This window comes from Oncorhynchus mykiss, chromosome 2, assembly GCF_057628025.1.
Source record: "Oncorhynchus mykiss isolate SJ-2025 chromosome 2, ASM5762802v1, whole genome shotgun sequence".
In the NCBI taxonomy this organism is placed as follows: Eukaryota; Metazoa; Chordata; class Actinopteri; order Salmoniformes; family Salmonidae; genus Oncorhynchus; species Oncorhynchus mykiss.
In genome coordinates, this window is record NC_143023.1 from 12,380,982 (window position 1) to 12,453,070 (window position 72,089).

The 72,089-nt window shown below is 46.3% G+C and overlaps 1 protein-coding gene across 1 annotated transcript; it reads right to left on the reverse strand.

The window, feature by feature from the left end:
* Positions 1-10,121: 10,121 nt before the first annotated feature.
* On the reverse strand, positions 10,122-51,108 carry LOC149984841 (pleckstrin homology domain-containing family O member 1-like). The gene is made up of 6 exons (XM_090188994.1): positions 50,477-51,108; positions 49,644-49,790; positions 19,819-19,959; positions 18,301-18,405; positions 14,890-14,991; positions 10,122-14,626 (listed from the first exon to the last, which is right to left on the reverse strand). Exons 1-6 carry the CDS (start codon positions 50,501-50,503, stop codon positions 13,838-13,840), a joined length of 1,311 nt encoding a protein of 436 aa, XP_090045120.1. The 5' UTR covers positions 50,504-51,108; the 3' UTR covers positions 10,122-13,837.
* Between the last annotated feature and the right edge of the window lie 20,981 nt (positions 51,109-72,089).

Below are 72,089 nucleotides of genomic sequence, written 5' to 3' on the forward strand. Positions count from 1 at the left end.
GCTTTTTGTCTGCCGGCCTACCTTCCATATGCACACATGGCCAAGCATGGTTAACTTATGCATCAATTATGTATGGTTGTCAATGGGGGATTTGTGATTTCTTCTCTTCTTAACAAATCGTTCTCCGTTTCCACACACAGAAGCAAGCCAGTGCACACTTACAGGAGGTCAGTGGCCTCACTGGAGCTTCGGCTGTCTTTAAGACTCTGACAGACTGCTGACACAGCAAAGAAGGGAATCTCCCAAAAGGAGTGTATCAGCAGAACGCATCCCTGGAATTAAACACACACACACACACACACACACACACACACACACACACACACACACACACACACACACACACACACACACACACACACACGGACACGGACACACACACACGGACACACACACACACACACGGACACGGACACACACACACACACACACACATACATACATACATACATACATACATATACATTCAAACACACACTGCCTGTGTCCTCCCACTCTATCCCTCACAGCCCACTGCTCCTAGCATCCTGAATCCCCTAGAGAGGAGCAGAGTCAGACGGGTACAAAGGCCAAGCAGCTGGAGGGCGTCTCCTCTCCCCTCCTTTCCCCTCTACTCCTCTCCCTTCCTCTCCTCTCCGCCTTTCATGTCCTCTCCCTTCCTCTCCTTCTCTCCTCCTCTTCTCTCCTCTCCTCTCCTCTCCCCCTGGACCAGGAGGCTCAGCGCAACACAATCTCACCCCATCACACCCAAATCTCCATGGTGATCAAAGCTAAAATAAATCCCCACTGAACACAACAGAGCACATTCACAAAATACATAATCTTCTGATGGGGTGAGGGAAGTTGCAAATAGTTCAAGGCAAAATCAGATGTAAGCAAAGTCAAATCAAATGAGCTTGGATATAGCTAGGCAAAACAAAATGTAAAGTGAATGTAAAAAAATAAAGGATATACTACTTAGCGCCCAATGATCTCATGACTTGGGGCTCTATTCAGTCTTTATGGCTGAAGTGTTTCAGATTCCTCAATAGAAATCTAAAGGTAATTTCAGATTGAGCCAACATATGAAACTTTTACCGTGAATGTAGTCTCCACTAAAGCGAGAACATTGCCTTTAAATTTGAATCACGCTGTAAAGCAAAAATTCTGCAATGCAGATTGAATAGAGCCCCTGGTTTCTTTACATGATGCAGACTTGTATGAATGACAATATATTGGCCAGTAGCATATTGTCCTGCAATAAGGTTAGAGCACAACATTCTTTGCAGGTGTCATGGCGTATGAACCCTCACAAACTTTGTCAGTTGTAGTATTCCAGAGATATAGTGTCACGCTGATATAAATGATTTGGGAGACAGGCGCAGGAATGCGTAATAGTTTTTTTTATTAAGCACCAAATTACGTTGTGCTGTGTAAAGGCACGGGACGAAGACCAAACAAACAAGTAACAAAAACACAGGGTTGAAACCCAAACAAAAGAACGAGGAGCACCTTGAATAGATAAAACTAGCGCACAATGAGTATCACACGGGACGAGACCTGTAATCATCTGCACAATCCACAATGGCACAAAAGCCCAAACACACAGAACAGGTACTCACACGCACCAAAGAACATTGTAACAATAATTGACAGCACCATGGTAAACAAAGGACATATATAAACTCAGCAAAGAAAGAAGCGTCCTCTCACTGTCAACTGTGTTTATTTTCAACAAACTTAACATGTGTAAACATTTGTATGAACATAACAAGATTCAACAACTGAGACATAAACTGAACAAGTTCCACAGACATGTGACTAACAGAAATTGAATAATGTGTCCCTGAACAAAGGTGGGGGGAGTCAAAATCAAAGGTAACAGTCGGTATCTGGTGTGGCCACCAGCTGCATTAAGTACTGCAGTGATTCTCCTCTTCATGGACTGCACCAGATTTGCCAGTTCTTGCTGTGAGATGTTACCCCACTCTTCCACCAAGGCACCAGCAAGATCTCTGACATTTCTGGGGGGAATGGCCCTAGCCCTCACCCTCCGATCCGCCAGATCCCAGACGTGCTCAATGGGATTGAGATCCGGGCTCTTCGCTGGCCATGGCAGAACACTGACATTCCTGTCTTGCAGGAAATCAAGCACAGAACGAGCAGTATAGCTGGTGGCATTGTCATGCTGGAGGGTCATGTCAGGATCAGCCTGCAGGGAGGGTATCACATGAGGGAGGAGGATTTCTTCCCTGTAACGTACAGCATTGAGATTGCCTGTAATGACAACAAGCTCAGTCCAACGAAGTTGTGACAAACCACCCCAGACCATGACGGACCCTCCACCTCCAAATTGATCCCGCTCCAGAGTACAGGCCTCGGTGTAACGCTCAGTCCTTCGACGATAAAACCAGAATCCGACTATCGCCCCTGGTGAGACAAAACCGTGACTTGTCAGTGAAGAGCACTTTTTGCCAGTCCTGTCTGGTCCAGTGACGGTGGGTTTGTGCCCATAGGCAACGTTGTTGCCGGTGATGTCTGATGAGGACCTGCCTTACAACAGGTCTACAAGCCCTCAGTACAGCCTCTCTCAACCTATTGCGGACAGTCTGAGCACTGATGGAGGGATTGTGCGATCCTGGTGTAACTCGGGCAGTTCTTGTTGCCATCCTGTGCCTGTCCCGCAGGTGTCATGCCTCCTTGCAGCATGTCTAAGGCACGTTCATGCAGATAAGCAGGGACCCTGGGCATCTTTCTTTTGGTGTTTTTCAGTTTTCATAACTGTGACCTTAATTGCCTACCGTCTCTAAGCTGTTAGTGTCTTAACGACTGTTCCATAGGTGCATGTTCATTAATTGTTTATGCTTCATTGAACAAGCATGGGAAACAGGGTTTAAACCCTTTACAATGAAGATCTGTGAAGTTATTTGGATTTATTTGGAAAACAAGGTCCTGAAAAAGGTATGTTTATTATTTTTTTTACAAATACAATCAGTGGGAATAAGGGCAAGGTGTGCTCAATGAAAGTTCCAGAGGGATCCGTGACATGTAGGCTCTCCCATGAAGCATCTCTTCACTCCTAAGGCAGAACACCTTGTTGTGGTCCTTCCAATTCTGGAAGGCAAATATATGCAAATCAAAGGCAGACCCAGAGAGCAGCAGCTTTGCATGGTTCCCACAACATGAGCTCTTTACCCAGAATGCCTGTTGGCAAGACATCTGTCTCACTCCCATCATGCAGTGTGGTAAAATGAAATATCTTGAGTTGGACTGGAACACCAGTGTGGAAACAGCATTAGAGTAGAATTTAAAAGGAGAAATGTGCAACATATGCTGCAGTATTCTTTGAGGTGGTATAAGTCAATATGGCTACATGGCAAGGAGAGGTCTCTCTGGCAGAACATAGATGGAGTCGTATATTGGGTTTGGACACACGTTGTTAGCACCAGAAAAATATGTGTTGCTATGTAATACTTTATTACATTATATAGCATGGATTGCTTAAATGTTTTGACAATTCTGACTCTTCATGTTTGAGAAAACACATGAAAGACAGAGTTCTTGGAACATCAGTCACAAGGAGATCACAGACACCAGTTGGATAAACCCCCACGTTTTTCAGATTGTTTTTCACCCCAAGAAAATGTAATGTCTGAGTGAAAATGATGGAACTGAGCCAAGAACGCAAAATTTAAGTTCTTAGGCTGCTCTGAACAGAGCCGTAACACCGTCTGAGACAGGCAGACCAGGCCACCGTGTGTGTGTTGCTGAGAGGAGCGTGATCGGCTCTGCCTCTGTTATTTCTAGACACAGTCCGTGACTAACTGTTCACAGCCAAGTGGAATCAGGAAGAGGCACTTGTGTTGTAGACATTCTTCATCTTCCTTTTTCTTGCTCATAATTTATACTCACTGAACCCTAATGTTAATTGGGGGTAACACCAGCCTGATCTCATAGACTAAACGTAAAATAGTAAATGTAAATTTGGCTTACTCAAGTTATGTTATGTTATGTTATGTTTGGTATTGTAACATAATACAGAAGGTTACTTAAGGCAAAAACAAAAGGAGATTGGTGGATAGTTGGGCGTATAACGCGAATGTCTAGCAACCCAAAGGTTGCATATCGAATCTCATCACAGACAACTTTAGCTAGTTAACAACTTTGCAACTACTTACTAATGTTTAGCTACTTTGCAACTACTTAGCTAACCCTTCCCCTAATGATAACCTTAACCCTTTAACGTAACTCCTACCCTAATCTTAATTCTAACCTTAAAGGGTAGTATGAATGACATCAATGTAACAACACAGTGTGCTCAAAGACTTAGTAACTTAGTTGTAGCCATGATCTGGTTACCTATACAAACATAGTTATGTTTTTGGGTTATTACATATTTATTCATTTGTTTCTGGATATCTTCTTAACTACCCTCAATTAACTATTTCTCAACGTCATATGGAGGATCTACTCAGTGCTACCGAGTTTGTATGCTAGCGCGGTAGCTAGCTCAAGCTCGCTAACGTTACCCACATCTCATGCTGTTCACAGACTTTGTGGCTGTTTTATCTAGTGGGAACCCGTTAGCACGGCAGGCTCTGGTGTCGTCTTGCTGTGGGCTCAAAACGAAAGAGAAAGTCATGCTCTAATTGTGTAGTACCGTGCCTGTTCTCCTTTTTGTTTTGTCAACTTTTCGGCATGTTCTCTGTGAAGTAGGCTACGGGCGTTTTGTAACTTTTTCCACCTTAGCAAAATCTATTTGCTTTTGATTTTTCTCTCTATATAGCTATTGGATGTCCCTGACTCTCCCTCGGCCTGGTGAAGCCCCAAGCTCCCCTCGCTTTGGTATCTAACTCAGCCTGCACTCTTTTAAAAGTTTTACCATCGAATGGGCCTGAGCCATCAATCTGTAAATCTCTGCTCTCTCTTCGCTTTTAATCTGCCATCATATTTTAGTTGTGTTGTGTTAGTTGTGTTCAAGCTGGTCTACTGTAGTTGGGCTCTAGCTTGCAGACCATAACCGTGGTGGTTGGCTAGGCTGGCTAGGCTAATAGCAAGTTGGCTAAATAGCTAACATTGGCTAGCTTTCTGGCTAAGATAACTGCATGTAACTGGTTAGTATCAGGTATCAAGGTAAGACCCAAGTGCAGACTTTGTGAAGTAACCATGTTTATTGTAACCACAGGGGCAGGCAAACGACAGGACGACAGGTAGGCTCAGGGTCAGGGACAGACAAGGGTGAAAAACCAGGAGGATGAGAAAATGAGAGACTGGGAAAAACAGGAGTAGACAGGAAAAACGCTGATAAGCTTGACAAACAAGACGAACTGGCAACGAACAGACAGAGAACACAGGTATAAATACACAGGGGATAATTGGGAAGATGGGCGACACGTGGAGGGGAGTGGAGACAAGCACAAGGACAGGTGAAACAGATCCGGGCATGACAGTTAGATGGCATTATATATTTCCAAAACGTTGGTTTACTTTAATGTAGCTGCAAGCTAGGTGTTGAAAGCAGCTGGGTGACTCATTCAGTGCTAATGTAGCATTTGCAGGCTAGTAGGACTAATGTTAGCAGGCTGGTAGGGCTAATGTTAGCAGGCTAGTAGGTCTAACGTTAGCAGGCTAGTTGGCTTGTAACCTTGCAAGTTGATTTGTCAAAATAAATTAATAAACTATTTGCTTGTAAATTGGCTGATTTTATTTTATTGAAACAAGTAGTCATGAGTGCAAACTAAGTTCTATATTTGAAGTTATTTCTGTTTATATTATAGGGAATAGGTCTGCTTGCCAGATCCTCCATATTACATCACACCCCAGAAAAACTATTTCCGACATGACTACGGTATTTTTCGGAATTCTGAACGGTTTTATGCAATAACTGTTTTTACAGTGATGTGTAACTTGGCATTGGAACTTTTGATGTGTATACTAATGCAAATCCACATGTTACATGTTGTTACGTTTATGCTACCTACCGTTTAACCGTAACCGCAAGACTAGCTAACGACAGCTAGCCACAATCAATTGGAATTTGTAACATATCATATAAAATCGATTATTGACATCCACAAATTAATACATACCATACGAAATGTAACATATCATACTTAATGGAGGGAGACAGATTTACCTTTACTATGTTACCCATGAAAAAAGAAACTTCCCTTTTCAGGACCCTGCCTTTCAAAGATAATTCATAAAAATCCAAATAACTTCACAGATCTTCATTGTAAAGGGTTTAAACCCTGTTTCCCATGCTTGTTCAATGAACCAGAAACAATTAATGAACATGCACCTGTGGAACGGTTGTTAAGAAACTAACAGCTTACAGACGGCAATTAAGGTAACAGTTATGAAAACTTAGGACACTAAAGAGGCCTTTCTACTGACTTTGAAAAACACCAAAAGAAAGATGCCCAGGGTTAAGCATGCTGCAAGGAGGCATGAGGACTGCAGATGTGGCCAAGGCAATAAATTGCAATGTCCGTACTGTGAGACGTCTAAGACAGCGCTACAGGGATACAGGATGGACAGCTGACCATCCTCGCAGTGGCAGACCACGCATAACAACACCTGCACAGGATCGGTACATCCGAACATCACACCTGCGGGACAGGTACAGGATGGCAACAACAACTGCCGAGTTACACCAGGAATGCACAATCCCTCCGTCAGTGCTCAGACTGTCCGCAATAGGCTGAGAGAGGCTGGACTGAGGGGTTGTAGGCCTGTTGGAAGGCAGGTCCTCACCAGACATCACCGGCAACAATGTCGCCTATGGGCACAAACCCACCATCGCTGGACCAGACAGCACTGACAAGTCGCGGTTTTGTCTCACCGGTTGTGATGGTCGGATTCGCGTTTATCGTCAAAGGAATGAGCATTACACTGAGGCCTGTACTCTGGAGCGGGATCGATTTGGAGGTGGAGGGTCGGTTATGGTTTGTGGCGATGTGTCACAGCTTCATTGGACTGAGCTTGTTATCATTGCAGGCAATCTCAATGCTGTGCGTTACAGGGAAGAAATCCTCCTCCCTCATGTGGTACCCTTCCTGAAGGCTCATCCTGACATGACCCTCCAGCATGACAATGCCACCAGCCATACTGCTCGTTCTGTGCCTTATTTCCTGCAAGACAGGAATGTCAGTGTTCTGCCATGGCCAGCGAAGAGCCCGGACCTCAATCCTATTGAGCACATCTGGGACCTGTTGGATTGGAGGGTGAGGGCTAGGGCCATTCTCCCCAGAAATGTCCGGGAACTTGCTGGTGCCTTGGTGGAAGAGTGGGGTAACATCTGACAGCAAGAACGGGCAAATCTGGTGCAGCCCTTGAGGAGGAGAATCACTGCAGTACTTAATGCAGCTGGTGGCCACACCCAATAACGACTGTTACTTTGGATTTTGACCCCCGCTTTGTTCAGGGACACATTATTCCACTTCTGTTAGTCACATGTCTGTGGAACTTGTTCAGTTTATGTCTCAGTTGTTAAGTTTGCTGAAAAGAAACACAGTTGACAGTGAGAGGACGTTTCTTTTTTTGCTGAGTTTATATATATTTTTTCAATATATATATATTTTTTTATTGAACCTTTATTTAACTAGGCAAGTCAGTTAATTAACTTCATGGTGACTGGGGGGCAGTATTGAGTAGCTTGTATGAATAAGGTGCCCAGAGTAAACTGCCTGCTACTCAGCCATAAAAGCAAGAATATGCATATAATATAATATATATGCATATATATTTGGATAGGAAACACTCTGAGTATCTAAAAGTGTTTGAATGATGTCTGTGAGTATAACAGAACTCATATGGCAGGGGAAAACCTGAGAAAAATCCAACCAGGAATTGGGAAATCTGAGGTTTGTAGGTTTTCAACTCATAGCCTATCAAAGAGTGGGATATTGGTCATATTGCACTTCCTAACGCTTCCACTAAATGCCAACTATCTTTAGAACTTTGTTTGATGCTTCTACTGTGAAGGGGGGCCGAATGAGAGGGGATTGAGCCAGGTGTCTGGCAGATTGCCACGAGCTCGTGACGCGCGTTCTACAGACAAAGGAATTCTCCGGTTGGAACATTATTGAAGATTTCTGATAAAAACATTGTAAAGATTGATTCTATACTTTGTTTGACGTGTTTCTACGACCTGTGATATAACTTTTGGGATTTTTCGTCCGACCTTTCGGCTGGATTTGCACACGCGTTTGGATTTGTTTACCAAACTTCCTAACAAAAGGAGGTAGTTGGACATATATGAACTTTATCGAACAAATCAAACATTTATTGTGGAACTGGGATTCCTGGGAGTGCATTCTGATGAAGATCATCAAAGGTAAGTGAATATTTATAATGCTATTTCTGACTAATGTTGACTCCACAACATGGCGGATATCTCTTTGGCTGTTTTGGTCTCTGAGCGCCGTACTCAGATTATTGCATGGTATGCTTTTTCCGTAAAGTTTATTTGAAATCTGACACAGCGGTTGCGTTAAGGAGTAGTGTATCTATAATTTCATGCATGATAGTTGTATCTTTTATCAATGTTTATTATGAGTATTTCTGTAAATTGATGTGGCTCTCTGCAAAATCACCGCATGTTTTGGAACTACTGAACATTACACGCCAATTGATATAAATATGCACTTTATCGAACAAAACATACATGTATTGTGTAACATGAAGTTTTATGAGTGTCATCTGATGAAGATCATCAAAGGTTAGTGATTCATTTTATCTACATTTCTGCTTTTTGTGACTCCTCTCTTTGGCTGGAAAAAATGGCTGTGTTTTTCTGTGACTTGGTGGTGACCTAACATAATAATTTGTGGTACTTTCACTGTAAAGCCTTTATGAAATCAGACACTGTGGCTGGATTAACGAGAATTGTATCTTTAAAATGGTGTAAAATACTTGTATGCTTGAGGAATTTTAATTATGAGATTTTTGTTGTTTTGAATTTGGCGCCCTGCACTTTCACAGGCTGTTGGCGGGGTGGGACGCTACCGTCCCGAATATCCCAGAGAGGTTAAGAACAAATTCTTATTTACAATGACGGCCTACAATGACGGTAACACGTGTGCTCAACAAATACCTCAATGATGCTTGAGGTGACCATGAGATGCTTTTCTTCCTCAATGTGTAAGTCAACGCAGAGTGTCGCTCATAAAATCATATGCACCCATTAGACTCGTGGTGACAGCAAGCTTCTTCCTGTCTGTTGCGCTGTTGGATGAAGTGTTGACATCTGGAGTGTGACTGTAGTTAGTCACGGAGCAGAGCAGCGTCAGTCCTAATTTGAGGAGGCAGAGGGACCTCTCTCATGTGTTTAATGAGCAGGGCTTGGCATGGAGGCCACAGGGGCCTGCTGCCCTCTGGGAGGGATTCTGCCCTATGGAGTGTCAGGATCTCCACAGACCGAGAGAGAGAGAGAGAGAGAGAGAGAGAGAGAGAGAGAGAGAGAGAGAGAGACAGCGAGAGAGAGACAGAGAGAGAAAGAAAGAGAGAGACAGTGAGAGAGAGAGACAGCGAGAGAGAGACAGAGAGTGAGCGAGAAAGAGTGCGCGAGTTGAGAAAGAGAGACAGAGAGAGAGCAAGAGAATGAGAGAGAGAACAAAAGACAGAAAGAGAGAGAGAGAGACAGAGCGAGAGAAAGACAGGGTAATATTTGTGCATATTTAAGTGTGCATTGGGTAGAGGATGTATTGGATGTATTCTATTCTCACAGTAGACTTCCCTCGGCTGTGTTCTGGCTTCTTTATTTCTGTGGTGTATTTTTGTGTCTCATTGAAAATCACTGTCAGGATCTCTCACCCGGTTTTAAGGAGGTGCCATCATCTCTGTACTGTTTTTAGTAGTGACAACACAGGAGGATGATAACGCACAGTCCGTCATGCCGTAGGCCCAGCTCTCTGTCTGTCTGTGTCGGACTAGCAGGCAGCTCCCGCCACATGGTGTGAGGTGCACACATGCATGGAATCATTCCTGTGTTTGTGTGTGTGTGTGTGTGTGCGTGCGTGTGCGTGTGTGTGTATGTGTGCATGTACATACAGTTTCTACAGACTGGCAGAGAGTGTGAGTGAAGTTTCAAATGCTCTTGAACAGATTTGGTCAAAAATGAAGAGAAAGTAAACCCTCCATTTCTTTTGTTTAGCACAATTTATTAAAATGGAACCCTGAGGGAGCAGGATTTCAACCTCTGAGTCTGTGTACAATGCCTTCTCCATTCCCATCTAGTAATCCACCTAGCTCGTACTCTGCTATTGTATTCCTATGGTACAATCTTCATCTCATCCATAATGCACAAGAATTAGGATTTTGTAAATAGCTGGGGGACAATCATTGTAGTTGCTGAGTAACTTTCCTACATTCCTCTTGGTATTTAAGGCTGCGGTAGCTACTGTTTTGGTGCCAGACCCACATTTGGTGAACAGAATTGGAAAGGAAACTGAAAATATGACAACATAACATGTCATACATAAAACGAAGGAAGACATTTCACCTTACAGAAATAAGAAAACAGTCATGATTGAATGTTATGCGTTTGTGTGTGACCATGTGTGGCCAATATTGGCTGGATTTCACAACTTGTGGCCACAGATCCTGTATCCTGGTCCTGTATGGCTCAGGTGGTAGAGCATGGTGCTTGTACTGAGGGTTCGATTCCAGGGGCCACCCATACATAACATGGATGCATGCATGACTGTAAATTGCTTTTGATAAAGGGGTCTGCCAAATGGCATATATTATATCCCAGAATGCATTGCCAGCTGTAGAAGAGGGTAAGTTGACTTGGTGTTTGATGGATTATTAAGGTTGGAGTTGGTGTGACCAAGCATTTCACACAACATGTGGTATAGTTGTCAGAACATGTAGGCTGACATTCACATTGTCAACTAGAAAATATGAAACATCCTTATTTACATTATCAAAGTATTTCAATGGGAATAGTTTTATTTCCTTGTACAGCCATATTATCTTTGGCATAGCTTGAAGATGGTATTATTGCTGCCATAAAAACAACGCTTGGATCAATCACTTCCTACCTCAGCATTTCCTATGAAAACCAGCCCTATATTCCAGTAGGGTATTCTTCTAAATGGACATACAAAAATCATTTTATTACAATTCTCGGCTAGGTTTTGACTTAAAAAAGCAAACATTCAATGTAGAACACTGGTTGTCTGAATTAGGCTGATTGTTATAATTGCACAAGTGGTTATGTCTCAAGTACTTTGACAGTCCAGAAGAGATGAACTTCAGAGCAAAGCCACTTCCGACTCCATCATAATGCAACGCAATAAGAAAATACAGCAACATCCTTTGGGATGATTCAAACTGCTCAGAGTATGTACAGTGCATCGGCGGTCATATCAATCTTTTCAGGATTGCACAAACGTTAGGTTTTGTGTTCAGCCTCACACAAGATAGTACTTCATCCCAGATAAAACGAAATAACAACAACAATAATAGACGTACTAGTAAAAATATTGTTTATGGCCTACTCAGTTAAATGTTTCCTGTTGTGTTCTTTCTAACATACCTTTCTCACCTCACCCTCTTTTATGTCCATATCCAACTTCAACATTAATGATTTTTGACTTCTGTTATTGGGTTGTGGTTGTTGGTTGAACAAACAGAGTAACACTACAATATGCAGAGTTTCCAGTTGAGCATTCTAAGAGCCTGAACGTTCTAGAATGCCACAGCCATTTTCTTCTCTAAAGCGTGCCTTAAATCATCCTACAAAAGCATTTTAAACAAATAAAAAAAACAAAACAATGATAACAACATAATCATAACACTGTTTTTGTTGTCTGTCTGACAGTCCAGAGCGAACCATTTCCACAGCACTGTGCAAACACATAACATATGTAGCTACTGACTATAAAACAAGGCGGGGTGCTCTGGAGAGACACACTGGATGTTTTGATCGGGCGACGCAGTCCATTGGCCGCTCTCTCTCTCTCTCTCTCTCTCTCTCTCTCTCTCATTGTGGTTGTGTGTGTTCGTGCTATGTTGCATAGCTCTCTTCTCTGCCATAAACCCTATAAGTCCTTAAGTAGGCCAGGGAGGTCAGAGGTCAAGCGTTAGCATCACTGTTAGCTAGCCGGAGGGATGCGTTCATCAACAGCATTGTTTACACACATTGTACCTTTGAGAAGCTCAGATTTTCAAAGAGTAGCGAGTTGAGCGACTGTCTTAGGTATCAAGGCGTTGGAACTATGCAGCCTGTATGTTTCTAGACACACTAGATTGTCGTAACAAATATGTAGAACAGAATGAAAAGCCATATTAGACACATCTGTTCTCTCCAGTTTCCACCCACCAGTTTCATCCTCTTGTTTTACAGCCTTCCTTCATAGTGCAATTCTGTTATTATTACGATTTTAGCAAATCACTTACAAGTGGTTCCTCTCCTCAGTACTGCATCTGACCTCTATGTCATGCCTCCCACTCATACCAGACACACACAGACACCATCCCGGCTCCACGGCTCTACAGTAGCATGATAATCACCACTCACACCAGACACACACAGACGCCATCCCGGCTCCATGGCGCTACAGTAGCATGATAATCACCACTCACACCAGACACACACAGACGTCATCCCGGCTCCATGGCTCTACAGTAGCATGATAATCACCACTCACACTAGACACACACAGACGCCATCCCGGCTCCATGGCTCTACATTAGCATGATAATCACCACTCACACCAGACACACACAGACGCCATCCCGGCTCCATGGCTCTACAGTAGCATGATAATCACCACTCACACCAGACACACACAGACGTCATCCCGGCTCCATGGCTCTACAGTAGCATGATAATCACCACTCACACTAGACACACACAGACGCCATCCCGGCTCCATGGCTCTACAGTAGCATGATCATCACCACTCACACCAGACACACACAGACGCCATCCCGGCTCCATGGCTCTACAGCAGCATGAGAATCAATGGCTGCAGTGGCAACTGGCTGAAGACAACTGGCTGTAGGCCTACAGGAAAGGAACAGCCCTGTCCTAGTATGTACCATCTAGTAACAAGACAACCCAGACAGACGTCCTCCATTTTGACTGTATCATATGGCTCATGGAACAGACAGAAACACCCTATGGAACGCCAGTGAGTTCTGACTGGTGTGAACTGGTTCCCCTTGTCCCTGTGAATCATAATGGACCAGCAGAGATGAGGAGTCCACTGAGCTCCATTCCCAGAGCAGCAGACGGAGGGAGGGAGGGAGAATGCTGCACTGTACGGTGGGCTGCTGTTGGTTTTTAGAGTGGTGTTAGTTGGGAATCTGGCTCAGACCAACCTTCCAGTGTGTTGTGTAACAGAAAAAGGAAAACATTGACATTCCCAACATACGGGCTGGTCTGGACACCATGTTTCCCTTCCTGTAATCTGAGTCATCCTCAACCACTGTGTGTCTGTCCCTGGAGAGCAGAGCCCTTCTGATTCCCCGCCCAAACCTTGCAACATCCCCTCTTTGACAACCAACGCGGAGGAAAACAACCCCCGACACTGCAGCATCACAAGGTCTTTCATCAGCAGGTCAATACAGAGAGACTCCCTGGCCAACATGTACCTGAGTCCCTAGATCGGCCCCTTCCCTTTGCCCCCCACACCCTTCATCAAGCAGACATGTAAGGGCACAGTGGTCAAGCACAGGGGACGTCGTTGGGCAACTGAATGTCCTCACTTTGTCACAGCATCAATAAAGTGAAAGAACGCAGAAGGAGAGAAACAGACATATTTAACAATATTGTGGCTTTGCATGTTGAGTTGTTTTTTTGCTCAGGGATTCATAGTCCAGTCTGTGTTGAGTTCTCTGACGGTCACATCATGCTCTTCCTGTAGTCAGTCTGCTTGCCGCTGTTGGAGGGTGTGAGGGGTGAGAGGGAGGCAGGGGTGGTGGGCAGCGAGTCCAGCTGACGGTAGAGCGCCCTCAGCTCCTTCACCTCCTCTAGAACATCCTTGGCCTGACCCCATGTGGACGCTGCCTCCTTCAGCAGCCTCTCTGCCTCCGCCCGGGCCCCGTCCGAGGAACCCTTGGAGCCCTTGGAACCTGGCGAGTCCTTCCCTTTCCCCTTCCCCCGCTCCACCTCCTCCCCCTTCGCCCCCTGCACCTGCATCAGCAGCTCCTGAGTTCTCTCCAGCTTCTGAGCGATTAGGTCCTGCAGCTGGCTGATGGGCGGCAGGTTGCCCGGGGGGGCAGAGGTGGCAGAGCGGGGGATGGATGTCCTGGGTTTGGTGGCCTGCGTCCCGGAGTGTGAGAGGATCTCGTCCATGGAGGCGCAGCGGCTTTTCTCGGCCGGTGTGAGCCTCTTGCCTGGCTGAGGAGTGCAGGACTTCCCCATCGGGCTCTGGAGTTGCTGTTTATCGTCCCAGGTGACCCCGGTATCGCGCGGCAGGCTCTGGGACTTCCCAGTGACCTCTGTGGGAGGTGTTAGACAGATGCTACTGATGGCACCCTCTGTTTTGGACCTGAGGCAGTCGAGCTGAGTGGATTTGTCCAGGTTGGCCCGGAAGCTCTTGTCACAGGTGTCCTGGCCGTCTGTGCTGGGGCTGTCCTCCTCCTGGATCAGGTCAAGGGTCAACATGCCGTCAGAGGTAGAAGTGGAGGCCTGGATACGGAGCAAGGAGAAACAGTCTGTTAGTGATATTAGACACCATAAGAAATCAGAGATCAGGGTAAGGCCCATTGTGATTTAGTTAAGTTAGGATTAAACTAATGAAAAATTCCAGTTGAAAGTAGTTTGATCATCACCATGTCCAACTGACTCATTAAATGAAAGCTCAATTGACAGAGTTGGTATTGTCTCCAACCAGCCGTTGTGGTAATAAGAAGGGCTAAGACAAGACAGGCCAGGAGAAGCAGGATACCTACCACAGCCATGATGTGTCCTCGTGTAGGCAGGCGCCGTGTGTGAGGGATCTTAGCCCTGTCCCGTGTGAGATGGGACAGAAGGTTTTCATCCTCAACCATGACCTGAAAGAAAGCAAGAAAAAAAGAAAGATGAAAGAGAGCGAGAGAGAGGGAGAGGAAGAGAGTGAGAGATAAAGGAGAGAGAGAGGGAGATAAAGGAGAGAGAGAGGGAGATAAAGGAGAAATAGAGGGGGAGAGAGAGAGAGAGAGAGATAGATAATGGAACAGTCACATGTGGAGTGAGGGGATTGACATGCTTTCACATTAGCCCAAGGGCTGTGTTTGTGTCAGAGTGGGTTGGGTAGTTTATTGATCAGTATTATAGACCTAATCATGGATTGATTATCTACAGGCATGAGATTCACTGGGCCAAATGGGCCACAACAATTTGCATAAGGCCTTGGGAAACAGGCCGCTAACCTATAGATAACCTATAGCTAACCTATAGCTACACTGACAACCAAAACATCTGCACTGTTAACTAGTGATAACACTCTCCACTGATGAAGTGAGTTCAGCCCTATAGCTAACATATAGCTAACCTATAGCTAACCTATAGCTAACCTATAGCTACACTGATGACCAACACGTCTGCACTGTCATCTGGTGATAAAACCGTCTCCACTGACGAAGTGAGTTCAGCCCTATAGCTAACCTATAGCTAACCTATAGCTAACCTATAGCTAACCTATAGCTACACTGATGACCAACACGTCTGCACTGTCATCTGGTGATAAAACCGTCTCCACTGATGAAGTGAGTTCAGCTGGAGTGTAGTTTATTCACTGGCTAGTGGGACTAAGCAACATGTCATATTTTATCCGCTGGGATTTTATGTCTAATATCAATGTCATAATTGTCAATTGGATCTGAAAGCTTTTAACCATTACATTATCAGGTGGAACGAGAAAAGATGGAGATGACCAGCATATGTGTGTAGTTAAGAGCACTAGGTTAGCTATCCAGGCTGCATCACAACCAGCTGTGATTGAGAGTCCCATAAGGCGGTGCACAATTGGCCCAGCGTCGTCCGGGTTTGGCCGGTGTAGGCCGTCATTGTAAATAAACTCCCAGTTCTGTGCTGCCAATGACTGGAACGAATTTCAAAAATCACTGAAGCTGGAGACTCATATCTCCCTCACTAACTTTAAGCATCAGCTGTCAGAGCAGCTCACAGATCATTGCACTGTATACAGCCCATCTGTAATTAGCCCATCGAACTACCTCATCCCCATATTGTTATTTATTTTTTTGCTCTTTGCACCCCTGTATCTCTACTTGCACATTAATCTTCTGCACATCTATCACTCCAGTATTTAATTGCTAAATTGTAATTATTTCGCCACTACGGCCTATTTATTGCCTTACCTCCCATATCTTACCTCATTTGCACACACTGTATATAGATTTGTTCTATTGTGTTATTGACTGTATGTTTGTTTTACTCCATGTGTAACTCTGTGTTGTTGTCTGTGTCGCACTGCTTTGCTTTATCTTGGTCAGGTCGCAGTTGTAAATGAGAACTTGTTCTCAACTAGCCTACCTGGTTAAATAAAGGTTCAATTAAAATTAAAATTAAAATAAGGGTGTATTTAAGGGCACTAGCGTTGCTATTGTACACATACATACATTATGTGTATAAAACACTTTCAACCAATGTTGCATTGCAATTCGATGCAGGTTTATCAACATAGATCTACAGTACGTGTGTACCATCATGTAGGACTCCACCTGCGATAACCCTACAGTTGAGAGCAATGAAACACCATCCTGGTGGAAGAGTGAATCCCGTCTCTGATGTCATCAGGCCATTGAGCAGCAGAGACACTGGAGCCCTGGAGGTAATTGATATCTCTCACAGTGCTGGTGCTGTTGTTCCGAGTCCATCCACACGCCTGACCAGTTGTCCTCTAAATGTATTTTATTTTACGTGAAAGTAGCTCCATGTTGTATTCGTTCTGTTTCTTTAACAGTGATGACATGGATTTGGATAGTCTTTGTGAGAGTGCTTCTGCCATCTGTAGCTGTGTGACAGGGACATGTACAGTTTGGGCCATCTATAGCTGTGTGATAGGGACATGTACAGTTTGGGCCATCTATAGCTGTGTGATAGGGACCTGTACAGTTTGGGCCATCTATAGCTGTGTGATAGGGACATGTACAGTTTGGGCCATCTATAGCTGTGTGATAGGGATCTGTACAGTTTGGGCCATCTATAGCTGTGTGATAGGGACATGTACAGTTTGGGCCATCTATAGCTGTGTGATAGGGACATGTACAGTTTGGGCCATCTATAGCTGTGTGATAGGGACATGTACAGTTTGGGCCATCTATAGCTGTGTGATAGGGACATGTACAGTTTGGGCCATCTATAGCTGTGTGATAGGGACCTGTACAGTTTGGGCCATCTATAGCTGTGTGATAGGGACCTGTACAGTTTGGGCCATCTATAGCTGTGTGATAAGGACCTGTACAGTTTGGGCCATCTATAGCTATGTGATAGGGACCTGTACAGTTTGGGCCATCTATAGCTGTGTGATAGGGACCTGTACAGTTTGGGCCATCTATAGCTGTGTGATAGGGACCTGTACAGTTTGGGCCATCTATAGCTGTGTGATAGGGACCTGTACAGTTTGGACCATCTATAGCTGTGTGATAGGGTCCGTGTGTGTGTGTGTGAGTGCGTGCGTGTGCTTTCGTGCGTCAGTGTGTGTGTGCATGTGTCCATCCATGTGTGTGTGTTGGGGACTATGTCAAATGTGTGTGTTGTGGCCTTATATAAGGGTGGTGTTGACACGATGCGTTAAGTGCATAAAAGCTCAGAAGTGTGTGTGTGTGTGTATGTATATGTGTGTTTTAGTGTGTGTACATGTTATTTCACATCAAGCTGCTCCCCTACCGTCTGTCTATTGATGTCATCAGGGCGATTGACCTGCAGTGAGAAGGAGGGATGAAGGATCCATCCCATCATCCCCAAACAGAGAGGGAATCCTTTGATCAGCTGCCTCAGCTAGAAGACTGTCACAGCTGTCACCACCTGTCTGTCTTCTTTATAGAGGTCATTTCATCTACACTACACTAGACTGAAACCCAGAAAATGCCCTCATCAGGAAACCAGTTTAAGATAGAATGGAAGATACGATAACAGTTCCTTCTATTTCTGAAGCACTTTATACATGTCAACATGCTGTGGGAGTTTAGTGTCGGGTCATGAGGGTGTGTGTGAATGAGGGGCGGGTCAATGGATTCCATTCCTCAAAAGTGCATTCAGTAAGATATCCTCTTGCAATTGGCCATGTGACAGATGAAGTGTTGTTTATAAGAGAGAGAGAGGAGAATGAGAGTGGAGGTGCACAGAGGGGTGTGTCTTACCTCATCCAGGATGCTGTTCTTGGATCTGGTGATTGCTCCATTTAAGGCGTTTATCCAGGACTCCTTCTCCTCTGGACTAACAGCCAGGAACACCAGGTTAGGGACCTGACAGACACAAACGAGAGAGAGGGGATGTAAGAAGCCAGGGCCTTGCACAATATTGTGTAACTGAGAATGAAGGGAGTGTTGAAAATCCTAACATGCATGATTCTCAGTCAACCATCTGTAAGGGATACCTTTCATATAGGTACCATTCCAGAAACCCATATCACTCACGCACACATTCACACACAGATATGACCATATGGTGCTCTTTCTCCCACTGAGGCTACAGGAAACTGCAGCTGTGTGGAGACTCTGAGAATCTCTCTCAGTCTGTGTCTGTCTGTGTGCTGAAACACAAGCTTCCTCCCCTGACAACCCAACATGATACCCTATCCTCCTGCTGCTCTGAGGGTTCTGGGAGATCCTGCAGATGGTGTATGTGTGCGTGTGTGTGAGTGTGTGTGCGCCGTTTTGTGAGTGTATGTGTGTGTTAGGGATGGGTATGAGCAATGGAGTACTGGAACGGAAGTCAATGCATGACCTTTAACCAGAGATTACGTTTGTGTCAATTACTGTAAAACTATTTGGTGGATTGTGCTTTGTGGCTGCCTGAACAGGACATGTTAGTGTTCCATTTGTATATGTGCATTTGCAGGGCACAACCGAAAAGAAACCAAGCCAAGGGTCATACAGGTTATGTCTATAGATAAATGGACACATCTTTTTTCCCAGCGGGGGTCTTGTGTTCTACATATTATTAAAAAAACGGATTTGAGTACTCAAAGTAAATAAATATGCGAGTACTCGAACATTAAAAAAAACGTCAAATGCCCATCCCTAGCGTGTGTAGGGGTCATGGGGGAATCACTGCCTCACCAGAAGAGCCTTTCCATGTTTTAAAGGTGGACTGGACTGGCAAACTGTCAGATTTCAAATGGTCTACAAGCATGGGGAATTTGACACTTTCACTCTGTTTCTCAAGTTAGTCTGTCCATCAGCGTTGGTGATCATATACTGGGTGTAGGAGTTGGAGGTGTGGCTAGTCTGGAACACAATGTCCCTGTGAAAGGGATGGAACAGGGGGAGGGAGGGAACAGGGGGAGGGAGGGAACAGGGGGAGGGAGGGAACAGAGGGAGGGAGGACAGTGTCTCTGGGCAGAGACAGAGGTGGGAGGAGCTAAGTAGAGTCAAAGGGGATCATGGCTAATGACTAAGGACAGGGTGTACAGGGTGGTGGCCCGGTCTGGCGAGCCGAGTCAGGTGAGTGTCAATCAGCCTGTCAATCAATCTGGCTGCTGTAACTGATCTGACTATGTTAATATCTGGCTACAGTACCGTGAAACTCATCTCAACAGTGTATTTAAGATGTAAGTATTGATTGTGTTGCTATTGTGGTACAGTACTTTGAGGTACAGGTTTGCTCTTTCCAAGGTTCTAGATCTGGGTTCTTGTGGACACTTCCTGTGGACCCACCGTGTTGCCTGGGGTTCTGGAGCGCAGCAGGGTGAACTTGCTGTGGTTCTTCTTGCTGCGGCTCTTGGCCTTGCGGAGCTCCTCAGAACGCTCGTAATCCGTCAGGTCAACCACCTCCTGGATCTTCTTCTCATCCTTCACCTGCAGATAGACACAATGGACAGATGTTTCAGATAGACACAATGGGCAGATGTTTCAGATAGACACAATGGGCAGATGTTTCAGATAGACACAATAGACAGATGTTTCAGATGTTTGAGATAGACACAATGGACAGATGTTTCAGATGTTTGAGATAGACACAATGGACAGATGGCGATGTTTCAGATAGACAATGGACAGATGGCGATGTTTCAGATAGACACAATGGACAGATGTTTCAGAGACACAATAGACAGATGTTTCAGATAGACACAATGGACAGATGTTTCAGATGTTTGAGATAGACAATGGACAGATGGCGATGCTTCAGATAGACACAATGGACAGATGGCGATGTTTCAGATAGACACAATGGACAGATGGCGATGTTTCAGATACACACAATAGACAGATGCTTCAGATAGACATATTGGACAGATGTTTCAGGTAGACACATTGGACAGATGTTTCAGTTGACACAATAGACAGATGTTTCAGATGACACAATAGACAGATGTTTCAGATAGACACAATGGACAGATTGAGATGTTTCAGATAGACGCAATGGACAGATGGAGATGTTTCAGATAGACACAATAGACAGATGCTTCAGATAGACATATTGGACAGATGTTTCAGGTAGACACATTGGACAGATGTTTCAGTTGACACAATAGACAGATGTTTCAGATGACACAATAGACAGATGTTTCAGATAGACACAATGGACAGATTGAGATGTTTCAGATAGACGCAATGGACAGATGGAGATGTTTCAGATAGACACAATAGACAGATGGAGATGTTTCAGATAGACACAGTAGATAGATGGAGATGTTTGAGATAGACACAGTAGATAGATGGAGATGTTTCAGATAGACAATAGATAGATGGAGATGTTTCAGATAGACACAGTAGATAGATGGAGATGTTGAACAGAAAGCTAAGACTCCAATACAGATGTCAACTTCAACAGAATGAACTGTATGAACTGTAATAGTGTATTCTGTGTCCCTGAAAACTGTGAGAGAGATACAAAGGATGTCCCCCATGTGATGTGTGAGGCTGCATGGTGTAAAGGCGGAGCTAGCAGGCACGAAGTCACTAAAATAGAAACAAAGGCAGTCATCCAATAATGCTGCAGGGTGCAGATAGGGCAGGAGGCCATCAATTCTTGAAGGACACAACCGGTCCGGAACATGCTGGACTAATCACAATGTGCACAATAAGCCCCAACCCCCAACCCTTCCTAGACACAAACTCCCTCCTGTTCCGTGTTAATAACTTGTGTTATTAATCTGACGTCCCCCGCCCCCGCCCCCACCCCACCACCAAACACATCCCAGGACAAAGGCAATAGACTGAACAGGCAGCACCCAGTGACAACACAACAGCTAATTGGATTAAGGTCAGACACGGCTTTGTGTCTGTCCACAACAATCCTAAAACCACATCAGGAGACCACTTATAAGGTCTGGGAAAAATTTGAGAAGATTAGATTTTTGGATATAGTTACCCTTAAATTCAAGTGTACACCTAGCAAGAGGCTGTTGTTTAGCGTGTTTTTGTAGCACACATATGATGGTAGAGTTTGCTAAACAAATAGCCACTGGATTTATGGAAATAATAATTAAATCGTTCTGTCAGGTCAGCAAAGGCTACTTTGTAGTTAACATTTAATTTAGAAGTTTTTTGGGAAAGCCTTTCCATCTACCAGAAGACTGTTTTCATTAGCATCATCGCTAACCGCTACACAAAGAGGTAGATGTGCTCACCTCACATTCGCAGACAGGGGGATTTCTCGTTGCCTATTCAGGAAGTTGCAAGAAATATGAATCACTGATGCAGTCTGTTCATTTCTTATGATACACTTGGGCAAATGTAATTGATATCCTACTAAGTTCAATAAATGTTTGAACATCATTGAATTATGTTTAAATCTCTGGATTCTGTAATTCCGTCCACTTTCTCCACATCACAGATTTTATATGGCCCTAGGTTTGTAAGAGGTCACCAGTAAAGTGTCACCATCTTAACCCTCCCCAGGTGGCATGGTGGCACTGTGAGTTCAGGTCCGGGGCAGCCAGTTGCCAAATGGGGCACAGCTGTGGGCCTATGACACAACCCCCACGGGACCGTCTATCGTGGGACAGTGTGACGACATGACAGCCATCCTCCCCATAAAGTTAAACGTTTTATTGGGCGTACAAAAGACTAAATTAAAATATTGTTAAACTTTCGTACATAAATGTGCCTCAGTGAGTCAACATACCGCTCGCTGCCTCTCGTGATTTTAGTTTTCTGAACCTTGGTGGAGCCATACACACTCCTTAGAACAGGGTTTCCCTAACTGGGTCCTGGGGACCCCCAGGGGGGCACGTTTTAGTTTTCTGAACCTTGGGGGAGCCATACACACTCCTTAGAACAGGGTTTCCCTAACTGGGTCCTGGGGACCCCCAGGTGGGCACGTTTTAGTTTCTGCCCTAACACTACACAGCTGATTGATGATGAAATGATCAACTTATCATTAAGATTTGATCACTTGAATAAGATGTGTAGTGTTAGGAGCAAAAACTAAAACGTGCAGCCCTGGGGGTCCCGAGAACAGAGTTTGAGAAACGCTGCCGTAGAACAATCAAAAGGCCTGTTTGAATTGAGACAAGGCAGATATCTGTTCGTTATCTAGCTGGTAAGCTAATGGTCAGACAGCCAGTCAGGAAAAAGATGAATACATGTATTTAGAAAATGGGTTTATAAGAATACTTATTTGTGCTTTCAGACAGGAATAACAATTCAAAAACAGAAATGGTCATTGCATAAACATGATACATTTGGGTGATTTAAAGTGTTTACAAAGGATTAGATTTCAGCTATACGGCATCGCTGTTGGGAGATGTGTTGTGGCCCTGGGTGGGTGGGTGAGTTGGGCTGTGGGTTTAGGATTGAAAGAGTAGATGGCACCCGACAGAAGGTTTTGGAGATATCATAACCCTCGGCCACCCCCCTCCCTCCCAACACATGTCCCCCTCAGCGCTGACACTCACTTTGGTTTTAATCCCCCCCCCCCTCCACACACACTTTGTCACTACTCATCAGGGAGGGGGGGCCCTGAGCCAATGTGATGTTGGAGCTCAGAGCCACAAAGCCAGACTTGAGTCTGTCTTCCTCTTTCTCTGTGACAGTGTCTGGGACTGATAACCACAGACTGTATGCATCATACTGTCTATCCACCATAATGTCTATCCACCACACTGTCTATCCCCCATACTGTCTACCCACCAAACTGTCAATCCACCACACTGTCTATCCACCATACTGTCTACCCACCGTACTGTCTATCCACCATAATGTCTATCCACCATACTGTCTATCCACCATACTGTCTATCCACCACACTGTCTATCCACCACACTGTCTATCCACCATACTGTCTAACCACCATACTGTTTATCCACCACACTGTCTATCCACAATACTGTTTATCCACCACACTGTCTATCCACCATACTGTCTAACCACCATACTGTTTATCCACCACACTGTCTATCCACCACACTGTCTATCCACCATACTGTCTATCCACCATACTATCTACCCACCACACTGTCTATCCACCATACTGTCTATCCACCATACTGTCTATCCACCACACTGTCTATCCACCACACTGTCTATCCACCATACTGTCTAACCACCATACTGTTTATCCACCACACTGTCTATCCACCATACTGTCTATCCACCATACTATCTACCCACCACACTGTCTATCCACCATACTGTCTATCCACCACACTGTCTATCCACCATACTGTCTATCCACCATACTGTCTATCCACAACACTGTCTATCCACCATACTGTCTATCCACAGACACCAGTTCTTTCCTCTCTCTTCTACTGATGAAAAAGCTAATCTTGTCACATTCATTCTGACACCTTTAAGTCACAGGACTCTGTCACCTTGTCATCTTCTATGACTTCCTGTGGTTGAGTGGAGAGACACCATGTACTGTCCACTGTATGATTTCAGAAGGGAGAAGACCAGACATGGTGTGACCGTGCTTTGCCTCAAACATCACCCTGGTTGGTTTACTGTCAGAAAGCCTCTCTCAACTGGTTCCCAGCGCACAGCAGGACCTGCGCTGACGTCACTTGATCCCTCAGCACAACTAGGCCCTCGCTAAGTGGCAATCAATTTCCATTAGTGGAGCAGGATAGAGACTGACCAAACTGTGCAGAAGCTGTAGGACACACGCATGGCTGGATGTAAGGCTGGACCTGGGAGACAGCAGGACAAGATAGGCAGCAGGGCAATGCCAACGCTAGTCCAGTCAACTGACTCTACACTCTTCTTCCCTCTCAGAGGTGCCTGCAGAACGCAGTGGTCAGGCCAACATCGTCACTCTTCTTAGAACTCAAAGGCAGCATATTGCAAGACAGCAATGTCTGAACCTACTGGATAGAATGGGAGAGAGGAGGGAGTGTCGCATAATACTGGTTCAGTTGGGTTTAGTGGTCAGGACAGGAGATATATTAATGCTGTTTCAGTTGGGTTTAGTGGTCAGGACAGGATATATATTAATACTGGTTCAGATGGGTTTAGTGGTCAGGACAGGAGATATATTAATGCTGTTTCAGTTGGGTTTAGTGGTCAGGACAGGAGATATATTAATACTGGTTCAGATGGGTTTAGTGGTCAGGACAGGAGATATATTAATACTGGTTCAGATGGGTTTAGTGGTCAGGACAGGAGATATATTAATACTGGTTCAGATGGGTTTAGTGGTCAGAACAGGAGATATATTAATACTGGTTCAGATGGGTTTAGTGGTCAGGACAGGAGATATATTAATACTGGTTCAGATGGGTTTAGTGGTCAGGACAGGAGATATATTAATACTGGTTCAGATGGGTTTAGTGGTCAGGACAGGAGATATATTAATACTGGTTCAGATGGGTTTAGTGGTCAGAACAGGAGATATATTAATACTGTTTCAGATGGGTTTAGTGGTCAGGACAGGAGATATATTAATACTGTTTCAGATGGGTTTAGTGGTCAGGACAGGATATATATTAATACTGGTTCAGATGTGTTTAGTGGTCAGGACAGGAGATATATTAATACTGTTTCAGATGGGTTTAGTGGTCATAACAGGAGATATATTAATACTGGTTCAGATGGGTTTAGTGGTCAGGACAGGAGATACCTGTATATTAGTACTGGTTTAGTGGTCAGGACAGGAGATATATTAATACTGTTTCAGATGGGTTTAGTGGTCAGGACAGGAGATATATTAATACTGGTTCAGATGGGTTTAGTGGTCAGGACAGGAGATATATTAATACTGTTTCAGATGTGTTTAGTGGTCAGGACAGGAGATATATTAATACTGTTTCAGATGGGTTTAGTGGTCAGAACAGGATATATATTAATACTGTTTCAGATGGGTTTAGTGGTCAGGACAGGAGATATATTAATACTGTTTCAGATGGGTTTAGTGGTCAGGACAGGAGATATATTAATACTGGTTCAGATGGGTTTAGTGGTCAGGACAGGAGATATATTAATACTGGTTCAGATGTGTTTAGTGGTCAGGACAGGAGATATATTAATACTGGTTCAGTTGGGTTTAGGGATCAGAACAGGAGATATATTAATACTGGTTTAGATGGGTTTAGTGGTCAGGACAGGATATATATTAATACTGTTTCAGATGTGTTTAGTGGTCAGGACAGGAGATATATTAATACTGTTTCAGATGGGTTTAGTGGTCAGAACAGGAGATATATTAATACTGTTTCAGATGGGTTTAGTGGTCAGGACAGGAGATATATTAATACTGTTTCAGATGTGTTTAGTGGTCAGGACAGGAGATACCTGTATATTAATACTGTTTCAGATGGGTTTAGTGGTCAGGACAGGAGATATATTAATACTGTTTCAGATGGGTTTAGTGGTCAGGACAGGAGATATATTAATACTGGTTCAGATGGGTTTAGTGGTCAGAACAGGAGATATATTAATACTGGTTCAGATGGGTTTAGTGGTCAGGACAGGAGATACCTGTATATTAGTACTGGTTTAGTGGTCAGGACAGGAGATATATTAATACTGGTTCAGATGGGTTTAGTGGTCAGGACAGGAGATACCTGTATATTAGTACTGGTTTAGTGGTCAGGACAGGAGATATATTAATACTGTTTCAGATGGGTTTAGTGGTCAGGACAGGAGATATATTAATACTGGTTCAGATGGGTTTAGTGGTCAGGACAGGATATATATTAATACTGTTTCAGATGGGTTTAGTGGTCAGGACAGGAGATATATTAATACTGGTTCAGATGGGTTTAGTGGTCAGGACAGGATATATATTAATACTGTTTCAGATGGGTTTAGTGGTCAGGACAGGAGATATATTAATACTGGTTCAGATGGGTTTAGTGGTCAGGACAGGAGATATATTAATACTGGTTCAGATGGGTTTAGTGGTCAGGACAGGAGATACCTGTATATTAATACTGTTTCAGATGGGTTTAGTGGTCAGGACAGGAGATATATTAATACTGGTTCAGATGGGTTTAGTGGTCAGGACAGGAGATATATTAATACTGTTTCAGATGGGTTTAGTGGTCAGGACAGGAGATATATTAATACTGGTTCAGATGGGTTTAGTGGTCAGGACAGGAGATATATTAATACTGGTTCAGATGGGTTTAGTGGTCAGGACAGGAGATATATTAATACTGGTTCAGATGGGTTTAGTGGTCAGGACAGGAGATATATTAATACTGGTTCAGATGGGTTTAGTGGTCAGGACAGGAGATATATTAATGCTGTTTCAGTTGGGTTTAGTGGTCAGGACAGGAGATATATTAATACTGGTTCAGATGGGTTTAGTGGTCAGGACAGGAGATATTAATACTGTTTCAGATGTGTTTAGTGGTCAGGACAGGAGATATATTAATACTATTTCAGATGGGTTTAGTGGTCAGGACAGGAGATATATTAATACTGGTTCAGATGGGTTTAGTGGTCAGGACAGGAGATATTAATACTGTTTCAGATGTGTTTAGTGGTCAGGACAGGAGATATATTAATACTATTTCAGATGGGTTTAGTGGTCAGGACAGGAGATATATTAATACTGGTTCAGATGGGTTTAGTGGTCAGGACAGGAGATATATTAATACTATTTCAGATGGGTTTAGTGGTCAGGACAGGAGATATATTAATACTATTTCAGTTGGGTTTAGTGGTCAGGACAGGAGATATATTAATACTGGTTCAGTTGGGTTTAGTGGTCAGGACAGGAGATATATTAATACTGTTTCAGATGGTTTAGTGGTCAGGACAGGAGATATATTAATACTGGTTCAGATGGGTTTAGTGGTCAGGACAGGAGATATATTAATACTGTTTCAGATGGGTTTAGTGGTCAGGACAGGAGATATATTAATACTATTTCAGTTGGGTTTGGGGATCAGGGCAGGAGGAGACTCATTGAGGCTAGGTGACCTCGGCTAGCGTCAAGACAGACCAGGGTATCCTCTGAGGAGAAGCCTATCTGATGTAGCCTCAACAGAGCCAGAACCTGAGCCGGACTCTGCTCACGTGACGCGTCACAAGTAGGCGATAACCAAACAGTGTGTTTGTTAAGCTTTGGAGCCCATATCTGCTCGCCAAGGAACATGGAGAACACATTGTCCCCTCGTCAAGCTTGGTTTGGACTCTTTTGTGAAGGAGGCCCTGTTTCAAGACCAGCCATTAAACTCCATAGGTGGAAAAACAACAAGCACTGTGTTCGGTGGCCCTGATACCTGCCTAGGAAGAAACGGATATCAAAACGCCATCTTGTCCGGCTTTGTTGGAGGCTCTTTGTAGCATTCAGCTATTCCAAGGCTTGGCCCTGGCTATACATAGACCCTCAACGAGAAGGAGAAACCCAAGTGCTCGCCACACAAAAGATGCCGGTGCTAATTTTGGCTGAGGACGTGCTGTGCCGACAAAACTACGGGGGACTTTTTCCGTTGCGGATTGGGGGGGTGTGGGGAATAATTAACAGCTCTTATGTATTGCATTGAGAATAAAGTAGGGGCATCCCTTTTCAAGGTAACACTTTCCAAAAGGATGAGGCCCCTCCAAAATATCCCCCAATGATACTGATGAATAAAAACAGCATATTGTGGATCTCTCTTCTACCACTCATGATCATGTATGTTTTCCAGTGGTATAAAGTATATCTGTGAGGTCACAAGCAGGCCTGAAACACATCAGATTATGTATCATGTAACCACTAATCACCATCCCCAGTTTCACCAAAGTGCAGCCAATACCCTATAATCACTCATAGGGTGAGTTCCCTTCAGGTTAAAGGGCCAGTGTTTGGGTTTAAAAAACAGAATTCCCTGCATCTTGACTGTACATGATGGAATCATGCATTTTCCCTCTGTGTATTTACAAGCATTATTCCACATAATATATAACAATATATGCCACTGAGCAGAAGCTTTTATGCAGAGTGATTTACAGATGGCCCCAAGAAAGGAACCCACTCGCCTGGTGTTACAAGCTACTGATAGAGTTACAGAGGATCACCTCATGGTACTGGGTGGAGGTGGAGCCTATGAGGCTAGCCCTGTAATTGGTGCATTCATCTCCCCGGGGGAACATTATAGTCCCCTGTATAGGTGTTGTTGTATTTTTTATATTCTAATCCCAGGAGAATCCTGACTTCAACCAACACCTGATGCAAGACTAATCTTGACTGAAAGAGTGATCAATCGAGGATGATGACAGTGACGATGTGCATTCATGGTATCATCGCCTCTAAAATGTAGGGACCCTTTAAGCTCTCTGGCCCAGTGTCTATGTAAATCATGGTTTATGAGGACACACACATGGATTCTGTTTCACACCAGCTGCCTCCAGGGGAGATTCTCTAGAACAGGTTTTCCCAAACTGGGGTATGCAATGCCGTCGGGGGTACGCCAAATCAAACTGTGATTCGCATTTAAAAAAGTATATTTATGTGATTCACATTTTCAAACAGTGATTCACATTTTAAAAAGTATATTTATGTGATTCACATTTTCAAACAGTCCATTTATATTTTCCAACGGGGCTATATATTTGGGTGAGTTTTTTCTTCTTGCCTGAGTGGCCTCGTTTCACTGCCAAAAATACAATTAAACCATCTAGTGATCATCGAAATAACAACACAATGTCAAAGACAGGTAGCCTAGTCAAATAATTAACATCCAATCACATTAACCGTTACTCTCTCATGGGGATTCCACTAACGGTCTGTATGTAGCCAAACGCTGCTCATTCCGTTTGCCCCAAAAATGGATTTATGGTTAACAAAAGTAAGGCCCGTGTCCATAGAGACACATAGCAGCTCTACTGGTAGTACTGCTACTACCAGCAGTACTACACCTGCACCTGTCCACGACACAAGTTGTTCTGCTTCCACGAGCACATCCAACACTAGCATCAGTAATTCTAGGGACAGGGACGTTGGACCATCGAAGAGGCACAAATATGATGAGAACTACATTGATTTGGGGTTCACTTATATTGGGAGTAGTGCCTTTCCACAGCCACAGTGTGTTATATGTGCAAAGGTACTATCTCACAACTCGATGAAACCTTCACTCTTGCGCAGACATATAGAAACACAACATGCCATTTTGAAAAATAAGCCACAGGAGTTTTTTGAGCGAGAATTAAGACGACTTTCGAGTAGTAAGACATGTATATAAAAGCAACAGATACCATTAATAAGAAGGGGCTAGGAGCTTCTTATATGGTGAGCTACTGAGTGGCTAGGACAGGCAAGCCCCATACTATTGTGGAGGACTTCATTCTTCCTGCTGCCGTGGATATGGCTGGGACAATGCTGGCCAAAAAAACGGCAAATAAAAGTATACAGACAATGTCTTCATCAAAAAACTGTTTCACGACACATCAGTGACATTGTAAGAGATGTTTTGAAACAATTACTGCTTCGCATACAAGCCAGTGAATTCTATGCATTATAGCTCGATGTGTCAACAGATGTGGCGTGCCTGGCACAGCTTTGTGACATCAAATGGACTTTGGTGGTCAAGATGTGTTGGTATCTGTACTGATGGTGCAAAGCCATGACAGGGAGACATAGTGGAGTGGTAACGCGCGTGCAAGCATTTGCTTCCGACCCCACTTGGGTACACTGCAGCATCCACCGAGAGGCTCTTGGGTACACTGCAGCATGCACTGATAGGCTCTTGCTGCCATAGGAATGCCTGACAGTTTGAAATAATTTTTGGACACTTACAGTGAAAATGGTTAACTTTGTTAAAGCAAAGCCCCTGTATTTTATGCACTATGCAATGATATGGGATGTGACCATGTAACGTTTTTACAACATACAGAAATGCGCTGGTTATCAAGGGGCAAAGTATTGACAAGTTTTTTAAATTGAGAGACGAGCTTAAAGTTTTCTTCACTTTGACCATAATTTTCACTTGTCTGACCGCTTTCATGATGACGAGTTTCTCACACGACTGGCCTATCTGGGTGATGTTTTTTCTAGGCTGAATGATCTGAATCTAGGATTACAGGGACTCTCATCAACTAAATTCAATGTGTGAGACAAAATTGAGGCTGTGATTAAGAAGTTGGTGCTCTTCTCTGTCTGCATTAACAAGGACAACACACAGGTCATATAGCGAATAACCTGAGTGAGTTGGGTGTGCAATTACGCAGATACTTTCCCGAAACGGATGACACAAACAACTGGATTCGTTATCCCTTACATGCCCTGCCTCCTGTACAGTTACCGATATCTGAACAAGAGAGCCTCATTGAAATTGCAACAAGCGGTTCTGTGAAAATTGAATTTAATCAGAAGCCACTGCCATATTTCTGGATAGGGCTGCACTCAGTTTGCCTTGGAAAATCATGCTGTTAAGACACTGATGCCCTTTGCAACCACGTACCTATGTGAGAGTGGATTCTCGGCCCTCACTAGCATGAAAACTAAATACAGGCACAGACTGTGTGTGGAAAATGATTTAAGACTGAGACTCTCTCCAATACAACCCAACATTGCAGAGTTATGTGCATCCTTTCAAGCACACCCTTCTCATTAACCTGTGGTGAGTTATTCACAATGTTCAATTAACAAATAAGGTTTTATATGTAAGATGGTTACATAAAGAGCAAAATGATTGACTATTATTATATTATTATTTGTGCCCTGGTCCTATAAGAGCTCTTTCTCACTTCCCACGAGGCGCGTTGTGACAGAAACTCACACTCATTCTTTGTTTAATAAATGTATTGTGTAGTGTGTGTGTGGCAGGGTTACAATGATGGCAAAAAAACAACATTTGAGAGTGCGCTGACCCTGGTGCTAGAGGGGGTACAGCTGGTGGTTGAATATTTGAAGGGGTATGGGACTATAAAAAGTTTGGGAACCACTGCTCTAGAACATCCAAAAAGTTTCAGCCACATCTGTACAGATCAAGATGCCCACCAGATTCAGTGAGCATCTCTAACTACTACATGAATAAATTATGAGCATTCAGGCACTATAACGTGAATCCACACGCTCTCAATCTCCCTTCTCCAGAAAGATCAGATCATCAGAAGGTATACAGTATGGGCACATGTCATTAGAGTTGCATGGAGTAGCGTTGGGAGGCTATCAGGGAGGTGGGAGGGATGGGAGCATGGAGTAGCGTTGGGAGGCTATCAGTGAGGTGGGAGGGATGGGAGCATGGAGTAGCGTTGGGAGGCTATCAGGGAGGTGGGAGGGATGGGAGCATGGAGTAGCGTTGGGAGGCTATCAGTGAGGTGGGAGGGATGGGAGCATGGAGTAGCGTTGGGAGGCTATCAGTGAGGTGGGAGGGAGGGGAGCATGGAGTAGCGTTGGGAGGCTATCAGTGAGGTGGGAGGGATGGGAGCATGGAGTAGCGTTGGGAGGCTATCAGTGAGGTGGGAGGGATGGGAGCATGGAGTAGCGTTGGGAGGCTATCAGTGAGGTGGGAGGGATGGGAGCATGGAGTAGCGTTGGGAGGCTATCAGGGAGGTGGGAGGGAGGGGAGCATGGAGTAGCGTTGGGAGGCTATCAGTGAGGTGGGAGGGATGGGAGCATGGAGTAGCGTTGGGAGGCTATCAGTGAGGTGGGAGGGATGGGAGCATGGAGTAGCGTTGGGAGGCTATCAGGGAGGTGGGAGGGAGGGGAGCATGGAGTAGCGTTGGGAGGCTATCAGTGAGGTGGGAGGGATGGGAGCATGGAGTAGCGTTGGGAGGCTATCAGGGAGGTGGGAGGGATGGGAGCATGGAGTAGCGTTGGGAGGCTATCAGGGAGGTGGGAGGGAGGGGAGCATGGAGTAGCGTTGGGAGGCTATCAGTGAGGTGGGAGGGATGGGAGCATGGAGTAGCGTTGGGAGGCTATCAGTGAGGTGGGAGGGATGGGAGCATGGAGTAGCGTTGGGAGGCTATCAGGGAGGTGGGAGGGAGGGGAGCATGGAGTAGCGTTGGGAGGCTATCAGTGAGGTGGGAGGGAGGGGAGCATGGAGTAGCGTTGGGAGGCTATCAGTGAGGTGGGAGGGATGGGAGCATGGAGTAGCGTTGGGAGGCTATCAGTGAGGTGGGAGGGATGGGAGCATGGAGTAGCGTTGGGAGGCTATCAGGGAGGTGGGAGGGAGGGGAGCATGGAGTAGCGTTGGGAGGCTATCAGGGAGGTGGGAGGGAGGGGAGCATGGAGTAGCGTTGGGAGGCTATCAGTGAGGTGGGAGGGATGGGAGCATGGAGTAGCGTTGGGAGGCTATCAGTGAGGTGGGAGGGATGGGAGCATGGAGTAGCGTTGGGAGGCTATCAGTGAGGTGGGAGGGATGGGAGCATGGAGTAGCGTTGGGAGGCTATCAGTGAGGTGGGAGGGATGGGAGCATGGAGTAGCGTTGGGAGGCTATCAGTGAGGTGGGAGGGATGGGAGCATGGAGTAGCGTTGGGAGGCTATCAGGGAGGTGGGAGGGATGGGAGCATGGAGTAGCGTTGGGAGGCTATCAGGGAGGTGGGAGGGATGGGAGCATGGAGTAGCGTTGGGAGGCTATCAGTGAGGTGGGAGGGATGGGAGCATGGAGTAGCGTTGGGAGGCTATCAGTGAGGTGGGAGGGATGGGAGCATGGAGTAGCGTTGGGAGGCTATCAGTGAGGTGGGAGGGAGGGGAGCATGGAGTAGCGTTGGGAGGCTATCAGGGAGGTGGGAGAGATGGGAGCATGGAGTAGCGTTGGGAGGCTATCAGTGAGGTGGGAGGGATGGGAGCATGGAGTAGCGTTGGGAGGCTATCAGGGAGGTGGGAGAGATGGGAGCATGGAGTAGCGTTGGGAGGCTATCAGGGAGGTGGGAGGGATGGGAGCATGGAGTAGCGTTGGGAGGCTATCAGTGAGGTGGGAGGGATGGGAGCATGGAGTAGCGTTGGGAGGCTATCAGGGAGGTGGGAGGGATGGGAGCATGGAGTAGCGTTGGGAGGCTATCAGTGAGGTGGGAGGGATGGGAGCATGGAGTAGCGTTGGGAGGCTATCAGGGAGGTGGGAGGGATGGGAGCATGGAGTAGCATTGGGAGGCTATCAGTGAGGTGGGAGGGATGGGAGCATGGAGTAGCGTTGGGAGGCTATCAGTGAGGTGGGAGGGATGGGAGCATGGAGTAGCGTTGGGAGGCTATCAGTGAGGTGGGAGGGATGGGAGCATGGAGTAGCGTTGGGAGGCTATCAGGGAGGTGGGAGGGATGGGAGCATGGAGTAGCGTTGGGAGGCTATCAGTGAGGTGGGAGGGATGGGAGCATGGAGTAGCGTTGGGAGGCTATCAGGGAGGTGGGAGGGATGGGAGCATGGAGTAGCGTTGGGAGGCTATCAGGGAGGTGGGAGGGATGGGAGCATGGAGTAGCGTTGGGAGGCTATCAGGGAGGTGGGAGGGATGGGAGCATGGAGTAGCGTTGGGAGGCTATCAGGGAGGTGGGAGGGATGGGAGCATGGAGTAGCGTTGGGAGGCTATCAGGGAGGTGGGAGGGATGGGAGCATGGAGTAGCGTTGGGAGGCTATCAGGGAGGTGGGAGGGATGGGAGCATGGAGTAGCGTTGGGAGGCTATCAGGGAGGTGGGAGGGATGGGAGCATGGCAACATGCACTGGTGATATCAAAGATACAGAAATAGCCTCAGTAACACCCCCTGTGCCCCCTCCCATGCTCCCATAGCCACGACTTGGCAGCGGTCTCTGGCTCTGGTTCGACAGAGGAACAGGTGAGGACAGGGAGGGAGGCAGGGGGCGGGAGAGCCAACCGTTGACTGTGGTTTTGAAGAGAAAAACACAGCTGCTCCAGAAAAAAACATCCAATGTTTGGAGAACTCCCTTGTTTCAGAGGCAGAATGGAATGAGACGCCACGTGAGCACGGAGAAACGAACAGCGTGACAGATTAGTTTCCTCAGTGCTTGAAAAGGAAAAGCAGTATAGAACCCACGAGGCGGACTTCCGTCTCTCTTTATCTCCCTCACTTTCTCTTTCTTTCTCCTTTGTCAGGTTAGGATATTGACCAATGTCCACTCCCAGCTCTTACTGAGTGTAGGACAAACTAAAGGAATGAAGACACTCTGTCCATGTTGTGTGGCGTTCTGTATTCACTGTGTTAGGAACAAACCTAATTCTGCATAAAAAAATGAAGGGAATTTTCAACACACTTTCATAATGTTCAAGTGTTAGTAACTCCCAACACCTCAGTTTCTAATATACAGTATGTCTATATAAATTACACTGAGAATTGTGCCAGGACGATCCATTCTGTGTCTACATTATGTTAATAACTCCCAACACCTCAGTTTCTAATATACAGTATGTCTATATAAATTACACTGAGAATTGTGCCAGGACGATCCATTCTGTGTCTACATTATGTTAATAACTCCCAACACCTCAGTTTCTAATATACAGTATGTCTATATAAATTACACTGAGAATTGTGCCAGCACGATCCATTCTGTGTCTACATTCTGTGAGAAAACAAATGTCATCCTACATCAGCAGTATGAGTCACCGTGTTCATGTGAGTCACAGCCCCTCTCCATCAGTGTGGATCAACTGAGTGATGGCTTCTCAGACACAGTGCTCATACCAGGTGAGGTTCCTAAAGCCATGCCTGGACTGAAAACAGCTACTAGCCTCGTCGACACCATCACATCAGTGTTTGCAGAGATGAAGGTAATGGGTAAAAGCAATAGAAGGAAAACTCCCCTGAGCCTATTGAGATGCTAGATGGAACCATCTCTATACAGCTTCACCCATCCAGTCCATGCAGACCTTTACCACATAATAGAAGGAAAACTCCCCTGAGCCTATTGAGATGCTAGATGGAACCATCTCTATACAGCTTCACCCATCCAGTCCATGCAGATGTTTACCACATAATAGAAGTAGATAATTGTCCGTGTCAATCCACAGCCAATTGACACCAACTTGTAGCAACAGGTAACACATTCACAAAAATAGAGGAAGTGTATTCTCACATGTAGACGGACATAACAAGCCCTTGTCTCTACGGTTGACTCTTGTACTACTTCCTTTAAAAACAGTGGTTGAGTGCATTCTACTAGGTGGTAGAGAATCTTGGTCTCCCCACATAACACCGTCTTGTCACTTCAGTCGTGTAGGTCTCAGGAGAACTCAGCCAGTTAGTGACAGTTACAGCCACAGACAGGGTGATGAAGGTTCAAATGATTATGGTGTCAAAAACCAAAAACACTCTCTGACAGTATTGAATTAATTGTTTATAATTCCTAAATCACCTCAACCTTTATTTCAGTTGGGTGCTACTAACACCGGAGGGAGTGAGTAGTAGATTAGGCTACTGATCATGGTGAGAACCTGACCCTCTGACTGTATAACCCTAATTATGAGTCTTAATGCAAATAGTGAGGTCAGATTTGGTCCCGTAGTCTCACCGCGAGGAAGTGGAATGGACACATAGGGTGCTGTTGCCGTGGTTCTAGAACTAGACATTAACACAATTTTATTGATTTGTTCATTCAAAGTGTGAAGCCTGTCTGAACCAAGCCATGCAAATAACCTGTGTCATATTTAGAGAGCAACTTCAGGGGAACGCACCTGCTCCTCTTTGGCTAAGCTCAGTTGGAGATTACAATAGCAGGTAATGATGGTCCTCTCCAAACGCAACCCTTCTCACCCACACAGGAACACACTGTTTGATGTGCCATTGTGATAAATCTGGTCATACACTGACATACACGAGGAAACAACTGGCTAATGGCAACGCTGGTAAACCCTTGGGTTGGCTCCATTGATTCACTGCTGTATAGTAGTGAAATGTATAAGAGGTGCTGTTCAATAGGAGGACCTGCAGGGCCTAACAGGATCCCTTACAGGGATGAGTCAGACGCAGCTGACAGGGAGTTATAACATACTGGAAGTATTTCTACTGTACGTGTGAGATCATTCTGATATCATCTAATGCTGGGCCTCTAATCCGACCTGTTCCAATCCTTTCTTCTAATCATCATCATCCCACACTTCCCATCAACCCGAAATTGAAATTCACTTAACAAGCTTTTTTCTGTTTGGCTCATTACTCTGGCCATGCTTATCCATTACCTACTGCACCAGCCTGTTGTGTTGGAACCAACGGAGGCCCGCCTCAGTCATGGTGTGGAAAACACTGCTCTTACTCTGGCCTACTTTATATCATTACTGTTTCTGCAGCAAAACACTCTGAGCTACAACTATTCATCTCCCATCCAACCTCGTTTTGATCTTGACAACAACATTCTGAGTGTATACAGTAGGTGAGATGTGTCCCATCTAGGCAGGAGCCTTCAAACTCTTCTCCATACTCCAACCCCCCACAAACCCTTTTTCATTGAAAGATCATTTAGTCTTGTTACATTGCTCTTACCACAACTCCCCCAGTCAGTGGATAATGTGTGAGTTGACATAGCATTTCAGCAAGGCTGGAGTGGGACCGAAATACATTCAAATGAGAAAAAGAGTACTGAGCGTTTCCAGCCGTTTGACTCCATCATCATCCTCCCTGCCAGAGTTGAATGGCCCTGATGCAAACGCTAAAAGTCCAGCAGCACTGGAATCAGGCCGTTTGGACCACTGCTTTAATGAGTCATGCCCCCCTCCACCCTGTCTTCTAGAACACGTGGAACACCTAGGCATTGAGGTGTCACTATAAACTAGCCTTTGCTATCCACTTTTAAAATGGAAGGCTCCTCATTTGTGTTCATCCTTGACTTAATACCAGTCCCCTAAACAGTCTGCTGGATTCAACAACCCTGCATCTTTGTAACAAGGGGTGAGTCCAAAATGCACAAGCAGCACGACCATAACATACGCATCTGGGCGGCAGGCAGCCTAGCGATTATAGCGTTGGGGCAGTAAGAAAAGTCCCGGGTTTGAATCCCTGAGCCGATGAGGTGAAAAATCTGTTGATGTTCCCTTAAGCAAGGCACTTAACCCTAATTGCTCCAAAGGTCACCGCTGATAATGGCTGACCCTGGCCGTGACCCCACTCTCCAAGGGTGTCTCAGGGGAGGTGGGATATGCAAAAAATACACTTCCAATTCCCACAGGTATATAATACCCACTTGGACATGTGTGAAATAGGACACATACAAGCCCCCACCAAACTATTATTATTACCAGACACAGAGGGGTTTCTGTTCATCTCATTCACACCTTGAGTCCAGCCCATGATTACGTTCAGCATGGCATCTTTCCGGAGGGAGGATGAGGACTTATGGTCTGCCCCGTGCCAGGCTTTGGAGACATTCTATAGGTTGGCATGGAAACTAGCGGCCCATCCTCATCTAACCCACTACTCCCCTCACCCTCCTGATGGGCAGCTGGAGGCTCACTAGCACAGACCCACCACTCCCATTCAGAACACAGATGGAGAGGGAAGGGAGGTAGAGGTAGACAGAGAGGGAAGGGAGGTAGAGGTAGACAGAGAGGGAAGGGAGGTAGACAGAGAGGGAAGGGAGGTAGAGGTAGACAGAGAGGGAAGGGAGATAGAGGTAGACAGAGAGGGAAGGCAGATAGACGTAGACAGAGAGGGAAGGGAGATAGAGGTAGAGTTAGCGAGAGTGCAGAGAAAGAGAGAGAACAGAGAGATATCAGAGATAGAGAGAGCAGAGATAGAGAGGGCAGAGAGAACAGGGAGCAGAGAGAGAGAGCAGAGAGAGAGCAGAGAGAGATAGCCGAGATAGAAAGAGCAGAGATAGAGAGAGCAGAGAGAACAGGGAGCAGAGAGAGAGCAGAGAGAGAGCAGAGAGAGAGCCGAGATAGAGAGAGCAGAGATAGAGAGAGCAGAGAGAGCAGAGATAGGGAGAGCAGAGATAGGGAGAGCAGAGATAGAGAGATCAGAGAGAGCAGAGAGAGAGCAGAGATAGAGAGAGCAGAGAGAGAGAGCAGAGAGAGGGCAGAGAGAGAGCGAAAGCAGAGAGAGCAGAGAGAGAGAGAGAGAAAGCAGAGAGAGAGAGCAGAGAGAGAGAGAGAGAGAGAGAGAGAGAGAGAGAGGCCTGGGGATTAAACAATCATCCAGATTGAATTACCTGTCCAATCAAAGAGAGAGAGAGAGAGAGAGAGAGAAATGGAGAAGAGGACAAACAGACGTCAATAGACAGTGTTGGCTTTACTCACTAACGTGTTTGTGTGCATGTTGTTTATGTCATTGCTATGCTACAACACTAAAAGGCCCACTCCCAATGACACACTTTCCCCAACGTGCTATAGCCTGGCATGAGAAGCCAGAGCTGACCCCCAGTGTGCTATAGCCTGGCATGAGAAGCCAGAGCTGACCCCCAGCGTGCTATAGCCTGGCATGAGAAGCCAGAGCTGACCCCCAGTGTGCTATAGCCTGGCATGTGAAGACAGAGCTGACCCCCAGCGAGCTATAGCCTGGCATGAGAAGACAGAGCTGACCCCCAGCGTGCTATAGCCTGGCATGAGAAGCCAGAGCTGACCCCCAGCGTGCTATAGCCTGGCAGGAGAAGCCAGAGCTGACCCCCAGCGTGCTATAGCCTGGCATGAGAAGACAGAGCTGACCCCCAGCGTGCTATAGCCTGGCATGAGAAGCCAGAGCTGACCCCCAGCGTGCTATAGCCTGGCATGAGAAGCCAGAGCTGACCCCCAGCGTGCTATAGCCTGGCATTAGAAGCCAGAGCTGACCCCCAGCGTGCTATAGCCTGGCATGAGAAGCCAGAGCTGACCCCCAGCGTGCTATAGCCTGGCATGAGAAGCCAGAGCTGACCCCCAGTGTGCTATAGCCTGGCATGAGAAGCCAGAGCTGACCCCCAGCGTGCTATAGCCTGGCATGAGAAGCCAGACCTGACCCCCAGTGTGCTATAGCCTGGCATGAGAAGCCAGAGCTGACCCCCTACGTGCTATAGCCTGGCATGAGAAGCCAGAGCTGACCCCCAGCGTGCTATAGCCTGGCATGAGAAGCCAGAGCTGACCCCCTACGTGCTATAGCCTGGCATGAGAAGCCAGAGCTGACCCCCAGCGTGCTATAGCCTGGCATGAGAAGCCAGAGCTGACCCCCAGCGTGCTATAGCCTGGCATGAGAAGCCAGAGCTGACCCCCAGCGTGCTATAGCCTGGCATGAGAAGCCAGAGCTGACCCCCAGCGTGCTATAGCCTGGCATGAGAAGCCAGAGCTGACCCCCAGGGTACTATAGCCTGGCATGAGAAGCCAGAGCTGACCCCCAGTGTGCTATAGCCTGGCATGTGAAGACAGAGCTGACCTCCAGCGAGCTATAGCCTGGCATGAGAAGACAGAGCTGACCCCCAGCGTGCTATAGCCTGGCATGAGAAGCCAGAGCTGACCCCCAGCGTGCTATAGCCTGGCATGAGAAGCAAGAGCTGACCCCCAGCGTGCTATAGCCTGGCATGAGAAGCCAGAGCTGACCCCCAGTGTGCTATAGCCTGGCATGAGAAGCCAGAGCTGACCCCCAGCGTGCTATAGCCTGGCATGAGAAGCCAGAGCTGACCCCCAGTGTGCTATAGCCTGGCATGAGAAGCCAGAGCTGACCCCCAGTGTGCTATAGCCTGGCATGAGAAGACATAGCTGACCCCCAGTGTGCTATAGCCTGGCATGAGAAGACAGAGCTGACCCCCAGTGTGCTATAGCCTGGCATGAGAAGCCAGAGCTGACCCCCAGTGTGCTATATCCTGGCATGAGAAGCCAGAGCTGACCCCCAGTGTGCTATAGCCTGGCATGAGAAGCCAGAGCTGACCCCCAGTGTGCTATAGCCTGGCATGAGAAGTGAGCTGACCCCCTGTGTGCTATAGCCTGGCATAAGAAGACATAGCTGACCCCCAGCGTGCTATAGCCTGGCATGAGAAGCCAGAGCTGACCCCCAGTGTGCTATAGCCTGGCATGAGAAGCCAGAGCTGACCCCCAGAGTGCTATAGCCTGGCATGAGAAGACATAGCTGACCCCCAGTGTGCTATAGCCTGGCATGAGAAGACAGAGCTGACCCCCAGTGTGCTATAGCCTGGCATGAGAAGCCAGAGCTGACCCCCAGTGTGCTATAGCCTGGCATGAGAAGCCAGAGCTGACCCCCAGTGTGCTATAGCCTGGCATGAGAAGACATAGCTGACCCCCAGTGTGCTATAGCCTGGCATGAGAAGCCAGAGCTGACCCCCAGTGTGCTATAGCCTGGCATGAGAAGCCAGAGCTGACCCCCAGTGTGCTATAGCCTGGCATGAGAAGACATAGCTGATCCCCAGTGTGCTATAGCCTGGCATGAGAAGACAGAGCTGACCCCCAGTGTGCTATAGCCTGGCATGAGAAGCCAGAGCTGACCCCCAGTGTGCTATAGCCTGGCATGAGAAGCCAGAGCTGACCCCCAGTGTGCTATAGCCTGGCATGAGAAGCCAGAGCTGACCCCCAGTGTGCTATAGCCTGGCATGAGAAGCCAGAGCTGACCCCCAGTGTGCTATAGCCTGGCATGAGAAGCCAGAGCTGACCCCCAGTGTGCTATAGCCTGGCATGAGAAGCCAGAGCTGACCCCCAGTGTGCTATAGCCTGGCATGAGAAGCCAGAGCTGACCCCCAGTGTGCTATAGCCTGGCATGAGAAGACAGAGCTGACCCCCAGCGTGCTATAGCCTGGCATGAGAAGCCAGAGCTGACCCCCCGTGTGCTATAGCCTGGCATAAGAAGACAGAGCTGACCCCCAGTGTGCTATAGCCTGGCATGAGAAGCCAGAGCTGACCCCCAGTGTGCTATAGCCTGGCATGAGAAGCCAGAGCTGACCCCCAGTGTGCTATAGCCTGGCATGAGAAGCCAGAGCTGACCCCCAGTGTGCTATAGCCTGGCATGAGAAGCCAGAGCTGACCCCCAGTGTGCTATAGCCTGGCATTAGAAGCCAGAGCTGACCCCCAGTGTGCTATAGCCTGGCATTATAAGCCAGAGCTGACCCCCAGTGTGCTATAGCCTGGCATTATAAGCCAGAGCTGACCCCCAGTGTGCTATAGCCTGGCATTATAAGCCAGAGCTGACCCCCAGTGTGCTATAGCCTGGCATTAGAAGCCAGAGCTGACCCCCAGTGTGCTATAGCCTGGCATTATAAGCCAGAGCTGACCCCCAGTGTGCTATAGCCTGGCATGAGAAGCCAGAGCTGACCCCCAGTGTGCTATAGCCTGGCATGAGAAGACAGAGCTGACCTCCAGTGTGCTATAGCCTGGCATGAGAAGCCAGAGCTGACCCCCAGTGTGCTATAGCCTGGCATTAGAAGCCAGAGCTGACCCCCAGTGTGCTATAGCCTGGCATGAGAAGACAGAGCTGACCCCCAGTGTGCTATAGCCTAGCATGAGAAGACAGAGCTGACCCCCAGTGTGATATAGCCTGGCATTAGAAGACAGAGCTGACCCCCAGTGTGCTATAGCCTGGCATGAGAAGACAGAGCTGACCCCCAGTGTGATATAGCCTGGCATTAGAAGACAGAGCTGACCCCCAGTGTGCTATAGCCTGGCATTAGAAGACAGAGCTGACCCCCAGTGTGATATAGCCTGGCATTAGAAGACAGAGCTGACCCCCAGTGTGCTATAGCCTGGCATGAGAAGACAGAGCTGACCCCCAGTGTGCTATAGCCTAGCATGAGAAGACAGAGCTGACCCCCAGTGTGATATAGCCTGGCATTAGAAGACAGAGCTGACCCCCAGTGTGCTATAGCCTGGCATGAGAAGACAGAGCTGACCCCCAGTGTGATATAGCCTGGCATTAGAAGACAGAGCTGACCCCCAGTGTGCTATAGCCTGGCATTAGAAGACAGAGCTGACCCCCAGTGTGATATAGCCTGGCATTAGAAGACAGAGCTGACCCCCAGTGTGCTATAGCCTGGCATTAGAAGACAGAGCTGACCCCCAGTGTGATATAGCCTGACATTATAAGTGAGCCATACACAAAGAAGTGCATTTCAAAAAGAAGTGTGCTTTGTTCTGTCTCTGTTCTTTTTTCTATCCTGTCTCCCTTTCTTCTACACTTTCTCCTGCTTTCTCTCTCTTCCAACCCCCCCCTGCTTGGGGTAAGCCTATGTTTTAATTCAAATGCAAGGAGCTAAATCTTATTGTGCCTCAACACTGAATGAATCACTGAGCAGGTTGCTAGAATGGTTTCATTGAAGAAAAGCTGTGGTTGTGAAGTGAAATCCACCCGTTCTGGAACTGATCAGGCTCATCTAAAATTCAAACAGACGATCTTTCTCACACTACTTTCCCTCATACCATCCCCTTGACTGACTCAATAAGAACAGGTCCAGGAAGAGAAAGTAGTGCAAATAAACACTGCAGCCTTTAGTTAGGAAGTATGATGATACCAATGAGGAAGCAGAAAGTATAGTGTGGGGCTGTGGGCTGAAAACGCTCTCAAAAGGGATCTAGTGCTTAGCAGTGTTGAGAAGACAAACTGGATTGGAGCCTGTAGCACATGCTCCCCTTCAAGATAGCAAATCATGTGCAGAGCGTTTCAGAAAGCCACTGGGCAATGAGGTTATCGGCTTAGGTGAAACACTGCCAGACATGACTTGATAACTCACAAATCAAACAAAAGAGGTGTGTGTGCAACCCAATGGACTAAAACCTCATCAACCCAATGGACTAAAACCTCATCAACCCAATAGAATAAGACCTCATCAACCCAATAGAATAAGACCTCATCAAGCCAATACAATAAGACCTCATCAACCCAATACAATAAGACCTCATCAAGCCAATAGAATAAGACCTCATCAACCCAATAGAATAAGACCTCATCAAGCCAATAGAATAAGACCTCATCAAGCCAATAGAATACGACCTCATCAACCCAATACAATACGACCTCATCAACCCAATAGAATAAGACCTCATCAACCCAATGGACTAAAACCTCATCAACCCAATGGACTAAAACCTCATCAACCCAATAGAATAAGACCTCATCAACCCAATACAATACGACCTCATCAACCCAATACAATAAGACCTCATCAACCCAATAGAATAAGACCTCATCAACCCAATAGAATAAGACCTCATCAACCCAATAGAATAAGACCTCATCAAGCCAATAGAATAAGACCTCATCAAGCCAATAGAATACGACCTCATCAACCCAATACAATACGACCTCATCAACCCAATACAATAAGACCTCATCAACCCAATAGAATAAGACCTCATCAAGCCAATAGAATAAGACCTCATCAACCCAATAGAATAAGACCTCATCAAGCCAATAGAATAAGACGTCATCAACCCAATAGAATAAGACCTCATCAAGCCAATAGAATAAGACCTCAGCAACCCAATAGAATAAGACCTCATCAAGCCAATAGAATAAGACCTCATCAAGCCAATAGAATAAGACCCCATCAACCCAATAGAATAAGACCTCATCAAGCCAATAGAATAAGACCTCATCAACCCAATAGAATAAGACCTCAGAGACCTGGCAGTGTGGCGCCAGGAGAACAACCTCTCCCTCAACGTGAGCAAGACAAAGAGGAAAACGAGGGCCGAGCATACCCCCATTCACATTGACAGGGCAGTAGTGGAGCAGGTCGAGAGGTTCTTGGTGTCCACATCACTAAGGAACAATGTTCCAATGTTACTTCTGGTGCACGTTTACTGTAAACACTGAGGCTGTACCCGCTTTAAGTTAGTTTTAACGGTGGCCAAGTAGTCTACTGTGGCTATTTGATCATAATGTAGACCTACCAGAGTGGCCTATCATCAGAAACAAGGGAAAAATGCATCCCATTACATTTGAACATGGGAATAGCTGTTCTATCGTTCAGCCAATGTGTGGTGTTCAACATAGGCCGACATTCCATGACTTTTGACTTTTGAAAAAAACATGCAGAGCTTGACATTAACCTGTTTATCCAGTTGTCCTTCAGACAAGGAGGTGACTGAAAATGTTGTTGTGTTGTTTGTTGCAAGAAACCAGTTAACAAAATAAAATGCATTATTATTCCCATACCATTATTACAGAGAATCAGACAAATGATGCTCCCCTCTGCCTAATGGCCACAACACTGCCCCTTTAAGACAAGAAAAAACTCCTTTCCTGACTCGCTTTTCAAAATGCAAAGCTTTTGTGCTTTTGTAGGAAGCAATAACTCCCCCCATTGATGACTACAAATGATCTAAAACTGGACTATTAACTCACTAACTAGCAAAGGATATGAACAAATGTCCTAATGTGCACACGTCGGTAGATGTAACTCTCGCTTTGATCTCAAAACAAGCTCATCTACTGATGACCGCTCATGCTGTAAAAACAGTCCAGTTCAATGTGAATGGCACAGATCCTTATATGGATTGATCTATTTGCATATAGGCCTACTGCAGCTCTGATTGGTTTTGGGGCACCGGTGTGTGTAGAGTACGGGCCTGAGTCGTGCTTGTCAATGTCATAGAATCCTACTCTGATGCGTTCTGCCTATAACAAAATCTCTTGCATAGTTAGTTTTGCATACTAAGTCTTGCATTGTTAATTTTGTTTCGGTATGTTGCATTGAAAGTGGCTAATATTGCGTTGATTCGATCACAATTCCCACAGTAAAGGGAAACGTTGATAGTGTTATCTCTAGAAAGTTGAGTGAAGTTGAATGTTATGCTTCTCTGCGCAAGATGATATTTCTTCAACGCAGCAGCCCCAGGGGAGCTGCTAGAGGGAACATTGCTAAGGACCTATCATGGTCCAAACACACCAACACTGTCGTGAAGAGGACACGACAACGCCTATTCTGTCTCAGGAGGCTGAAAAGACTTGGCATGGGAGCACAGATCCTCAGAAAGTTCTACAGCTGCAACAACAAGAGCATCCATCGCCGCTGGTATGGTAACTGCTCTGCATCCGACTACAAGACACTAAAGAGGGTAGTGCTTATGGCCCAGTACATCACTGGGGCCGAGCTCCCTGCCATCTAGGACCTCTACACCAGGCGGTGTCAGAGGAAAATGGTCAAAGTCCCAAGCCACCCAAGTCATAGACTGTTCTCTCTGCTACCGCACGGCAAGCGGTACCGGGGCGCCAAGTCTAGGTCTAAGAGGCTTCTAAACTATTCTACCCCCAAGCCATAAGACTGCTGAACAGTTAATAAAATGGCCACCCGGACTATTTACATTTACCACCTTTTATTATTGTTTATTCACATGTTTTGCACTGAATCTTTTGCACAGGCTCCATGTACACTCACAGGCTACATGTACACTCACAGGCTCCATGTACACTCACAGGCTCCATGTACACTCACAGGCTCCATGTACACTCACAGGCTCCATGTACACTCACAGGCTCCATGTACACTCACAGGCTCCATGTACACTCACAGGATCCATGTACACTCACAGGCTCCATGTACACTCACAGGCTCCATGTACACTCACAGGCTACATGTACACTCACAGGCTCCATGTACACTCACAGGCTCCATGTACACTCACAGGCTCCATGTACACTCACAGGATCCATGTACACTCACAGGATCCATGTACACTCACAGGCTCCATGTACACTCACAGGCTCCATGTACACTCACAGGCTCCATGTACACTCACAGGCTCCATGTACACTCACAGGCTCCATGTACACTCACAGGACTCTAACCACACACTCACACATACTACACTGACACTCCAACACACACACACACACACACACACACACAAAACACATACACACATGCATATTGACGCCACACATACACATACACTGCTGTTACTCTCTGTTTATTTTCTATGCATAGTCACTTTCTCCTACCTACATGAACATATTACCTCAATGACCTTGACTAACCCGTACCCCTGCACATTGACTCTGTACCAGTACCCCTTTCTATATGGCCACTTTATTGTTATTTTATTGTGTTACTCTTTTTCATTTAGTTATTTTGCACATTTTTCTTACTTACTTTTTGAAAACTTTGAATTGTTGGCTTGTAACTAAGCATTTCGTGGTTGTATTCGATGTGACAAATAACATTTGATTTGATTTGATAAACGTCATGGACTAAAGTTTATTGTTGTGTGCTGGTGTTACCTAGGCTATTGTCTTTTGCACAAGTGCTCTTAAAATCCCTCCAAGTCTTGTAGAAGGTTATGCGGTCAGTTTCTGAGAGGAAGTACTGTTTGGTGCTCTGACCAATAACCCTCTAACACACAAAGCAGAACAGAGACAAAGACTGTTTCAAAATACCCCACAGGGAAGAAACATCTTCCTTATTTGGGCAAAGAACAACACTCAGAAGAAGGAACTAATTCAGTCAATATGTCCATGGCTCATATCTGCCAGTTAGTTGTCTCTTTGGTTGAGGACAGTATAAGCATCATAGTGAATTGGGAAACGGGAATGTGGTTAGGTATGTAAAGAGTGTAGTGAAACACACCAGACATCATAGTGAAAGTGGACAGAGACTGAATCAGAACATGACAGATGTCAGGCTGGAACAGGTTGGTCAGCGAGGTGAAATCAGAGCTCTCCCACTTGCCAGAGCTCGCTCCTCACAGCTGTCCCAACTACGGGGAGGCTTTTCCTCTCAGATCTCCATGAAACCTGACCTCATGCCCGCACTGTCTTGAAAGATAATGCTGGGTTGACATTTGGCCCTAAAACCCACTCGAAAAGTCGAGGAAGGCACTTTCTTTGTTGACCATAGACTTTAGACCTACCTGCTAGCCACTTGATATGGACCCAAGCTACTTGTTGCACAGGGTCATCAGTTACAGATCTGAAAGAATAGGATTTGGCAAACCTGTTGGCTGCATAGAGTTCCAGCCATATTGTTTACAGCCATCCGTCTATAAAGACCCTTGGAAAGGTGTAGGGAAAGGGGGCTAGCAGGTTGATTACAGACGGGACCTGTGACTCATGCTCCCTCCATGGTAAAAATCTCTCTCAGGACTGCTGACACTTAATAAGTCATGACAGTCAACTCAAGTGAAGGCTTGGTGGGTGAATATAAGAGCTGCACTGACGTCACCCACCTTAACATGCCCCATGACAGAATGTCAATGGGAAATGATCATGAATTCACCATTTTATCTGACAATGATAAAAGCTAATGTTCTATTTGGTGGGGTTTCCAAAGGGAAGCTTTCCTTTGCCCTTGTCTCCTAAGGTTAGTTATTTTGGGGTACTTAACTCTGGGTGGTTTTATTTATCATTCTGTGACAAATGACTGAAAAGGGCACTACATTGATAAGCTTGGTGACCTCTTCAAGTGACCAAAACCCTGGAAGGCATTTCTTTGCCACATATGCATTGATATTCAACTCTCAAAGGTTAGTTTCCCTCAAAGCTGTGATTATGTTAGGATTGATTAGATCACAGTTTGGAATCTTCAGTGTCTGTCAGATTCCACTGTGATCCCTGGAGTTCTGTTTACAACTGGAGTAAGGTGTTAAAGTGGTCCCTTAGAAGCTGCCAACACATCCTCCTGTAAGCTTCAGCTGAGCTTGGCAGAATACTAATACCCTGCAACTCTAAAGCAAGCCCAGCAAGAGAACTGTCAGTGCCCGATCGCAGTGTGTGTGTGTGTGTGTGTGTGTGTGTGTGTGTGTGTGCGCGCGTGCGTACATGTGCGTTTCTATTAAATTCCCTGTAACTCTCAGCTAAGCGGTTTAAAACTGCCTCTGCCTTGTATCAAGCACCACATTGACTCTGACTATGTGGCTCATTATTGCTTCTGTTTATTATCTGGAGCAATCACCCTGACACATCACAGGCTGGCTCTGTCACTATGGTTACCACAACATTCATTAAGGCCTTAATATTGCAACACCACAACCATGCGGGTGCTGTTGTGCTATCTCGTAGCTATACCTGGAGCACGCTCTCTGTTCTCAGTGAGCCTGACCACAGCAGTTACTGCGCGCCTTATTACCATCTAGGGTTATCTCTCCGACAACTCCTTCTGTCAGAAGGCTAGACCGATGTGCTAGAGGTCTCTGGAGACTTCCTACCTCTATTAATAAACACTCTATGAGCGCAGATTTGAGATGGGGATACTTTCTAATCTTCTGTCAAGCTGTTTTGCTGTGGACAACTAACAGGAGTAATGAATCAGACTTCAGCCATTCAGAGCACTCTAACTGACGTCTGACTGCAATGATAACAGACACTGTAGGTCAAAGAACTGAAGTATAGTGTAGAGCAGACATACAGTGGAGTTTTTTCATCTATAATGTTGGGTATCCAGTGAGGTGGAAGGTGTGCTGCAGCTCAGGTTTGTTGCTGACAGGGAGAGAGAGAGAGAGACTCATAGAGAGACAGAGAGAGAGAGAGAAGGAGAGAGAGAGAGATAGACAGAGAGAGAGAGAGAGAGACAGAGAGAGAGACTCATATAGAGACAGAGAGAGAGAGAAGGAGAGACAGAGACAGAGAGAGAGAGAGAGAGAGACTCATAGAGAGACTCATGGAGAGACAGAGAGAGAGAGAGACTCATAGAGAGACAGAGAGAGAGAGAAGGAGAGAGAGACAGAGAGAGAGAGACAGAGAGAGAGAAGGAGAGGAAGAGACACAGACAGACAGACAGACAGACAGACAGACAGACAGACAGACAGACAGACAGACAGACAGACAGACAGACAGACAGACAGACAGACAGACAGACAGACAGGGTGAGGGAGAGAGAATGAGAGAGAGAGGGAAAAAGACAGAACTCGTTGGCTCACCAGCCCCAGAGGGATGATAGATGAGGCTTGGCGGGAGGATACAGAGATTTATGTGAAGCCTTAAGTGAACCTGAACACACACACACACAAATACACACACACAAAGCTTTTGGAGCTGCTGATTTGGTCCATCAGTCTGAGTGGATCCAGAACAGAGGAGAGCATGTCTAGGGTATCTCTTGAGACTGCTACATGGCCACATGGTTAAACACGTCCATATACTTACTGTATGTTGTCACTGGAAATACTGGCATTTATAAACCACGGTATGATGTCATAAAGTAGCCTATATTTCACAGTGTTGATGCTCAACAAGGACTATTACAATGTACCCCAAAATTATTGTATAAGATGTGCTGGTTCTGTTTGCATTTGAAAAGTTTAAAAAAATATATGTGTTCAATGCTCCAAAAAATGTCAAGGTGTGTAAATGTCAGCTGTTCAATGAAGAGGCGTCACTTACCTCTTTCTCTGAGATGTAAAGTTGGTCCCCTTTGAGTATTACAAAACGATTTTTCCAGATCTCCCTAAATATCCCTTTGCCACAGAACTTGCGAATCCAACCGATTTTGTCTGGCTGCGTGTTGTGCTGGTTTGTGTCCTGCGGGCCCTGCATATTCAACGAAAGCAACAAAGTAGCAGTTAAGACATGAAATTGCCAGAGCACCTCGTTTAGATTCGAAAGGGGGACTGAACAGACAAGAAAAAGAGGAGAGTCTTTTTGTGAGGCGACTCAGCCCCCTGTCATTTCCTTTGTCATGTAGATGCTGTCACATTCCTTGCGCGCACCGTTTTTCTTGGGCCAGTGTTTTTGTCACCATCTTATGATCTCAGTTAGGCTACACCGACCACGTTAGATAATAGCATTCCAAAAATAAAGCTCGTTTTAAAATGATTCCGTTATACACAAAAAGAGCACTCCCTAAAAACGTTTGTCTTTCACAGCATCCACAACAAGCATTACATCAACACTTTTGAACTCTACATTGCTATATCTCTTGTCAAATATAATTGTGTTAATCAAGTTAAGATAGTGGGGGACATTCTCCAGTTAGACAATGAATAAATAAAGCAAATCAGCATGTCTAACAAATGCATCACTTTGGAGTTTGGACTGAGACTTGGCTATAAAGTAACTGAGTCAGTAACGTATCAAGTAGCATTGACGTGTTTATTAAATACAACACTCGTTACATTGTAGCTTTTTGTTACATTCTCTGGAATAGCAGCTAACCAGAAACCCGTTATTACATTGTAGCTGAAGTGATCATCACTTGCATCGTTTCGAAACCTTACCCGTTTAGCTGAATTGTTTTTCTTCATTGTGAAGGATAGGACTGTCGATGACTATCCCCGAATTCACTCAGTTATAAATCCGCAATTTTGTACAACAGGCTGATGCCAAGAATGGCCGTAAATTCTGGACACGGGGTGTATATGCCCGTGACGCTCGAAAGCCGCCAGTAGCCTATGTCTTGCTCCTTTCCTCGCCGCCTCCCTAGGCTGGAACACTTCAATTTTCTCCCTCTCTATTCCTTTGTAGATATAACTGAATGCGGTTGGTCTAGCTACGCTCTCGCATGCTCTGAACACTGAACTGGACTGGTAGTGTCTAGTTACGCGGATGAGTCCGTTTCATTGCCTCCCTATTGAGTCCCCCTCCCTCTCCCTCTCCTCTCTTCACCGAGGCTTTGGTTATTAGAGAGCATGCAGCTGGGAGACTGGATAGCCTTCTCCCCCGCTCTGTAACTCGATGGCTCAATCTCTCTAAACCCCCAAGCTGCAGGGCTACGGAGTCATGATATCATCACGGAAAATAAGGAATGAAGGCACGAGGTTCGTGTGAAAGACGCAAATATGGAAATTATAGACTGTAGAAAGTGGGGGTGTGTGGGAGGGGGTGTTAGTCTACAAGTACAGTGATGTCTAGAAAATGTTAAATTGCACTCTCTAACTTTTGTATGATTTCAGCCGGAAGTGATGCTCAAGAGCCAAAAGTGGTCCCCTTTTTTTGTGTACAATGTCATCAAATTGTGTACAAAGTCATCCATTTCATATATGTTACATCCTGTTCAATTGGTATATGTTACAAATTCAATTCCTAATATACTATATCTTACAAAGTTAATGTGTTTAAGATCCTGGAGGGCATCTTTAATTATGTTGTGATGTTCAAATGACCCTCAAGATCTCACAGAAAAATATCAATAAGACTAGAAAATGATAGGAAGATAGAATATAGGTGTGGGCTATGGGGTGGAAAATGTTATACCTGTGATGTAATAGTCAGTCTCATTAACAACAAAACGGCCACTTGCTGTTTACAACCTTTGCTGACCCTCTTAGGTTTCCAAGAATATCTGAGGAAGCTTACCCCTTAAGCCCCCTTTCCACTTTCACACACTCTCAATGTTGTAAAACAGAAAGGATAGGACTACACCAATATGAATAAACCAGATTGTTGTGCCTGAAATATGTTTTTCTCCAGTGTCTTCTCAACGCCATTATTTTAATTTCCCCCTAAAACAAATATTTTAATAAAAATTATTAAATATTTTAATAAAACTGAATTACTTTTGAAATGACACTTAACAAGGTAAAGCACATCTCCAAATATTTGTCATCATGTTGTCAGCATGTTACAAGCAAAAATTAAAGCAGGAAGCACCAGTGACTAGATCAATAAAAAAGGTGTCAGATGAAGCAGATGCTAAACTACTGGACTGTTTTGCTAGCACAGACTGGAATATGTTCCGGGATTACTCCGATGGCATTGAAAAGTACACCACATCAGTAATTGGCTTCATCAACACGATGATGTCATCCCCACAGTGCCTGTACATACATACCCCAACCAGAAGCCATGGATTACAGGCAACATCCGCACTGAGCTAAAGGGTAGAGCTGCCACTTTCAAGGAGCGGAACTTATAAGTTCACATACAGATAACGAGAGGAGGACAGAGGAGCCTCTTAAAGAAAAAGTTACAGGTCTGTGAGAGCCAGAAATCTTGCTTGTTTGTGGATGACCAAATACTTATTTTCCACCATAATTTGCAAATAAATTCATTAAAAATCCTACAATGTGATTTTCTGGATTTTTTTTTCTCATTTTGTCTCTCATAGTTGAAGTGTACCTATGATGAACATTACAGGCCTCTCTCATCTTTTTTAAGTGGGAGAACTTGCACAATTGGTGGATGACTAAATACTTTTTTGCCCCACTGTATGCATAGTCACTTTAACCATATCTACATGTACATACCACCTCAATCAGCCTGACTAACCGGTGTCTCTATGTAGCCTCGCTACTTTGATAGCCTCGCTACTGTATACAGCTACCTATTGTTCACCTAATACCTTTTTTGCACTATTGGTTAGAGCCTGTAAGTAAGCATTTCACTGTATCGTCTACTTCACCTGTTGTATTTGGCGCACGTGATAAATAAACTTTGATTTGATTTGATTTGATAGTGGTGAATAGCATGACATGACCATGGGCCTCATGATCTCATCCCAGTATATCTTGTCCATTCAAATTGCCATTGATAAAATGCAATTGTGTTCGTTGTACGTCATTTATGCCTGCCCATACCATAACCCCACCGCCACCATGGGGCACTCTGTTCACAACGTTGATATCAGCAAACCACTCGCCCACATGACGCCATACACACTGTGTGCCATGTGCCCGGTACAGTTGATACCGGCATTCATCTGTGTAGAGAACACTTCTCCAGTGTGCCAGTGGCTATCAAAGGTGAGCGTTTTCCCACAGAAGTCGGTTATGACGCCAAACTGTAGTCAGGTCAAGACCCTCGTGAGGACGACGAGCACGCAGATGAGCTTTCCTGAGGCAGTTTCTGACAGTTTGTGCAGAAATTCTTTGGTTGTGCAAACCTACAGTTTCATCAGCTGTCCGGGTGGCTGGTCTCATACAATCCAGCAGGTGAAGAAGTGGATGTGGAGGTCCTGGGCTAGCGTGGTTAAACATGGTCTGCGGTTGTGAGGCAGGTTGGAAGTATTGCCAAATTCTCTAAAACAATGTTGGAGATTGCTTATGGAAGATAAATGAACATAAAATAATTTGACAACAGCTCTGGTGGACATTCCTGCAGTCAGCATGCCAATTGCACTCTCCCTCAAAACCTGAGACATCTGTGGCATTGTGTTGTGTTACACAACTGCACATTTTAGACTGGCTTTTTATTGTCCCCAACACAAGGTTCACCTATGTAATGGTCACGCTGTTTAATCAGCTTCTTGATATGCCACACCTGTCAGGTGGATGGATCATCTTGGCAAAGGAGAAACGCTAACTAACAGGGATGTAAACAAATGTGTGCGTATGGAACATTTCTGGGATCTTTGATTTCAGCTCATGAAACATGGGAACAACACTTTATATGTTTTTTTTGTGTAGATTTGTTTACAGCTGGACGTGTGATGAACCTGTCAAGTGTTGTGGCCATAGAGAGGCTTTTATTCTCTATTTTGGTTAGGCCAGGGTGTGACTAGGGTTGGCATTCTATGTTCAGTTTCTACGTTTTGTATTTCTTTGTTGTTTGGCCGTGTGGTTCTCAATCAGAGGCAGCTGTCTATCGTTGTCTCTGATTGAGAACCATACTTAGGTAGCTTTTTCCCACATGGGTTTTGTGGGTAGTTGATTTATGTTTAGTGTTTTTTTTTCCTTTCAGGACTGTTTCGGTTATTCATTGTGTTATATTTGTATTTCGTGTTCACTGTCAATAAACTAACATGAACACGTACCACGCTGCGCTTTGGTCCTCATCTTCTTCATACAACGACCGTTACAGGTGTAGATGTTCCTTCTTCTCTCCTTGCTCTTTCTCAGGACAGACTCTCAGACTCTTCAATGCACAGACGGTTCTCTCTGTCTGTCTGAGAATAAAGAGACAGAGGGTAGTGAGTCTACTGTCTCAAGATTCCCCCGATCTCTTTCTCCCGCTGTCTCCTCTCACAATATCCTATCATGGTTGATGAAAAAAGGAAATCTGGATGGAGTAATAATAGGATGGAGTAATCCCAGAATAGTCCCAGCAGCATGACTCCTGCTAATCCCACCCAGCAGTAGTGTTAAAATGCACTCCTGGCCTGGTATAACACAAGGCTATTGTGCAAGTACACTGGAAATCAGCTTATAGACTATAGCATGACCTCACTTCACGGGGGCCAAAGGAGGCGTGTGTGTGTGTGTGTAGACCAGTGAGTGAATGGTCTAATGGTCTAGTTTACAACAGGCTGTAACCCTTTGTTAGACCAAACCCACTTCAACAGTTCACTCTGACTTCACTTTCTCCTCTTTGTCTCACTCTCCCTGTTTCTCTTGCTCTCCCCTATTTTTCTCACATGCCTGTAGATTATCAATCCATGATTAGGTCCATAATACTGATCAATAAACTACCCAACACACTCCGACACAAACACAGCCCTCAGGCTAATGTGAAAGCATGTCAATCCCCTCACTCCACGTGACTGTTCCATTATCTCTCTCTCTCTCTCTCTCTCTCTCTCTGGGAGGGACGAAGGGGGGGAGTTGGAAGAGAGAGAAAGCAGGAGAAAGTGTAGAAGAAAGGGAGAAAGGATAGAAAAAATAACAGAGACAGAACAAAGCACACTTCTTTTTGAAATGCACTTCTTTGTGTAATGCTCACTTCTCATGCCAGGCTATAGCACACTGGGGGTCAGCTCTGGCTTCTAATGCCAGGCTATAGCACACTGGGGGTCAGCTCTGTCTTCTCATGCCAGGCTATAGCACACTGGGGGTCAGCTCTGGCTTCTAATGCCAGGCTATAGCACACTGGGGGTCAGCTCTGGCTTCTAATGCCAGGCTATAGCACACTGGGGGTCAGCTCTGGCTTCTAATGCCAGGCTATAGCACACTGGGGGTCAGCTCTGGCTTCTCATGCCAGGCTATAGCACACTGGGGGTCAGCTCTGGCTTCTCATGCCAGGCTATAACACACTGGGGGTCAGCTCTGTCTTCTCATGCCAGGCTATAACACACTGGGGGTCAGCTCTGTCTTCTCATGCCAGGCTATAGCACACTGGGGGTCAGCTCTGTCTTCTAATGCCAGGCTATAGCACACTGGGGGTCAGCTCTGTCTTCTCATGCCAGGCTATAGCACACTGGGGGTCAGCTCTGGCTTCTAATGCCAGGCTATAGCACACTGGGGGTCAGCTCTGGCTTCTAATGCCAGGTTATAGCACGCTGGGGGTCAGCTCTGGCTTCTCATGCCAGGCTATAACACACTGGGGGTCAGCTCTGTCTTCTCATGCCAGGCTATAACACACTGGGGGTCAGCTCTGTCTTCTCATGCCAGGCTATAGCACACTGGGGGTCAGCTCTGTCTTCTAATGCCAGGCTATAGCACACTGGGGGTCAGCTCTGTCTTCTCATGCCAGGCTATAGCACACTGGGGGTCAGCTCTGTCTTCTCATGCCAGGCTATAGCACACTGGGGGTCAGCTCTGTCTTCTCATGCCAGGCTATATCACACTGGGGGTCAGCTCTGTCTTCTCATGCCAGGCTATAGCACACTGGGGGTCAGCTCTGTCTTCTCATGCCAGGCTATAGCACACTGGGGGTCAGCTCTGTCTTCTCATGCCAGGCTATAGCACACTGGGGGTCAGCTCTGTCTTCTCATGCCAGGCTATATCACACTGGGGGTCAGCTCTGGCTTCTCATGCCAGGCTATAACACACTGGGGGTCAGCTCTGGCTTCTAATGCCAGGCTATAACACACTGGGGGTCAGCTCTGGCTTCTCATGCCAGGCTATAGCACACTGGGGGTCAGCTCTGTCTTCTCATGCCAGGCTATAGCACACTGGGGGTCAACTCTGGCTTCTCATGCCAGGCTATAGCACACTGGGGGTCAGCTCTGGCTTCTCATGCCAGGCTATAGCACACTGGGGGTCAGCTCTGGCTTCTCATGCCAGGCTATAGCACACTGGGGGTCAGCTCTGGCTTCTCATGCCAGGCTATAGCACACTGGGGGTCAGCTATGTCTTCTCATGCCAGGCTATAGCACACTGGGGGTCAGCTCTGGCTTCTCATGCCAGGCTATAGCACACTGGGGGTCAGCTCTGGCTTCTAATGCCAGGCTATAGCACGCTGGGGGTCAGCTCTGGCTTCTCATGCCAGGCTATAGCACACTGGGGGTCAGCTCTGGCTTCTAATGCCAGGCTATAGCACACTGGGGGTCAGCTCTGGCTTCTAATGCCAGGCTATAGCACACTGGGGGTCAGCTCTGGCTTCTAATGCCAGGCTATAGCACACTGGGGGTCAGCTCTGGCTTCTCATGCCAGGCTATAGCACACTGGGGGTCAGCTCTGGCTTCTCATGCCAGGCTATAGCACGCTGGGGGTCAGCTCTGGCTTCTCATGCCAGGCTATATCACACTGGGGGTCAGCTCTGTCTTCTCATGCCAGGCTATAGCACACTGGGGGTCAGCTCTGGCTTCTCATGCCAGGCTATAGCACACTGGGGGTCAGCTCTGGCTTCTCATGCTAGGCTATATCACACTGGGGGTCAGCTCTGTCTTCTCATGCCAGGCTATAGCACACTGGGGGTCAGCTCTGGCTTCTCATGCCAGGCTATAGCACACTGGGGGTCAGCTCTGGGTTCTCATGCCAGGCTATAGCACACTGGGGGTCAGCTCTGGCTTCTCATGCCAGGCTATATCACACTGGGGGTCAGCTCTGTCTTCTCATGCCAGGCTATAGCACACTGGGGGTCAGCTCTGGCTTCTCATGCCAGGCTATAGCACACTGGGGGTCAGCTCTGGCTTCTCATGCCAGGCTATAGCACACTGGGGGTCAGCTCTGGCTTCTCATGCCAGGCTATAGCACACTGGGGGTCAGCTCTGGCTTCTCATGCCAGGCTATAGCACACAGGGGGTCAGCTCTGTCTTCTCATGCCAGGCTATAGCACACAGGGGGTCAGCTATGTCTTCTCATGCCAGGCTATAGCACACAGGGGGTCAGCTATGTCTTCTCATGCCAGGCTATAGCACACAGGGGGTCAGCTATGTCTTCTCATGCCAGGCTATAGCACACTGGGGGTCAGCTCTGGCTTCTCATGCCAGGCTATAGCACTCTGGGGGTCAGCTCTGGGTTCTCATGCCAGGCTATAGCACACTGGGGGTCAGCTCTGGCTTCTCATGCCAGGCTATAGCACTCTGGGGGTCAGCTCTGGGTTATCATGCCAGGCTATAGCACGCTGGGGGTCAGCTCTGGCTTCTCATGCCAGGCTATAGCACTCTGGGGGTCAGCTCTGGGTTCTCATGCCAGGCTATAGCACGCTGGGGAAAGTGTGTCTTTGGGAGTGGGCCTTTTAGTGTTATAGCATAGCAATGACACAAACAACATGCACACAAACACACAACGCAAACCATGCAAGTGTCTTTGTCATGTTAGGGAGTAAAACCAACACTGTCTATTGACGTCTGTTTGTCTTCGTCTCCATGTCTCAATCTCTCTCTCTTAATCCCCAGACCTCACTCTCTCTCTCTCTCTCTCTCTCTCTCCCCTCTCTCTCTCTGCTTTCTCTCTCTCTCTCTCTCTCTCTCTCTCTCCCTCTCTGATCTCGCTCTCTCTTATCAATTCAAAGGGCTTTATTGGTATGGGAATCATATGTTTACATTGCCAAGCAAGTGAAATAGATTAACAAAAGTGAAATGAACAATCAGAAATGAACAGTAAACATTACACACACACACGTTTCAAAGGAATAGAAACATTTCAAATGTCAAATTATGGCTATTTATAGTGTTGTAACAGTGTACAAATTGTTAAAGTACAAAAGGGGAAATAAATAAACAGAAATATGGGTTGTATTTACAATGATGTTTGTTCTTCACTGGTTTCCATTTGCAACAGGTCACAAATCTTGCTGCTGTGATGTCACAATGTTGCAACTCACCTAATATAATTTTCAAATTCTTTGTGGGTCTGTGTAATCTGAGGGAAATATGTGTCTCTAATAAGGTCCTACTTTTGGCAGGAGGTTATGAAGTGCAGCTCAGTTTCCACCTCATTTCGTGGGCAGTGTGCCCATAGCCTGTCTCAGTAGCAAGGCTATGCTCATTGAGCCTGTACATAGTCAAAGCTTTCCTTAATTTTGGGTCAGTCACAGTGGTCAGGTATTCTGCCACTGTGTACTCTCTTTTTAGGGCAAAATAGCATTCCAGTTTGCTGTGCTGGTTAATTATTTCCAATGTGTCAAGTAATAATTTTTTATTTCTCATAATTTGGTTGGGTCTTATTGTGTTGCTGTCCTGGGCCCTCTGTGGGGTCTGTTTGTGTTTGTGAACAGAGCCCCAGGACCAGCTTGCTTATGGGACTCTTCTCTAGGTTCATGTCTCTGTTGGTGATGGCTTTGTTATGGAAGGTTTGGGAATTTCTTCCTTTTAGGTGGTTGTAAAATTTTACGTCTCTTTTCTGGATTTTGATAATTAACGGTTATCGTCTCTCTCTCTCTCTCTCTCTCTTTCTATATTTCTCTCTCGCTCCTCTCTTTCTCTCTCTCCCTTTCTCTCTCCCCCTCTCTCTCCCTCTCTCCTCTCTCTCGCCTTCAAGGACTAATCACAACCCTCTTCACCCCCAATGCCTCTGCCGTCCTCACCCACTGATAAGATCAGAGCCTCACATCAAGTGTTCACCTTCAGACGCTTGTTGTTGTTTCTCCAAAGGTCATCCCTATAAATAGAGATCACTCTTCACCTTATCAAGTGTGTGTGTGTGTGTGTGTGTGTGTTTGTGTGTGTGTGTGTGTGTGTGTGTGTGTGTGTGTGTGTGTGTGTGTGTGTGTGTGTGCGTGTGTGTGTGCGCACATGTTTATTTTTGTGTATCTCTTTTTGCATTTTTATTTATTTTTTGCATTTTTACCCCTTTTTCTCCCCAATTTCGTGGTATCCAATTGTTGTAATAGCTACTATCTTGTCTCATTGCTACAATTCCCGTACGGGCTCGGGAGAGACGAAGGTTGAAAGTCATGCGTCCTCCGATACACAACCCAACCAGCTGCACTGCTTCTTAACACAGCGCGCATACAACCCGGAAGCCAGCCGCACCAATGTGTCGGAGGCTACACCGATGAGACAAGGACATCCCCACCGACCAAGTCCTCCCTAACCCGGACGACGCTAGGCCAATTGTGCGTCGCCCCACGGACTTTCCGGTCGCGGCCGGTTACGACAGCGCCTGGGCGCAAACCCAGGGACTCTGATGGCACTGCTGGCGCTGCAGTACAGCGCCCTTAACCACTGCGCCACCCGGGAGGCCCTATTTTTGTGTATCTTTGAAGGTTAATCAAGGCTATTGTCTTGAAGGTCCATGACTGCAGGAAACTTAAAACTGTGGCCCTTCTTTACACAGCACAGAGAATGGAGAGCACTGGTTAGCTAGTGTGATGTTAAAGGTCATCTCACTGACTGGATTTCCTCAGAACACAATAAAGCCTTAAAGTGATGCTCCAAAGGTTCTGTATCATTTTAGCCAGTAGTTTTGAAAAGTAGTGCTCACGAGCCAAAACGGTTCCCAGAAAATGTCATCCATTTCGTATGATGTGTTACAAATTTGTAAATGCTTAAGATCCCGAACTGCATCTTTAACTACCACAAACAGGTAACACTCCTGGAAGAGCAGATGTGAACACAAAGCTTGTGTGATGGCATAGTAAATATCTATATTAGCAACAAACACAGATGTCTCTTAAAAGTGAAGCATTATCAACCAAATGACATTTTTTTATCCAAAGCCTTTAGAGGAACACAGGCTTTCTCTATGCTTAGCCTTTTAACATGAAACCAAAATAACCGGAACCTTTTTGTCTACATCCTCATGGGCTTGAAATGAAATCCTTTGCGATAAGCAGATTGAAAGGTTGTCTGGTACTTGGAGGAGATCAAGTCAAAACGGATGGGATGCTTCCTGCTATCACAAATAAAATGTCTTAGCTACAAGACTGGAGAGCCCAACAAAATACTTAACTATGTTGTAGTATCTCCAAAATGTTTTAAACCTGTTACCTCAAACTCATTTCAAATGTCGTCAGTCTGCACTCTGCGCTTCAAGGTTACAATGGATTCAATTTGTAAACATTTTGGGCAGTAGTGCCATATGGTGCTCAGTATGATGCTGATTCAAAAGCTGATTGGTGATATTCTTCTCAGAAAGTACTGAATTGAATAGACTCATGGAAGCATGGAACTTTGCTCATTTACTGATTGTTCCAACAAGTGTTATAAATTGGACCATAGGCTAGGTCAACCTGGTCTAAAGGCATTTCGCTTAGGAGTAAGGTTAAAGGGTAAAGGTTAGAGTTAGGGGAAGGGTTAGCTAAAAGGGTTGAGGTTAGGGTTAGATAAAGGGTTAACTAAAAAGGTTTAGGTTAGGTTTGGGGTTAGGGGAAGTGTTAGCTAACTTGCTAAGTAGTTGCAAAGTGGTTAAAAGTTGTATGTAGTTGAAAAGTTGTTCATGATGAGATTCGACCTCTCGTTAAGGTTTTTGCCTTAACTAGTCATCTGTCTTATGTTACCATACCAAACATAACACATACTAATTTGAGTGTCTTGGATTTACATGTAGTGTGTTATGCCTCGTCTATGAGGCCAGGCTGACTAAGTTAACCAACTTGGTATGTGTCTTAGTGGGATTGAGCTGCTCCACTACTGGATCCTGTGGACTGGATTAGGTGAGAAGGGGAGAGATTAGGGCCCAAGCATGGTAGGAGCAGTTTTTGTGGGCGCTAGACAGGGGCGCAGATGGCCTGGGTTTATAAACCAGCAATGTAGGGCAGTGGGGCTGGGACATGACAGACGGGCGGCCAGGGGAATGGGATGGGGGCTGGTGTGACTGGGGACTCAACATGGGGGCTGGTGTGACTGGGGACTCAACATGGGAGCTGGTGTGACTGGGGACTCAACATGGGGGCTGATGTGACTGAGTACTCAACATAGGACTGGTGTGACTGGGGACTCAACATGGGGACTGGTGTGACTGGGGACTCAACATGGGACTGGTGTGACTGGGGACTAAACATGGGGACTGGTGTGACTGGGGACTCAACATGGGGACTGGTGTGACTGAGGACTGAACATGGGGACTGGTGTGACTGGGGACTCAACATGGGGACTGGTGTGACTGGGGACTCAACATAGGACTGGTGTGACTGGGGACTCAACATGGGGGCTGGTGTGACTGAGGACTCAACATGGGGACTGGTGTGACTGGGGACTCAACATAGGACAGGTGTGACTGGGGACTCAACATAGGACTGGTGTGACTGGGGACTCAACATGGGGACTGGTGTGACTGGGGACTCAACATGGGGGCTGGTGTGACTGGGGACTCAACATAGGACTGGTGTGACTGGGGACTCAACATGGGGACTGGTGTGACTGGGGGGAAGGTTTCGTTCCTTGGTATGGGTTTTGGGAGTCCAGATCAGGATATTCCCAATGGGATTAGGCTGGTAAAACCCCTGGCCCTCCATTCACTCTCTGCCAATAGATTTGATCTTACAGGTCATCAGCAGGGTAAGTTAAGTACCAGGATCTTCATCAAGCCCCCACCCCCTGTCCTTCCAAAATGAGGATGAAATAAATCCTACAAACAGTGATGCGTAGATAGATGCCCAGCGATTCTGAGATGTCAAATCTGGTTGAAGTCTTCTCATTCACTCTAATCTTAAGGCGAGGCCTCAGACAGATGTTGAGAGGAAGTTGATCCGCAGGCGCCACGCAACTGATAATTTCATTACCCAATGGAAGGCCAAAGGAAAGGTCTGAAATGGGTCATGGCTCAGGCTCTCACATGTTGGTTAAAACCAGCTTTGGGGTCTATTTGGTTGAGGAATGCCATTTGTGTTTGAGCTGCTGATTTCTTCGATTAGGATTTTTATGATTAATGGATTAAACTGCAAGTCATTTTCTTTACTATATTATACAAAATGACAGACCCTAAAGAATGGATCTGAATCAGTTTCTCACAGCAGGAAAATAATCCTGCAGCAACAGGAAGTTGGAATTATTGGATTATAATGAATGGACATTTTAGTAGGGGTGGATACATTTTTCGATGGCAAATCAAGTCTGACATTTTATAGTGGAAATTACAAACTTTAGAAGCCTTTTTAAACCTTGAATACACTACAAGTTTGCATCTCCTGCTATGCACGACATTTCCTGCAACAACAGGATAATCAATTTAAGACGCTTTATCCATATCTCTGGCTTTAAACAATACCAAAACATCAAGTGGCTATGAATGTGTAACGGCTATAAATACAATAGTACAAATAGTTATGGTGGTCTAAAGGTTGTGTGTTGCTCAGTTCAGGTCAAGTGCTGGTGTGAGTCATGTGAGGAAGCTTCTCAGAACCACAATGTACAAAAGACGTCATCACAAACTCATCTTTCAGAATGTACCTCTATATTCGGCCATACCAAGGCCATAGCTCTATATTGCGTGGCAGAATGGTACACTATAACTCATATTTTACTAGCGCTGCGAGTCCATTCTCCAAAGAATTAGCTAATGCTGGCAAGATTGATGGACCCGTAAATCCAACATCAGCCAAACCTGTGGGGTTATTCTCTGTTCAACCACCCGTACAGTATTTTTCTAAGGTTAGAACACATTGGTGCGTTATTTCATAGCTCTGAGCTATTACTGTTTCCTGAAAGGATTTGCTGAATCAGACCAAAATCTTCTCAGGGGTGTCAAATGGGACAATTTCATGGTTCTACATCTGCTATTAGAATCCCAAGAATAACCTCAGGAAGATGAGTCAAAGCCTTTCTTGTGATAAAAGCAACGTGAATACCAAAAATAGCGGGTAGATATGACACAGTCAGGTGGTTCTGAATGGTCTGCAGTCTGATGGTTTACAGAGGAAGTGAGACAGGGGAAGAGGAAGTCAGATTGGCCACGTCATAGCATGTCTGTGAAGAAATGCCCAGTCTGATTTACCATTAGACTCAACGTTGTAAGTGAGATGTTTGACATATCATGACATTACTTGTCCTCCCCTTAAAGGACCAAACTTATCGTTACATTGCACTGTGTATACAGTTCACTATCTGGGTCATCCTGCCCTCCCCCATAGAGGCACCATATCAGCCACACATTTACGTTTCACAGTGCTGATTGGCCAGCGTGGCTAACAGTGTTTTCTAAAAAACTCACCAGCACAGTATTTATGACAACCAATCCATAGTTGTGGCTGTTTGCACAAGCGTGACAACCATACCCTGTCTCCTCTACAAGGCCTGTATCAGTTTTTTGCTCAAAGTACTGAGGTCTTGAGAAGTTAGAGTTGTTGACCTGTTCTATGCAGACCCAGACAGCCGCCCAGGGCGTCAGAATCCCACAGTCACATTTTTGAGAGGGCTGACTCTGCAACAAGAAGGGAGGCAGTCCGCAACAACAAACCCTTCACCGCCCTACTCCGTTGGCCAATAGCGCTCCACTTCCTCCTTTGTTGATCCACTTCAGAAGAAAAAACAAACAGCCGTCTTCCAGTTAGGCCATTAGAAGGTCAGAGGTTAGGGGGAGAATTGTAACAGCTGTTTCTGTTTACGGCAAGCCTTCATTTTCCATAATACTTACTAGTTTCATGGGCTTTTTTCATGTATTATGTCATTGTAGATCAAGGAGTCACATGATGAATGGTGAAGTAATTAACCATGCATCCTATTAGCATAGATGACTGTAATGATGATTGATTCCTTTCTGTTCCATTACACTCCATTCCAGCCATTAAACTCAATTTCATCCATTACACTCCATTTCATCCATTACACTCCATTTCATCCATTACACTCCATTTCATCCATTACACTCCATTTCAGCCATTACACTCCATTTCAGCCATTACACTCCATTTCATCCATTACACTCCATTCCAGCCATTAAACTCCATTTCATCCATTACACTCAATTTCATCCATTAAACTCCATTTCATCCATTACACTCCATTTCATCCATTACACTCCATTTCATCCATTACACTCTATTTCATACATTACACTCCATTTCAGCCATTACACTCCATTTCAGCCATTACACTCCATTTCATCCATTACACTCCATTCCAGCCATTACACTCCATTTCATCCATTACACTCCATTTCAGCCATTACACTCCATTTCAGCCATTACACTCCATTTCAGCCATTACACTGCATTTCATCCATTACACTCCATTTCATCCATTACACTCCATTCCAGCCATTAAACTCCATTTCATACATTACACTCCATTTCATCCATTAAACTCCATTTCATCCATTACACTCCATTTCATCCATTACACTCCATTTCAGCCATTACACTCCATTTCAGCCATTACACTCCATTTCATCCATTACACTCCATTTCATCCATTACACTCCATTTCAGCCATTACACTCCATTTCAGCCATTACACTCCATTTCATCCATTACACTCCATTTCATCCATTACTGTCATGTACTGTCATGTTGTGTCTTGTCTCTGTCCTTTCCCTTCACCCTGTCTCCCTCTGCTGGTCGTTGTTAGGTTACCTTTTCTCCCCCGCTTTCCCCCAGCTGTTCCTTGTCTCCTCTTGACTACCTCGTCACCCCTTCTCCCACCTGTTCCCCTTTTCCCTCTGATTAGTCCCCTATATCTCTCTCTGTTTTTGTTCCTGTCCTTGTCGGATTCTTGTTTGTTGTGTTTCATGCCTGAACCAGACTGTCGTCATGTTTGCTGTAACCTTGTCTTGTCCTGTCAGAATCTGCCGGTCCGTCTGAGCCTACCTATGTTTGGTAATTAAAGAAGCTCTGTTTAAGTTAATTCGCTTTTGGGTCCTCATTCACGCACCGTAACAGAAGAATCCGACCAAGAATGGACCCAGCGACTTCGGATCCTCTCCACTCAGCCGTCGGGATCCAGGGAGCGATGCTAGGCAGACACGAGCAGGAAGTGTCTGCTGCTCGACATGCCGTTGAGACCCTGGCCACCCAAGTCTCCAACCTCACAGAACAGGTTCACCATCTCCGCCTCGATCCACCGGCCACTTCCAGGGCTTTCGAATCTCCGGAGCCCAGAATCAATAACCCGCCGTGTTACTCTGGGGAGCCCACTGAATGCCGCTCGTTCCTCACCCAGTGTGATATTGTGTTTTCTCTCCAGCCCAACACTTACTCCAGGAGCACTGCTCGTGTCGCCTACGTCATATCTCTCCTTATTGGACGGGCTCGTGAGTGGGGCACGGCAATCTGGGAGGCAAGGGCTGAGTGTACTAACCAGTATCAGGACTTTAAGGAGGAGATGATACGGGTTTTTGATCGATCTGTTTTTGGGGAGGAGGCTTCCAGGGCCCTGTCTTCCCTATGTCAAGGCAATCGATCCATAACAGACTACTCTATTGAGTTTCGCACTCTTGCTGTCTCCAGTGGCTGGAACGAGCCGGCCTTGCTCGCTCGTCTTCTGGAGGGTCTCCGCGCAGAGGTAAAGGATGAGATTCTCTCCCGGGAGGTTCCTTCCAGCGTGGATTCCTTGATTGAACTCGCTATTCGCATTGAGCGACGGGTTGATCTTCGTCACCGAGCTCGTGGAAAGGAGCTCGCGCTCTCCGTCGCTCCCCTCTCCGCATCACTACCATCTTCCTCTGCCGGCTCGGGTGCTGAGCCCATGCAGCTGGGAGGTATCCGCATCTCGACTAAGGAGAGGGAACGGAGAATCACCAACCGCCTCTGTCTCTATTGCGGTTCCGCTGGTCATTTTGTCACTTCATGTCCAGTAAAAGGCCAGAGCTCGTCAGTAAGCGGAGGGCTACTGGTGAGCGCTACTACTCCTGTCTCTCCTTCAAGATCCTGCACTACCTTGTCGGTCCATCTACGCTGGACCGGTTCGTCAGCTTCCTGCAGTGCCTTAATAGACTCTGGGGCGGAGGGCTGTTTTATGGACGAGACCTGGGCTCGGGAACATGACATTCCTCTCAGACAGTTAAAGGAGCCCACGGCCTTGTTCGCCCTGGATGGTAGTCCTCTCCCCAGGATTCAGCGTGAGACGCTACCTTTAACCCTCACTGTTTCTGGTAATCATAGTGAAACCATTTCTTTTTAATTTTTCGTTCACCTTTTACACCTGTTGTTTTGGGCCATCCCTGGCTAGTTTGTCATAATCCTTCCATTAATTGGTCTAGTAATTCTATCCTCTCCTGGAACGTCTCTTGTCATGTGAAATGTTTAATGTCTGCTATCCCTCCTGTTTCCTCTGTCTCTTCTTCACAGGAGGAGCCTGGTGATTTGACAGGGGTGCCGGAGGAATATCACGATCTGCGCACGGTGTTCAGTCGGTCCAGGGCCACCTCTCTTCCTCCACACCGGTCGTATGATTGTAGTATTGATCTCCTTCCGGGAACCACCCCCCCCCGGGGTAGACTATACTCTCTGTCGGCTCCCGAACGTAAGGCTCTCGAAGATTATTTGTCTGTAGCTCTTGACGCCGGTACCATAGTCCCCTCCTCCTCTCCCGCCGGAGCGGGGTTTTTTTTGTCAAGAAGAAGGACGGGTCTCTGCGCCCCTGCATAGATTATCGAGGGCTGAATGACATAACAGTGAAGAATCGTTATCCGCTTCCTCTTATGTCTTCAGCCTTCGAGATCCTGCAGGGAGCCAGGTTTTTCACTAAGTTGGACCTTCGTAACGCTTACCATCTCGTGCGCATCAGGGAGGGGGACGAGTGGAAGACGGCGTTTAACACTCCGTTAGGGCACTTTGAATACCGGGTCCTTCCTTTCGGCCTCGCTAACGCTCCAGCTGTCTTTCAGGCATTAGTCAATGATGTCCTGAGAGACATGCTGAACATCTTTGTTTTCGTTTACCTTGACGATATCCTGATTTTTTCACCGTCACTCCAGATTCATGTTCAGCACGTTCGTCACATTTCTCGGTTCTGTTATTTCCGCTGAAGGCATTAAGATGGATCCCGCTAAGGTCCAAGCTGTCATTGATTGGCCCGTCCCTAAGTCACGCGTCGAGCTGCAGCGCTTTCTCGGCTTCGCGAACTTCTATCGTCGTTTCATCCGTAATTTCGGTCAGGTGGCAGCTCCTCTCACAACCCTTACTTCTGTCAAGACGTGCTTTAAGTGGTCCGTTTCCACCCAGGGAGCTTTTGATCTCCTCAAGAATCGTTTTACATCCGCTCCTATCCTTGTTACACCTGACGTCTCTAGACAGTTCGTTGTCGAGGTTGACGCGTCAGAGGTGGGCGTGGGAGCCATTCTTTCTCAGCGCTCCCTCTCTGACGACAAGGTCCACCCATGCGCGTATTTTCTCATCGCCTGTCGCCGTCGGAACGTAACTATGATGTGGGTAACCGCGAACTGCTCGCCATCCGGTTAGCCCTAGGCGAATGGCGACAGTGGTTGGAGGGGGCGACCGTTCCTTTTGTCGTTTGGACTGACCATAGGAACCTTGAGTACATCCGTTCTGCCAAACGACTTAATGCGCGTCAGGCGCGTTGGGCGCTGTTTTTCGCTCGTTTCGAGTTCGTGATTTCTTATCGTCCGGGCTCTAAGAACACCAAGCCTGATGCTTTGTCTCGTCTCTTCAGTTCTTCAGTAGCCTCCACTGACCCCGAGGGGATTCTCCCTGAGGGGCGTGTTGTCGGGTTGACTGTCTGGGGAATTGAGAGGCAGGTAAAACAAGCGCTCACTCACACTCCGTCGCCGCGCGCTTGTCCTAGGAACCTTCTTTTCGTTCCCGTTCCTACTCGTCTGGCCGTTCTTCAGTGGGCTCACTCTGCCAAGTTAGCCGGCCACCCTGGCGTTCGGGGTACGCTTGCTTCCATTCGCCAGCGTTTTTGGTGGCCCACCCGGGAGCATGACACGCGTCGTTTCGTGGCTGCTTGTTCGGTCTGCGCGCAGACTAAGTCCGGTAACTCTCCTCCTGCCGGCCGTCTCAGGCCGCTTCCTATTCCCTCTCGACCGTGGTCTCACATCGCCTTAGATTTTGTCACCGGACTGCCTTCGTCAGCGGGGAAGACTGTTATTCTTACGGTTGTCGATAGGTTCTCTAAGGCGGCTCATTTCATTCCCCTTGCTAAGCTTCCTTCTGCTAAAGAGACGGCACAAATCATCATCGAGAATGTTTTCAGAATTCATGGCCTTCCGTCAGACGTCGTTTCGGACAGAGGTCCGCAATTCACGTCTCAATTTTGGAGGGAGTTTTGCCGTTTGATTGGGGCTTCCGTCAGTCTCTCTTCCGGCTTTCACCCCCAGTCTAACGGTCAAGCAGAACGGGCCAATCAGACTATTGGTCGCATCTTACGCAGTCTTTCTTTTCGCAACCCTGCGTCTTGGTCAGAACAGCTCCCCTGGGCAGAATACGCCCACAACTCGCTTCCTTCGTCTGCGACCGGGCTATCTCCTTTTCAGAGTAGCCTCGGGTACCAGCCTCCGCTGTTCTCATCTCAGTTCGCCGAGTCCAGCGTCCCCTCCGCTCAGGCTTTTGTCCAACGTTGCGAGCGCACCTGGAAGAGGGTCAGGTCTGCACTTTGCCGTTATAGGACGCAGACTGTGAGGGCTGCTAATAAGCGTAGAACTAAGAGTCCTAGATATTGTCGCGGTCAGAGAGTTTGGCTCTCCACTCAGAACCTTCCCCTTAAGACGGCTTCTCGCAAGTTGACCCCGCGGTTCATTGGTCCGTTCCGTATTTCTCGGGTCATTAATCCTGTCGCAGTTCGACTTCTTCTTCCGCGATACCTTCGTCGCGTCCACCCGGTCTTCCATGTCTCCTGCATCAAGCCCGTCCTTCGCGCCCCCGCTCGTCTTCCCCCCCCCCCCCCCATCCTTGTCGAGGGCGCACCCATCTACAGGGTCCGTAGAATTTTGGACATGCGTCCTCGGGGCCGTGGTCACCAGTACCTCGTAGATTGGGAGGGGTACGGTCCTGAGGAGAGGAGTTGGGTTCCCTCTCGGGACGTGCTGGACCGTGCGCTGATCGAGGATTTCCTCCGTTGCCGCCAGGTTTCCTCCTCGAGTGCGCCAGGAGGCGCTCGGTGAGTGGGGGGGTACTGTCATGTACTGTCATGTTGTGTCTTGTCTCTGTCCTTTCCCTTCACCCTGTCTCCCTCTGCTGGTCGTTGTTAGGTTACCTTTTCTCCCCCGCTTTCCCCCAGCTGTTCCTTGTCTCCTCTTGACTACCTCGTCACCCCTTCTCCCACCTGTTCCCCTTTTCCCTCTGATTAGTCCCCTATATCTCTCTCTGTTTTTGTTCCTGTCCTTGTCGGATTCTTGTTTGTTGTGTTTCATGCCTGAACCAGACTGTCGTCATGTTTGCTGTAACCTTGTCTTGTCCTGTCGGAATCTGCCGGTCCGTCTGAGCCTACCTATGTTTGGTAATTAAAGAAGCTCTGTTTAAGTTAATTCGCTTTTGGGTCCTCATTCACGCACCGTAACAATTACACTCCATTTCAGCCATTATACTCCATTTCATCCATTACACTCCATTCCAGCCATTACACTCCATTTCAGCCATTACACTCCATTTCATCCATTACACTCTATTCCAGCCATTACACTCCATTTCAGCCATTACACTCCATTTCATCCATTACACTCCATTCCAGCCATTACACTCCATTTCAGCCATTACACTCCATTTCAGCCATTACACTCCATTTCAGCCATTACACTCCATTTCAGCCATTACACTCCATTTCAGCCATTAAACTCCATTTCATCCATTACACTCCATTTCATCCATTACACTCCATTTCAGCCATTACACTCCATTTCATCCATTACACTCCATTCCAGCCATTACACTCCATTTCAGCCATTACACTCCATTTCATCCATTACACTCCATTCCAGCCATTACACTCCATTTCAGCCATTACACTCCATTTCAGCCATTACACTCCATTTCAGCCATTACACTCCATTTCAGCCATTACACTCCATTTCAGCCATTAAACTCCATTTCAGCCATTCAATTCCAATCCAGCCATTATATTCCATCCCAGCCACTATTATGAGCCGTCCTCCCCTCAGCAGCCTCCACTGATACATACTCTCTCATTTAGTTGTGCTCACATGATACAGTGAGTATTTCAGCGTACATTGTACCACTTTTCCAGCAACCCAAGTGGGCCCTTGAGCTTGTTTAGTTCCCTGCACTCCTTCACAAAACACAGACTGAAATGACCCTGTACCACTAGTTTTCCCTGACATATAATTTTAGACACCCCAAATAAACAGCCATGCCAGAGCAACCTTGATGATTTAGAGGAGGTTTTGGATCTGGAATGTGAAGAACGTGTTATGGGAAGAGCTGTGTGGTCTGTCGGTGTGTGTGTCTGTGTGTGTGTGTGTGTGTGTGTGTGTGTGTGTGTGTTTGCGCATGTGGATGTGTTTAACTATTCTTGTGGGGACCAGAAGTCCCCACAAGAATAGTAAACAAACATTTTACCAACTGGGGATATTTTGTTAGTCCCCACGATGTCAAATGCTATTTCTAGGGGGTTTATTGAGACTGTGAGATCGTGTCTGCCTCGACCTAGGTTGGGCAAAACTAAACATGGCGGTGTTCGTCTTAGTAATCTCACTAGGATAAAGACCTCCTCCATTCCTTACATTATTGAAAGAGATCGTCGTACCTCACATCTCAAAATAGGGCTACTTAATGTTAGATCCCTTACTTCAAAGGCAGTTATAGTCAATGAACTAATCACTGATCATAATCTTGATGTGATTGGCCTGACTGAAACATGGCTTAAGCCTAATGAATTTACTGTGTTAAATGAGGCCTCACTTCCTGGTTACACTAGTGACCATATCCCCCGTGCATCCCGCAAAGGCGGAGGTGTTGCTAACATTTACGATAGCAAATTTCAATTTACAAAAAAATGACGTTTTCGTCTTTTGAGCATCTAGTCATGAAATCCATGCAGCCTACTCAATCACTTTTTATAGCTACTGTTTCCAGGCCTCTTGGGCCATATAGAGCGTTCCTCATTAAGTTGCCTGAATTCCTATCGGACCTTATAGTCATAGCAGATAATATTCAAATTTTTGGTGACTTTAATATTCACATGGAAAAGTCCACAGACCCACTCCAAAAGGCTTTCGGAGCCATCATCGACTCAGTGGGTTTTGTCCAATATGTCTCTGGACCTACTCACTGTCACAGTCATACTCTGGACCTAGTTTTGTCCCATGGAATAAATGCTGTGGATCTTAATGTTTTTCCTCATAATCCTGGACTATCGGACAACCATTTTATTACGTTTGCAATTGCAACAAATAATCTGCTCAGACCCCAACCAAGGACCATCAAAAGTCTTGCTATAAATTCCCAGACAACATAAAGATTCCTTGATGCCCTTCCAGACTCCCTCTGCCTACCCAAGGACGCCAGAGGACAAAAATAATTTAACCACCTAACTGAGGAACTCAATTTAACCTTGCACAATACCCTAGATGCAGTTGCACTGAGCTGTAGCAGTGGGCTGTCGCAGTGAGCTGTAGAAGTGGGCTGTCGCAGTGAGCTATCGCACTGAGCTGTCGCACTGAGCTGTAGCACTGAGCTGTAGCAATGAGCTGCAGCACTGAGCTGTAGCACTGAGCTGCAGCACTGAGCTGTAGCAGTGAGCTGTAGCACTGAGCTGTAGCACTGAGCTGTAGCAGTGGGCTGTAGCAGTGAGCTGTAGCAGTGGGCTGTAGCAGTGAGCTGTAGCAGTGAGCTGTAGCAGTGGGCTGTAGCAGTGGGCTGTAGCAGTGAGCTGTAGCAGTGAGTTGTAGCTGTGGGCTGTAGCTGTGGGCTGTAGCAGTGAGCTGTAGCCGTGGATTGTAATAGTGGGCTGTAGCAGTGGGCTGTAGCACTGAGCTGTAGCAGTGGGCTGTAGCAGTGAGC

Bases quoted from the DNA above. Each gene is read 5' to 3' on its own strand.
- LOC149984841 (XM_090188994.1), bottom strand. From the start codon at position 50,503: ATGAAGAAAAACAATTCAGCTAAACGG. The intron at 49,791-50,476 runs GTAAGGTTTCGA...TTGAATATGCAG, and splicing joins AAAACAATTCAGCTAAACGG to GGCCCGCAGGACACAAACCA. The intron at 14,992-18,300 runs GTAAGACACACC...GCTTTCTTTCAG, and splicing joins AGAACAGCATCCTGGATGAG to GTCATGGTTGAGGATGAAAA.